Here is a 69,406-nt window from a genome sequence, read left to right as displayed (position 1 = left end):
TGCAGCTCTCGATCTACAGAAATGAAACATTAAAACTAAAGTATTGAAATGTGTGGATCTTTAGTATTTTCTTTCAGAAATTTTTTCTGCTCCTCCAGTATCATTGAGAGGTAGAGAATAAGAGAAAGTTCCCAAGAAGAGGGATAACTAAATAAATTTATTCAAGTTACATACATGCCTCACAACTTCTTCTATCAAATATAGAAAAAGAAAGGAAAAGAGAAAATAAGTCAATCGAAAGGCAAAATGTCAAATTTTTATGCAAATAAGAATTCTTAAGATAATTGAGACTTTCATTTAGAAGTGCAGAAAAAATCGATCTTCAGTATTTAAATATATTGATAAAACTATAGTTCAGGTGTCAAAAGCAATTTAAGTTATCCACCTTCTAGCTTCTTCATCCCGTAGCTTTGTATCCATCTCCTTGCTGGGAGGATATTTTGGAAGGCTAGAGGGTTCACAGGCATAAGGTTTTGATGTAAAGAACTGCAAAAGAGAAGCAATTAACATTAAACTCGGATTCATATATTAAATTGTTGGAACACTAAGGAGTTCAAGCATAATTCATCATACTTAAAACTAAATACAACCACCATCATAATATAGCTATCTCTGCCATTTCCCATGAGTGACAAGCAATCCCATCTCTCTTAAAATATAGAGTAAAAACAATCAAAGGAAAAAACAAATTCAAGTGAAGTTCAGTAGTTCATTTCATCCACCAACAGGCTCAATTTAAGTAATTTTATTTTAACTCATGTTCAGGATTTATTTCTTGATAAGTGACACTGTGACAAAGTCCTGGCAATCCAGAACTTAATTAAAAGAATAGAGGATTGTATTCGATAGCAATAGAGTCAACACTTTGCTGGTATACAGTACAAACAAACTAAAAGTAAAGATGCATGCATGAGTTACATAATTACGACAGAAACACACTTATGAAGGCATAAGCAGCCTTCTACTTGGTTAATCGACATCAATAAAGGGGAAAAGAGGAAGAAAAGTCATCTAACTATCTTAAGATGGTCCTTGCTAATATGTGACGAAAAATTGGGGATAGAAAATTAAGGGAATAAGTAATTGTATTTTTGGTCTTTGTCCAAGGTATCTCCTTGGGCATTGATGTTGAGACTAACAAATCAAACACTTAATGACTAAGGGGGCCTCCCAGCAATTGCCTTCTCCGGGACTTCAAATTTCAACCTAACCTCAAAATGTGGCTTGCTTACCACCACACTCATTTTGTTGGCAGTGAATTACTTATTCTATTTAAGAATTAAAACATGACAAGAAGGGAACAGTCAAGTAGATGTAGCAATTCTATTTGTATATTTAAAAATAGCAGAAATAAGTAATTTTACATGACTAATTTAGTGATTAAATTATTATCTTACTTCACTATGCAAAGCAGCTGCAGCAGTTTGACGTTCAGCTGGGTCGATTGCGAGAAGGGTCTCAATTAGTGGCAGGGATGATGCTGGGAAATTCTTAAATGTCTCTGCTATGCACCGTTTGTATGATTGTTGGGGCTTAAAAATGGTAGCATGTGGCAACTTTGATTTCTTCCAATATTCATCAGAAGGAGAACCACAAAGCTTAAATATCTTATGAAGCTGCTCCACCTATGAAGCACAGTGGATATATATCAACCAAATCAGAAGCAAAAACCTTTTAACACGAGCAACAAAATCTTGCACCACGGACAAGTAAAGTGGATATATTTTATGCTCTTGAAACTTGAAAGATGCCCGTAGAGAAATTATAAAATGAAATTAATCATTTAAAGATTACCTCGGTTCGACCGGGCATAATTGGCTTGCCAGCCAACAATTCAGCAAGAATGCAGCCAGCACTCCAGAGGTCCACTCCTACACCATAGTCAGTGGCTCCAAGGAGAAGTTCTGGAGGTCGATACCATAAAGTAACCACCCTGCTGGTCATAGGGCGTTTGTGATTAGGATCAAAGAAGGAAGCTAATCCAAAATCAGCAATCCTAAGAATTCCTTCACTGTCAATGAGAAGATTTGACCCCTTTATATCACGATGCAGCACATGCCGGTTGTGACAGTGTTCCAATCCAGAAAGTAGCTGATGCATGTAACATTTAACCTAAAATACCCAGCTATAATCAAGAAAAGAAGTTCCAAATCCAGAAACACGAGATGCTTTTTGAATCATAAATTTCAACCAAGTCTAGTGCTAGATTTTACACTAAGCAAGGTATATATGTAAAAACCTGAGACTCTGTGAACTTAATTGTGGGGCTCGTAGCAAGTCCAGCCAAATCATGATCCATGTATTCAAAGACAAGGTACAAACTGCATGACATCCTTGAAGTCACCAAACCTTCAAGTTTGACAACATTGGGATGATCCAGATGGCGCAGAATAAGAATCTCTCTAGCCATGAATTTCACACTCTCAGGCTCTAAGTTGTCAAATCGGACCTTCTTTAGGGCAACAATTTTCCCTGTCAAAGTATCCTTGGCTTTGTAAACATTGCTATATGTACCTTGTCCAACCTGATTGAAAAATAGTCCAGAAGCCAAGCCAGTTAGAGACCAATTTTTTGTTAACTTTACATGAATAGAATGGAAGCAGACATTTCAATGGAGGGGTTTTCAATTAATAACTTCCCAAGATAATAGAAAACCCCAAATCACGATGCCTTAATTTCATATTACTAATTTAAGATGTTGCGTACATTTGAAACAGAACAACATAAGCAATAAGTTATTCAAACTTGAAATCAAGGTAACCATGTTCCTCATACTTAAATTGGCAACTATAGCAAAGAAGTCATTAACTTCCTTACCTTTTTAAGCTTCTCAAAAGTGTCAGCTCTTCTAGGGACCAATCCATTAATAGCTTCCCCAGCAACCTTGGAGAGCCAAGAGGGCCACCCTGCAGCTACTTGCTCACCATGTACATGGTTAGGTGGATTGCTCAACCTCGGATTCGGCTTCAGCTTCGAAGATCGCCTTCTCTCCCCTTTGGGGCGCTTGCTCTTCTCCTCTTCTCCACCCTCCTTCACATTCCCACAGTTCTGAACCACACCCTCTTCTGCTCTTGCAAATTCCACTTCCTCTTTCCTCTTTGATGCTTCTTTCCCAAACACACAACCCATGTCTCAAAATACTCATTTACTCAACCCCTTCTTTTCTTCTTCTTTTTCCACCTCCTCCTCCTCCTCCTCCTCCTCACATTCCCTAACTTGCCAAAACCACATTTTCCCTCATTTTCTTGCAATTCAAACACCACAGCTAATCAGAATCAAGCCCTAGTAACAGTTTGCCCCCCGCCAATCTCAAAAAGCTGAAAGGGGGGTTTTAAGTTTTAGCCAAAGGAATGTGCAAATGTTAATTCAAAAGATCCTAACTTTTCCAGACAAAAGTGAAGTGCAATGATTTGGTGTCACCCCACAAGTTGCAATGCAGTCAAAGAAAATGAGCTTATATCAATCAGACATGCACAACAGAAAAAGAAAAAAAAATAACAGTAAAATATGATTAGCTTTTCCCCTCCACTTGTGAAGTTCCTTTGTTCTTCTTGTTGCTGCTATGTTTTCAGAAGTGGGTTTATTCTTTTATCTCTTTTGGAGTGTAGATATGATGTTGAGTAAGATCAAGGTTGAAAACAGTTACAATTCTAGGAGTTTGGGGTATCCCAGATTCAAAGAATAATGTACACAAAATAATGTCTTGGAAACTAGAAAGATAAAATAATAGTGTGGGGGGTAGTGGGGTGGATCTGCTACTGTATGCCTGTTACTCTAAAAATACAATGTTGTAGCGTCTTGTACATACAAGTCAGTTTCGGATTTTTGCAGCACTGGGTTTGTATCCACTAAGGAAACTTCCATGGAAAAATATAGAGAGAACAATCAAAGACACGTGCCGTGGGCATACTTAATTATTTATTGAGAAATGCTGATCAACTACATCATGGTGATGTTTTTATTTAATTTTAACATGCAAAAATAGGAAAAATATATTTGAACATTTCAAATACTAGTAAGTATCTCACGAGAAAGAAAAAAAATATAAATATCATAAGTAATAAAAAAGATATAAAAAAAATGAAATGTGATAAAAGAGTGTGCAAAATAATGAAATGTCCAACTTTTTTTATAAAAATATGTTTGGTTGAGTTGATTGAATGGTAGGGTGGGTCCTATATGCACTTGAAACTAAACCAACCAACTTTACTTGCTGATGGCTTCCTCGGCTATTTCATATTTACTTTGCCTCGCTTTTCTTTGCATTTTTGTTTAGAAAAGTTGCTCATTCATATTGCAGGTGAACACAACTTAATTCGAAAATTGGAACATAGCAATATAGATAGCTTTCCACAAAATTTATGTGGATAAAGTGTAGCATTAAAGAGATAAAACTCTAATTTTAATTAAAGTATAATAATTAAATACTAAAAACACCAATATATAAAAAAATACTAAAACTGTTACCCCTAATTAAGTTTCGTTGATTTATTTAACAAGCATCTTATTGTCAAAGGAGACAGTTGGCTTCTATCGTACATTATGTGCTAGTTTGGTTCTTAGTCATTAGTGATAAATGCGTACTTTATTACACTCTTCGGTTTTGTTTGTACCTTTTGTTTGTGCTAAAATTGGGACATTGTCGGGTTCTCAAAATTATGTAAAAGAAAAAAACAATATTTGTATGGTAATAATATTGTTCTGGTATATTGTTTTTTAAATAATATGACTAACGTGTGATTAAATAATAACGTAAAATTTTGTATATAACTAACAACATCAAAATTAAACTAAATGATAAAAAGACATAAACAATCAAGTGAAATATTATGAAGATTCGTAAAGAAGCTCTTGATAACAGCAGTTGAGGGATCCACCTATTGAAAAACAATTGTGAGGTGCGCGGCGAGGCCATAGGATATATCGACAGTTTTCTCAGCCACGCTCATTCATTGGATAAAATCATAAAAAATCTGGGCAAGTAAGAGCGTGATTGCTTCACATTATAGTAACCCACTATATATCTTCTGGGCAAAGGAATTGACACGTTGAAGTATAAAGGACAGCTACAACAAAACAAGGTTGTTAAGATAGGTGAGCTTAAATTGACCCTAGACATATTAAATTGTCTCCTTCAATTATGTTATACATATATATATCATGAGATAGATTAGACAACAACATTTTCCAAAAGTAAGAAAATTTCGTTAGCTCTGAGTTGTTGCATGGAATCAAAATTGTACGAAGTACTAATATATATCATGATTGGGAAGCTACAAACACCTATGTTTAAGTTGTTGTTTGGCTGCTATCAAAGAATGAACTTAATATTTTTATATACTCCACGAGATTTGGTGAGTTCTGTTAATCTTTTTCCGGTGCGTGGGAGTTAATTAATTTTGGTACATAATTTTATATTTATATTATAAATTATAATTTGCTAAGGGTTTTGTGTATATTAAGTCTCGAATAGAATGATATTAACAGACAATATCTCTCTCTATAGCATAAATTTATTTCTCTACACAGTTATATTTAATTATTTTAAATTTATTGACGATCCTATCAATATTACTATCAAATCAAAAGCAAAGTGTGATTAGTTTCATATTAGTTAGGAAAGAGTAATGAAAGATATATAAGAGATATGACTCATATACATGATGTTAATTTAAAGGTTTTGAGTAGAGACATATATAGTGTTGTTTGTCTTTGTAATTTTTGTCATTAGCTCGTTAACTTTTCTAGATGGTCCCCCATTGCAGAACATAGCAATGCGGGGAGACTTGCACAAAGGGGAAAATGTTGAAAAATCAAGTGAGTAATTAGCCTCACATTAATTTGAAAAAGGCTCAATGAAAGATATATAAAAAATGTAACTCATATACTTTAGTGTTTCTTAAGATTTTGGGACGAAATGCGATATCAACTCGGCTGGTGATACTTGTCTCCATTAACTTGTTAACTCTCTTCTACGTATTCCCCTAAACTCCCTAATTAACGCATACCGAGTTCTGGGACTCTTCGGCATCTAAATATTTTCTTGTCAAAATAAAGAAAAACACAGAAGTTATAGCAGCTTAAAATTTGATGGGGATCAAATGTTTTGTGATATGTAACCTATTCGTGCACATATAGAGCGTTACATGATCTCATCCAGTGATAAAAACGAGTCCATAGTTGTTTATTAGTTTTTATGTTGATATAGATTGTATTTTATGCCTTTTAGTTGAAACTTGTGGCCAAAATCTTTTCAACATTAAAGACAAGCTGACATATTTAACTTTTTTAAAATAAAAATGATCAGAAGAGTTGTTTGTTCAAAGCATTAAAGTTTAAAATTTTTTAGCAATATTGGAGTTTGGAGAATATTAACTAGTTGCGTGAAGTGATTAATGCTACTAAATTTGACGGTATTTTTCTAGAAACCATATATAGTCCTTTTTGTGCCATCACTGTCTGCATAACAGGCTTCAAAGAAAGTATAGTTTGGGCATTTCTTATTACCACTGGGACTCTAGGGATGCCTTGTTCTAAGCCCCAGAAAATAGAAATTGACAAATTGTTATTCTCACTCTCTGCATGCATGTTGCATCGAATAGGCTAAGGTCATCACCTTTTGTCGATGTCTCTGACACTAATTTACCGGTGTCAAAGGTACACGCAGTGAACAAATGGGTCCTTCCCTTTCTTGCTCATGAATGAATTAGAGAACATTACCTCCTGGGGTTCTTGGTCGTTAGGTACTTTTCATTTCATATGTCACTCTAAATTTGTTGTATATTTGCAGCTCTGAGGCCTGTAACGCATTTATTGAAGAGATTCCTTGTGTTCTATGTTGATTTTGAGGAAAGGAAAATATAGCATGTGAGCATGCATGGAGTTAATTGAAATATTTTGGGAATTTCCTTTTATATATGTATACTTTTTTCTTTTCTTTTTTATAATGAAGACAATAAGGATAGAACATATCTAATACTAGTATATACTTAATGCTACACTGGTTTATGGATAAAAAATGTTACACTAGTTTCTTAGCTTTCCTTACACATACATTTGTTTTTGTATAAAACAATGAGTAATATTATACTAACAACAAAATCTTAAAACACATTTTTATAACTTTTTATTTTCTTTATCTCTTTCCATTACATTTAACATCTTATGCCACACTACTCTTGCTCTCTTCTCTTATTTTTCTCCTAAATTGTAATAATTGTTGTGGAAAAATTGTGTAAGAGTACCTTGGTATTGTTCAATCTTTAGAAATTTAGCTTGATTTTAAGAACAATCTGCTGCAAGCCTGCAACGAAGTTGTTCCTAATAACATGCCAGGCTAAAACACCTTTCTGGTAACTATCATATAAACATGTTTGCATGTAATCGAAAAATTTAACCTTCTTTTGCAATGTTTGGTGCTGAGAATAATGAATGAACCAAAACTCTCCTTTCCTTTTGTCTCCCTTTCAGTATTGGAAGAATTTGAAGATGAGAGAAAAATGAATATTTACTCTGCAGATCTAAAATTTCATTTTATCTTTTTCATATCCATCCTATTAGTATTTATAGGGAATAATAATATACTATTATTATCTATATTTTCCCTTCTTTTTCCTATGAACCAAATAACGTAGCATTTCTCTTCCCTTTCCGTCCATCTCCATCTCTATTGAACCAAACCTTGTTGGCGTGTTCCTCTTGATCATCTTCAAAGCTTTGACAATGACCTCTAATATGATAACTATGAAACTTAACAGACATTAATCCTCAGCCAGAATTCTGGTTTAATTAATTAAGTCAAAATTCCTATAGTGGTACAACTTTCTTTGATTTATGCATAGCTTGATATTTTCAAAATCTGTCTGGAAAATTTCTATAACCCAAAGTCCTGTACTGAGTAGCATACACTTCTTTTTCTTTTTCTTTTTTAATATCTAAGTAGCATACACTTCAAAGTTTCAATAATAAAATATAAAATGAATCCAAAACTTCACAATACTAGGGGGAGGCCTATGCTATTTACACCTCTCTTTTTTTTCTCTCTCTTCACACTTCCACTTTTTTTATTCCTAAAATACTTCTATTCTCTCTCACTTTTTCACAAATCTTACTAAAACTAGTTTTGTAACGTAGTTATGTTTTAACATTACATAAGCTAGTTTTGTAATGTAATTATATATATATATATATATATATATATATATATTACAGAAATTAATTTCTTTAATATTGTGTAATTCTCTTCCAGCACTTCTTGTGCTTTTAATGAATTTTTGTTGCTGATAAAAAAAAGTATAAATAGAATGGTCTTGGGGGGTGTGCTATGCCCCCACAAAAGTACAATACATGACAGTTGTTGTTTCCTGTACTTCCGTTACTTCCTACACTCTTTCTAGAATCTTTTTTATATTCCGGGTTGATAATTCCAAAAGACAAAAAATGGTACCGGAAGCAATAGCCTACCGGACGACACTCAAAGCCCAGTAGCAAGCTAATATAGTAACTTATAACTCTTCCTCCAAATAAAACTTAATTTAATATCATTTAGGTCAATAACTTTTTTTGTTACAATTTAGGTCAATGATTTAGATATCAGATATTGAAGAAAGTGATAAAATATACACTTCAATCTTAGCCAAAGGCCAAGAAAGGCATGCTTTATTTGACATCACCTTCCAGTTCACTTGGGAGTACTAATGTAGTGCTTCACGCAATCACGCCCATCTCTACATATTCTTCTGTTTACCTATTACATGTCCAATGTATGTTTTCTTGAGAGTAGGCATTTATTATCTATTCTTGTAGAAACTATATTTAATTTAGTGCTATAAAAGAAAAACAAAACTTTCAACTAAAAAATTGTTGAGATAAGAGGTAGAGAGTAGAGACCAACACTCCACTCCATCACACGGGATGACCAGAAGAGAAGATAGATGTTCCTCCACGCTTCTTATTTGACATAACAAAAATCATGGGTGTTGTAATATTTTCTTATTTGATTTGATTCACGGCTTAGTTTTCAACAAAACTAATATTCACAATTGATAAACTTTATAAATTAAATCAAATTATGAGATTGTATAGAAGAATAAATCAAATTTCAATCTAAAGCTTGATCAGACACCACATCTTTATCTTTATATTACTTTAAAATTGAAGAATACACTTTACACATTCATTAATTTGCGTTTTATTTACAATAATAACTAAATTGAATAAAAGTAAGTTTAATATTTACTTATTTTAAGTATAACTTTTTTATATTGTCAACTAATTAAAAATCATCATGTCGGGTATCATCCTTAAATATTGTAAAAGTTAATAAACTTGTTTAATTAATAAATGGATGATAGTGTGAGTTTAAATTATACTCTAAATAATTATAAAAACCAATAGATAAATTAATTTTAAACTATAATTATTAATACCTCCTTTTCATGACTGTAGATGTTTTAGGCTTATTTCTTTTATCTTAAATAGTTGATGTTTTTTTTCAATTATATTTTTAATTAATATCTCATAGGTAATGGTGCAACATAAAAAATTAAGGTATTAAATGAAGATATTTTAGTTCAAATATAATAGTAATCTATTAAATATTCTTTAATTTATTTGCATTAACCCTTAAACTTCATGAAAAAAGGTAATACATGCAAGTAACAATAAATAAAATAATAATGATATACTAAATTTAAGAAACATTCAAATGACACTAAAAAATAAACCCCCAACTTAAGGAGGATAGTTAGAGATATTTGCAATTAAAGATTAAACAAATCAATTTCATTACGTAAACACCACAAATTAATACCACTTTTGCGATCACACGGCATTTTCCTGAACGAATTTAAGAAAGATAGTAGCAAAGTCCTTAATTAATTTTCATTTTCTAGAGAAAAACTCAGTCAGCAGAATGATTTAGATTAGAGTAGTCGTGGATTCACTCGCGCCATGTAATAGAAGTTAGTTGAAATTGGATAAAAAGGACCACATTCCTTTTTTTTTTTTTTTTCCTTTCATCGTACCATTAAATTTACACTGAAATCGCCAAATACAACTAAAAGCACAACACTGATCCTTTCATTTGCAAATTGCAAATGCAGAAAGGAAAAGCGGATTCTGTCTCCATCCTCAGTTCCCTTCCTGAAGATGTTGCCCTCAAAATTGCTTCGCTGCTTCAGGTTCGAATTTGGTTGGAAACCCTCTTAAAATTGTATTGTGATCACGAATTTCATTTTACCTTACATAGAAAAGCGTTGATTTTTTATTGACCCTTTTGTGTTGTTCTCAATTTGGTGCAAAAAGGTGCGGGATTTGTGTGCCTTAGGTTGTTGTTCGAGGTTCTGGAGGGAACTCTGCTTCTCAGATTGCATTTGGGAGTCTCTTGTCAGAAACAGATGGCCCTTACTCTCTTCCTTCCATTTCCCTTCTTCTTCCACTCATTCTCCCAATTTCAAGGTATCCTCCACTGATTCTCCTCTATTGGAGGAACACCCTATTTGTTTTTCAACCTTGTTTATACAAAGTTTTGTACTTTTCTTTATTGGTTTCTGAATTGGGACTCTGGGTAATCATCGTCTAAGCCCTAAATTCTTTTTTCTTTAATATTCAATTTTTTTTAACCTTTGTAGGAAAGAACTTGGTCCCCTGTTATTAAATTGAGTAAATACTAAATAGTACATACACAAGCAAGGTAAAAAAAAAAAAGTATACTGTCAACGAATTAGAAATTGCCACGGATGGTAATTTGATTAACATTTGCATTAATTACCTTATAAGTCATCCCTTGCATAATTTCTAATTGGTTAAGAATGTAAAACCCCTTATACTGTCGCTGAATGGAAATTAAACTGTATTAAATTATGGTTATATGGTGCTCATGTATTGCTGGTTGGATGTATAGTACAGTAATTGTTGCTTGTTTGGAAAATTGGGTTACAGAAGTGGAGGAAATTGTACTTGGAGAGGCAAGTGGAATTGGGACTTAGAGCAAGGTCTGTCGTGAAGTTTCTGGAAGCTTGTTCTCGTTCTGAGTCACTTGAGGTTGGTGACTATCTGAAAGCTGTTGACACCTTGATTGGTACCATGTTTGGGTTTGAAGACGTGCAGAGGTTCTTGTTCAACCCTCAAATGAATGTGCTGATTAACTTGGTTGGGCTACACTATTGCCTCACAACCCTTGGGATTCCGGTATTCTCATTCTTTGACACCCTATTTTGATTTGTTCATGAGTCTTACTAATTATTGCCCTTAGAGCATTGATTAAGGAATTGATAAATAGAAAGTTTTTATGAAAATTACATTGCATTGGAAATCATGGGGGAGTGCATCCCAATAAAAAAACTTTCCACTTTTGATTCCTTAACCAATGCCCATAGGGAGCTAGTTAGCATTTTCCTTGTTTTATTTACAGTTTAACTAGATAAACTTTTTTTGTTGAGATCCCACATATTTTTGGTTCCTTTCAAAAGGTAATTGCTTCATCATTGGTTAACTTGGTGTCGCTTGGTGATAATTTGGATAATTACTATGCATGAGTTTATCAAACTGTCTTTGGCATATTGGCATTGGTATATATGCTACTTTCATTTGCTGCAAGGTTGCAATTAGAAAACATGATTAAATATAGTTTGACATTTGCCAACTGTGAAATCCGAACAGCTGTTTGATTGCATGCAATTGAGTTTATTCAAGTTTATCTCATCTAACCATTTGTGCTGAATTTCTTTTGCTTGTTTGTTTCACCACATTAATTAAGAAAGTTCAGTTACTTGTTTCCTTAATGCTTCAACTTTCTCATAATTATTCATAATCTTTGGTCAATCAAATAAAATATATTTTGATCAGTTTTATATAGGGTAATAATATCATGGTAAACTTAAAAACAATGACTAGAAAAAAAATCCATGTGACACATGCTCAAAATCAGTTGTTGTTTGCGTGTGTGCTTTTCATGTGTCTTGAAAATAAGATAGCATGCCATCTAACAGTACCTAGTCTTTGGCATTCATTGCTTTGTTCCCAAGTTTGCATATTTAAAACCTTTAGAAATAAGTGGTGTCTTTTCATCTTTTACCTGTTTTCTTTTCCTTAGAACTTCATTTCTATCCTTTATTCGTTGAGCCTTCCTTAGAGAAATAAAAAGGATAAAGGTGAACCATGGTCTGTAATATATATTTTCAGATTTTCCCGCTTCTTTTTTTTGCTCTTCCCAAGAAGGCTCTTACATAGAAATTGTTCTACAAGATCGTGCAGTGCATCGAATATTTAATTGAATAGATGTCTGCCTCGTAATTATGTGGACTTCGTTTTGGGCACTTAAGTAGGTAAACAAGTGGATCAAATTGTGTAGGTGTCTGTCAACGTGGTTGATCTAAATTGGTTTTCTCATTCTCTGTTAGACACTTAACAATTAAGTCTATTTAATACTGAAGTCTTCAGCCTTGATGATGGAAAGCATATGAAACCTTTTGAAGAACTAAACCAGAGTGTGGCATGTATTTGATATGTAACTGTCTTCATTGGCAGGGTGATAATCTTGTAGAAGCCCTTCGGACTCATGAGATCTCCGATCGGCGTGTCTGCATCAAGTGGTGGAAAGTTGGTAGATGGTACTATGGCTTCCGCATGAGGGATGAGTCACATTCTCGGTGGGTTTCTTTGGCAGATTTGGCAACAGAAGATGATGAGCATGTTTTGGGAGTGCTTCGCCGAGGTACTGTTCATGAGGTTTTACGTGTTCAGATCTCTGTGGTTGGTCGTCCATCAACACCTTGGTCCTGCCAGATTACCCAGAGATTGGAATAGCTATACGGAGATAAACTAAAGTATTGATATCTATCTGAATTAGTATGTGTATAGTTATTGTTTGTAAAATTCTGCGGTAACATGTATAGTTTGTCATCAAAGATAAGACAATAATAAGTTCATAATGTTCGTTATCTTCTTTTCGTGGTATATTTGAACTCCATATCTCGTTGTATATAACTGAGGCTTTATAACTTGATATATGACAGCACCTCATAAAATGAAAATAAGCCTTGAAGGTTTTGGTAATTGGTAATTTTACTTGTTAGGAGGCAGATTTAGGAGTTTTGTTGTTGTATACACATACTGGAAATTAGACCTTTCATGTGAATGATTCTCAAGCTCATAGTGACAACTGACCCCAAAACCTGTCATTTCAAATGCTAAGGCATCGCCTATATCCAATGTTAACATTTTCTCTTCACTCTTGGTTATTAGATTTTAGGAAGTATCCTTTCAAAGTATTAGATGATAAACAGAATTAGTAGTGTTTTATTCGTTGCAGCAAATGCTCATTTTGTGGTTGACAAGGATTAATCCTTAGTAATTGCGGCATTGGCTTCCAATTCCAATGACTTTAATGCATCAATAACATGGTATTCAATATTATTTTTGTGGGAACATATATAATTACAAATTTCAATTTATGGCACAAATGTCTTGTAAAATAGTACAAATTAGGTCCTTGGAGGGGAAAACACTGATTTACAAAAAACAGTCAACACAACTGAAGCAACACATTAAGTCATCTACACACTCTTAACAATTACTGAGCACACTAACTTTATAAACAATAAATGAAGATGTATGCATAAATATGCAGAATGCATGATCCATGTTCCTTCCATCTACTTGGGGACTCGGCTATGAATGCTGTAAGCTGAAAGCCAAATGAGCAAGACTGTCACAACGCTTCCAAACAAAGCCACTGCTATGGAGGCACCAACATGCCTACAGAACTTGTCGTAAACATGGCAAATTTTATTCCAACCCACCACGTGTCTGTTTCCCTTCAAACCCAAATATGCTACACCCCCAGCTGTGCCTGTTGCTGAGGCTATTATCCCCAATATCAGCTGCAAAAGAGTCACGGTAATGTATTCATTTGTTGTGCTTTGATATATATAAATTAAAGCAAGTTAGTTTGAGAAGAGAAGATGAATAGCATGGTGAAAAAGAATGATTTATTGGATTAATTACCGCATCCCATAAGATAAAGTAGAGGAGCAACTTGGTTTTGAGGGCTGGCTTGTTACTGGCAAAGAGTGATGCAAGTGTTGTAATGATACTGTAGAGGCCAGTAACGGACAATGCAGCTACAAAATAACTGCGTGTATATCACATTACATGTCAATTTGCAAGTGGGCAATAACAAGTAATATTGAGAAGACTTGTTTGACAAAAAAAGATATTGGTGAGAATAAGGCATTTTAATAAATAAATTAATACTAGTTGTATTGTATGTAGATGGAAGACTTTAAATCTATAAATTCTATATATATATATATATATATATAAAGAATCAAGGAAAAAAAACCTACAATTCCTCAGGAACCGTTTCATATTAATATATTTAATACTACAAAAGAAAATCAACTAATGTTCTGAAAAATGGCTCTGGCATCCTTTAAGCACGTAGTCTTAGATAAAACCCCAAGATTCATATATATGGGAAAAACTATGAGAGGGTTTTATCTAGCTTCTTACCATACTTCTTGGAAATAAAATAAAAGAAACAGAAACTCAGGAAGCAAAACCCTTCACATGGGAAGCAAGTCATAGATCGATAGCGTTGGCTTCTTCCTTTGAATTTGAAACATTTAATCACTGAAACATTAATATTGGAACCTAGCTATCTATCTTTTTGTCTCGTATACAACTAATTAAGGTACGAGTATCCTTAATTTGTGTCTAGTAATTTCACTTGCTGAAGGCATGAGCACAAAGTTGGATAGTGGATACTCCTATATCCCTAGTTATAAAGTCTCATAAACTAAGGAAAATTTTTCGATCACATTAGTAAAGGTTGGTGTAAGCTTAATACAAGTCGATTTTTATAATTGATTCATGACAAGAAAGTTGTCATTTGATGTCACATGCTGCAAATAACCACAGTAAAGAGGCATATAGCAAAATACTTTCTTCACCTTTTTGCTTAAAGAAAAAGGTATGTTTCTTGATAAACTTCTTAGTAACCACTACTAAGAGAAGAAAAGAAGAAAGCACGGTGAATTAAGCTTTTTTCCCAAGTTAATATTAATTTATACATAACTTAAAATCAGATTTTGGAAAAACTAAATGGGAGAACTTGTATACATTAATTAGTTTATATATAAGCTTTGGTTTTTAACATGGAATCCATATAGCCAACTTTACCTAATAAGATATGACTTTGTTTCCGTTTTTGTTGTATAAGCTATTTTTAACTAAAGACCAAAACTTAATTCATCATAATTTTTTATTGTTTTTCTTAACTTATCTATATGATAGTCTCAGTCATAATAAATATGCTAAAAACTTGATTAACTATATATCCAACTTACACAAAGGCTGGTGAGTATCTGAACTTGGCTGGCCATGGCACAGGCTGTGGAACACGAATAACCTCTGTTTGATTAGCAGTGACGATCACCACAACAGCTACCAGTGATGCTGCAAACAACAGAAACCTTAGGATGACATCAAATTTAAAGTAATCAACACCAGCAGGAGCTGGAGTTGAAGATGTTCTGTATTCAGGGTCGCCGCCAGGCTTGTCTGTAGAAGCCATTTGTGATGCTTTGATAGCAGGTAGCTAGTGATAATAATACTAATAAACTTAGTGGTGAGAGAGAGAGAGAGAGAGATAAGGATAGTTGAACAATTGTGCAAATATATATAGATGGATATGGACTTTGGGGAAAGCCAATGGAGCCAGAAAGGTGTAAAAACAAATGAGTTGGAGTTTCCTGCACGTTATATAGTTGGTGTGGTACGTGAATGCGATGAGCCTCATACATACAGCTAATAGTCTGTTAGAACATTTGATATGCGTAATCTCAACTCTCAAGGTTTACATGGAAAATTAATACATGAGAATATTTTACATGCTTGATTTCAAGATTGACATTTCAAACCAAAGATATTTTTGGTTGCCAGCTAGCTAAATTACTTGGTAATAATTGTAATCTTAGATTCGGATTTTGTGTGTATTATATTTTCTTCATCTCTAATTATAATATCTTTTTAATTTTTTTTAAATTATAAGATTTTAATTTTTAGATATATTAATATATTTTAACTATTAATAAGAAACAATTAAGTATATAGAAAAATAAAAAGTAATTTATAAATAAAAATATAAATAAATAACATATTTAATACAATTAATTAAATTATTATATTTCTTAAAAAACACAAATAAGTTGAAAGATTTTTACGATTAGGAATTAGGCAAGGAGAGAATATATATCATATGCATTATATATTTATTATATGGGGACACAGGGAACAGGGAAGAGACATAAGTGTTACATCCATGGCACCTTAAAAGACGTTTCTTAATTTTAGTGCTTTGCTAGCTCCCTTGGTAATTTCTGGTTGGAAGATAAGAACTAATTGTCTTATGTGGCATTGATGTAGAACATGTACGAAACAATCATATGTCGTTGATTTCCCCCTAATCATGATTGAGTGAATTTCCAGAATCAAAGTTGTAGTTCAGTGGTTGGTAGAATAGAAGACCAGAGGGGAAAAAAAGAGCAGATACCCGAAATATGTATCAAAATACAATATAGCTAGTATTACTCTTTGCACGTCCTATCATTTTTATACTTATTTATCTTTTCATTTTAATGTGCAGTTCTATCAATTAACTACCTCTTAATTAAAAGTGTAGATTTTGTAAATTTTGCTTCTTCAATTCTTTTTTCTACATTACTGTTTGGTTCATTTTTGTAATACTTTTCTTCTACAGAAAAAATAAAAGGTCAAACGTGTTTGAAGAAAAAATCTTTAAAAATTAAGGAGTTTAATTTTTATAAAAGAAATTTGAAAAAAAAATAACCTTAACTGAAATAAATTTTAAATTAAATTATATACATTACCCTCTAGTGTTAAACTTTTATATTAATTAAAAAATTAGTTGAAATTATTTAATTTTCTTTATCTCAAGTAAAAAATTAAAATTATTTTAAAATATTTTGTTACCATGAATAAAAAATAATAATTAAAAATAGAATTAGAATTAAATAAAAGATATTTTAAAAATGATAGCATTAAATATGACAAAATTAATTAGGTTGATTTATATTTAAATCTAATATATGAGACCATTTTTTTATGTATATAAATCTGAATCCCATAATTTTTATCTCTCCTTTATCCTAAACTAATCGATATGAGACAATAAAATGAATCTATTAATTTCAAAAGGAGTTTCTAAGCTAAAAGTATCGAATAATTTCTATTCTATTCTAAAGCTCTTAATAATTTAAACTTTAATTTTAAAGTGAATATTAAACAAACAAAAAATATGTCAAGTATTAGCATAGGAAAATGATGATATGAAAGTATTATATTTACTAATAATTAATTTTCATTAAAGAATCTAATTGAACTAATTATGTTTAGTGAATTTTTTTTTTAATCATGTTTTGCTTATCCATAAAATTCAAATTCAAAATCTTACTTAAAAACATCCAACCTAGAATCACTCACATCAACAACTTGTTGGTAAAGTATTACATACTTACATTATAGAGCAATTTAGAGTTATTAGGCATGGCTAAATTCAATTGGACACAATTTAATCTCAACTTAATTACTATGTAGAAATTATATATGGAGAGTAAATTGCGTGTGGCCAGCTGCTCCACATTCTTGAAGGTTCTCTTTTCTTTTTCCTTTGAGATATTTTTGGTGGGTCATATAGAGGAAGGGTTAGCCGGAGCAATTGCGGGATACTGTACTCTTTTGCTTAATTTTATCAATATCATGTCTTTTGATTATTTTTATATTTTATCCTTAAGTGAATAAAGGATCTAATAATATGTTCAATCAATCACACAAAACTTTCTGTGAAACATCGGAACCTAACTAAAGCTAATGATGCTGCGTACTCCATGATTTAACACGCTATCAATCTTCTACCATTCTATGGTTCTTTAAATATATAATTAAAAAAAAGAGACTAAATATTTGGTCCAAATAAAGTGAAAAAGAATAAAAGAATCTCCTTTTTCTTTCAAATTTTTTTCTCTTTTCTTTTCCTCCATCATATATAAATTCAAATATGCATTTAACTATAGTTTCTGCTAATCTTTGAGTCAGACTTGGCCAACTTTTGTGTGCATCGTTTGCTAGACTTTCAATTTGAAATACGGAGAGTATGACCATTTTCCAACAGATCGAACCTTCACGAATTCAATGATGCGTAGTTCAAATAAAGAACATTGATGAATGTTGTATGCATAACGTCACAGTGGGATAAGTTCTATATATCTTCCATACACGTACGTGTCATGTATATTAATCCTCGTCATAGTTGAACGACAACGCAATTGAATTAACAACTGGTTTTGGTCATATTCAGCCAAATGACCAAGTCTCCTATCTTAAATAATCATTCGATATAAGGACACACAAATTAATCAATTAATTTACCCGATGCGTTCTGATAGGCAAGAAAGTTGACCAGGAATTCGTATTCACATTTCATTTGTTTGAGAATTCGGGTTAAATAACTCCGGAAGAAAAAGAAAACAAAATTATTTAATTTGCATATCCAGATTCACAATCGCTTTCAGTATCAAATGTGTATCTTCTACTTATATGTTCGGCTTCCTTTTTTGTAGATTTTTTGTGTTAATTAATTGGATGCCAGATAGTCAGAGGAGAAGTTAATTATTAGTTAACATGAATTTTGGATTTTGTTTTGCTACATTCCGGTGATCAATTATGAAGAACTTCAGCTTACCCAACTTACAGGTAAACTCGAAGTGGAAAATAATGTTAGCTGTGCGTCTTAGTCTTCACCACTGGTAAGAAACTGAAGTTTCGTGAAGGTTGAAAGTTTGACATACACTAATGATACTACTAATCTACTATTGGACTTAATTAGAAGACAAATACGTGTATACGATCTGAATAATTTGGTGGAAAATCATATTAAAAATTAATTTTAAGACAATAGATCTCACGGTAATTAATATTTGTAAATTATATATATAAAAAAATATAAAATTGGTCCTAGGAAAAAAAAATTTGTCACCCACCAGTGCTGCTGCATCACACACACCATCCATCGTCACAAAAATCACAAATCCAAACAGCACCACCGTCATCACACGACAGCTAAAAAGAAAATCGTTGATCTAAAGCTTCTATTATAAAATAGTTATTCCATAAGTGTTATATATATTATGAAATAACTATTTCATAATAAAAAACTTATTCCAAATTATTTTTTATTACGCAATAGTTAGTTGTTCCAAAGTAAATATATATATATTGGAAAAACTATTTTATAATAGAAAAAATTTCATTTTGAAAGAATTTTTTTAAAAGAATTTTTCTATTGCAAAATAGATGTTTTAAAAGTGTATATATGTATTATAGAATACTTATTTCATAATAAAAAAATCATATTATATAATAACTTTTCTGGAATAATTTTTCTAGAAAAAAAGAATTCTATTATAGAATAATTATTTTGAAAATATATATGTATTATGAAATAATTATTTCATAATAGAAAACATCACATTCCAAAATATATGGAATAGTTATTCTGAAAGGAATTTTTTTTTCTATTATGAAATACTTGCTTTGAAAGTACATGTATATATTATAAAACAACTATTTTGAAATATAATTTTTTTTATTATGAAATAGATATTCCATGATATATATACACTTTTAAAATATTTATTCCATAATAAAAAAATTCTAAATATATACTTCCAAAACAACAACTATTTCATAAGCTTTTACATCAATGATTTTCTTTCTGGTGCAGTGGTGCGGTGGCGCGGTAAAGGACGAAGCAGCCCGGATTGAAGGGTTGGCACGCATTCCCAGAGGAAGAAGACAGAAGAAAAAGAATAGGACATTTTTGTCCATTTAACTTGTTTTGAAAGATGTAAGATTCAAATGAGAATACCACAATATCAATGTAACATGGACATCGGTTTGAGCCTATCCCGACGATTGAACAGCTACCACCGACTGCTATTAGGTGTTTGGGATCTACAGTGCATAATTATTATTTCTATTTTGTAGAAACTAAATTATTTATGGGAAGTAATTCTAGTCAAGTAGGATGAACGGTACAAAAAAAAAATAAAATCAGCAGACGAGCTGTAAAATAATTTTATTTTTAATTATTTAAAAATCGAATTCAAAATCAAAAGTTAAGTTGAGAAATCTTGTATAATTAATCCTCTATATTTCACCGTGATGAACAATGAATTATTTAACATGATAATAATTAATAAATAAGAGCGGGGCTGATCCCGTTGTTGCGTAATGGTCATAAAAATCTATTGACCTGCTCTCAGCCATTTCCGTTGATCATAAATGCGTGGAAAAAAGAAGAAAGAAAGGAATTGTGACCTTGTTTGCGTTGACAAATCAACATACCCAGATTCGTATATCAAACTAAATTTGTGGAGTTCAATTATGCTTACCTTGCATTGCATGCAGCTTTAGCCGTTGCTACCGCTTTTGCCTTCGCTGTTTAATAAAACATTCTTGTTATATTACTTCGCTCCATAAAACAACTTTTAACAAATCTGTTTCTCTCTCTTCTTATAGGATTTTTGTTTCAAATAATTGTTGCCTTTTATTTATTTATTAAAATACCTTTATTTATTTTATTTTTCTTAATAAGACATTTTCTCTCTCTTTATGAGTAGTGAAGAAAATGATTAATTGACACAAATTAATAAAATCAACTACATAATTAATATTCTCTCTTTAAATTGATTGATTAGATAAAAAGTAATTAAATGAAATAAGTGAGATTAGGAATTTCAATAATCTCTTAAGAGTTGTGTTACTGATCATACAATAATTTAAACATTAATATTTTTTTTTTTGCATCCAGCTCTATCTCTAGCTTGATTACATTATTTATTATATGCATCTTATACTTACCTCTCATTCTCTTTTTTAGTTGCAAAATTTGTTATACAACTTATTTTACAAATAATATTTTTCTAATAGTAAGGACAATTTTAAAAAATAATAAAACTTGTTAATAAATTTAATATCTTGAAAATATAAAAATGAATGTAATAACCTTTTAGTTAACAAATAAGAACATTAATAAAATTATTTTATAGTATAGTTTTTTTTTTTTTTGTAGAACTTAAAAATTAAAACTAATATAGCTTTTGAGAGACAGAGGACAAATGCAATAAAATTGTATAGAACAGTTATTGGTACTGATCACAAAAAGAAAAAGGGTTACGAGCAGGACCCTCTCTCGGGATATCCTTAATACAAAGGGATCATGGATACAGACGAAGCAGCCACATATGAAAAGATCTATACAACATTTAAATGAAGTAGTTGACAGGTATGTATTATTTCGGAAAACTTAGGTGATGCAATTAAGTCACCATGTATTATTTGAAAATTTAATAATAACAAAAAATCAATTTGTAAGATTGCCTGCACACACACACTTTTTTTTAATGGATTTGAGCCTCTAAAATAAGAATGTGCACTTTAGTTGATAAAATGCATCCACTTAGAAAATTAATTTTTGATTGAGAATTTTAATAATATCAAATGCTATTTCCATTTCAAATTAATTAACGTTTATATTTTTTCACACATATTAAAAAACTAATAAATAACTTAATTAGTAAAAATTTACTAAAATAGTCTTACTCTTTTCCTCAATATCTATAAATACAATGATAAAAAAAAGTCTATAAATACATTAATAGGTACTCCAAAAGTCTTAATTCAAAAGAAAACTATTTTAAAATATACGATATTTTATTTAACCGAAAACATGGGTACGGAACTTAGTTCTAATTAAGTATAGTCATCGAACTGAAAGTTGTTATTTGTGTAGGTACACAGGGCATTTTTTCACATGAGTCAATATATACGGACCCGAATATTGTCATCACCCCCAAATGTTCAATGATGAGTGAAATTAAAGAAAATAATGCTATTACAAGAAAAAATAGTGTATACATTTACAATGCATGTGTATGTTTAGATTACCATTTATAAAAGTATTTCAATAATTGTTTCTCTCAAACTAAGTTTTTAAATTAAATTTTAGTCTTAAACATTTTTTTTTTAAAAAATGATATTAAATTTATTTTTTTTCTTTGAACGGAGTTTGGAGATTCCCCACATGCAAATCAAGCATAGCCATAGTGACTAAAAAAAAATGGAGTGCGATTATTTGGGGGTGTGTTATAGTTGACAAGTTGGAAATATTTGTGAAGCATTGATATCATATCAGTTGCTTGGCTTGCCTACTCTCTTGCGCTAATTACTGCTTGTCGACAGCTACAGCCTACAACAACGTGTTATAATTATTGCATCATTTATTTTTCGTCTTAAATGCCTTCCCATTAGGCCTAAGTAGCATTCCTCACACAGAACGATTACACACACTATCAGATAAAATATAACCAAAATTTTATACATATTTAATTTTCATATATTTTATTGTAAAATGTCAATTAATTATAAACTATTTTAAATATATTTTGTTAAATAAATTTAATAAAATTCAACAATTTGAGTACATATAATAATATATGATTAGTTAAAAAAAATTGCACCATCATCGGTACATTACAATTGAATTATACTAAATATATATAGACTAGTAATGAAGGAATAAAGTGGCATAGTAATCACTTACACATTCTTATATAATTAAAAAAATATATGTTTAAATATAGCCGGACATTCTAACCAGTTCATCAAATTTCACTCTGTTCTTTTCATTTTTTATTTTTTTAAAGAACACATACATCTTTATAAAAAGTAGTTATGCTCAAATTCAAAAGAACTATTACAAAGTATAAACTGAAAAGCCCTTTTTTTAATATTCAAATTAATTGTATAGCGAATATTTAAATTTGAGATTATGAATTAAACTGAAACAATTTTATACTAAACGAAATTTAGCATCTAAAATAACAACATATATAAAAATACCGAAAGAAAAATTATTTTCTCCAAACTAAAACGTAAACAAAATTAACTAGTTTTAATATTAATTAAAAAAATTGGTTAATATTATTTAGTTATTATAATCATATTTAAAAATAATACTTTTATTTATAAAATATTATTTATTGAAACTTAATATTAAGAATAAAAAATAGTCGTTGAAAATAGAATTTTAATTTATTAAAGGATATTTTTTATGATATCATTAAATAGAATAAAAGTAATTAAAATTTGATTATATTTCAATTCACTAAAACTTTGTTTGTTAGTTTATAATTTTGTTTAATTATGTTATTAGTGCAAAATATTAATTGATCTTGCCAATCTTCACTTGAAATTTTTCTTATCACTTTTAATTTAATAGAATCTTATCTTCAAAGGATATGTTTTTCATTTATAACACTCTAATCCGAAATTTTAATTAAGAAAATCGAATGCCTTTTTTAAACTACTTGTTGGTTGTGGCTTATAATTGAGTATAGAGAAAGCACTTACCTATCCAAAATTAATGACCCTAAAGAAATTCCAAACTGCCAACAGCCTACCTGTGGAAAGAAAAAAAAAATCTGCTGGTATATATTATTTTTAATACCTTATATTGCCAGAGTATTCTTTTCCAGATTTTCCACTTTCTTTGGAGCAAGTTACTTGGAAAATGAAAATCCCCCTTATGTCATGACATGAGTAGTAGTATTTAAGACGCATCCGTGCTTGTGTTGTAATAAAGTTTTGTGTGTTGTTAGGAATAGGATGGAGGGGGTTGAGAGCAAAGAAAGAGAAGTGATGGTGGCAAAACCAGTTGCAGTAGTAGGTGTCTGTGATTTGCTTCTGAGGCTGTTGGCCTTCACAGTTACTCTTGTCGCTGCTATAGTCATTGCGGTCGATAAGCAGACAAAGCTTGTTCCCATCCAGCTTTCAGATTCTTTTCCACCTTTGAACGTTCCTCTTACTGCTAAGTGGCACCAAATGTCTGCCTTTGTGTAAGCTCTTTTTCTTTCTTTCTTTCTTTCCACTAATTAACAATCTTCTTGTATGGATCTTACGTACCTATTAAACACTGGATTTCCAAATATTCTATGGCGCCGTACGTTCAGTTTTCTTTCTTCTTCCTGCATGTTAATCACCAATTGTTGCCACTTTGTCATCTATATCAGTCACTAATTAATGCTTTAATTGGTGAATCTATATCATTAGTCAGGTTTTTTATTCGTTGTATCATTAATCAAATGATTTCTCCATGTTAATTAGGAATACTTCTTCTAACAAACACCTTTTTTATATATACTCTTGACATGAAGTCACTCTGTGTCCCTATTATTATGAGCAAAATTGAGTGGTGAACACTAATAAGTTATTTGATACTTAGCTTGTGACGAAAAGAGAAATAAATCTAAATATGATAGATGATATATAGAGAGAGATAAAGAAAAAAATACTACGTTGAAACTAAGGATTCTTTGAAGAAAATAATCAAATCTTTTCGCTCTTTGAATCACCAAATGATGTGTAACTATAGTGCCAAGCTTCAAACGATGATTATAACATGATGCTAGCTAATATGTCAATTTGCAAATTATTGTCCTGAAAAATAGTATTTTTTTTCCATCATATTCTTAGAAATAGCTTTGTTTTTTGTACCTTCAATTTTCTCTTTCTTTATGGATCCGCCTCAACTAGGATCCCGTTTTTTTCTATCTTCGCTGTAGTTGATTCTGCAAGCAATTCATTTTACACGTCATATTACATTTTTAGAAAACCAAGCAATACAACCCTTTAAGATGTAGCCTGATGTTCTTAAATGTAATGATGTATGTATATAGTTATATACTTTGGGAGGAAAGGGACAAATGAGAAATTGGAAGAAAGAAAAATAATAGATTTAATTCATAATATAATTTGTGTTGGAGGTAGGGTGTAAAGTATAAAATTTGAGGTGAAAAATATCATTATTATTATTATTATTATTATAATCAAACAAAAGAAAAATATACAATATATATGGAGTGGGGGAGGATTTTAATTTGATATTCATTGGGTTATTGTTTAGTAATAAAAACTAATTGCATTTTTTTATAGTTTACTTTCAAACAAAAATAATAGCAAGGTTATACTTAATTAAGAAAACAAATAAATAAGTCGTGTTTCATTTTCGATTTATTTATATTTTATATCATATGAATATAATTAAATTAATTACAGGTTTTCCATCTTCATTATTATTGGCAATATGGTAGCTCCAAAAGTTAATGTTCTGTGTGGTACAAAGGATCATTTCATTCAAAAAAAAAAAAAGAGGAAAGAAATTAGTTGGATACAACATATTATTATGCTAAAAATCTTGGCAATAATACGAGTTAGAAAGTACAGTATAACAGAATCTATTGAGCACATTATATGTTATACTTTTAAAGTCTTGGTTAGTTTTTGCTTTAATTTAATAGTATATGATAGTACTTGAAAGCTTCTCATCTGCCATTTTAATGCTGGCATTTATGGTTGCAGTTTGGCCGATATGGTTGACTTTGACTTCAAACAATGGATCGAAGTTATCATTATTAAGGAGTTTATATATTAAAAAACAAATTATAATAAGATTATTCTTCTTCAAATTAAATCACCAATTGTAAGTGCATTGATCATGCATTCAAATTATGAAAATCCTGAGTGCTTTAGTTTATAGCAGTGATTAACACTATATCTACAACAATATTTTGACGTACTAGGTACTTTCTGGTGACCAATGCAATAGCATGCACGTATGCAGCCATGTCTCTACTCCTTGCCCTCGTAAACAGAGGTAAAAGCAAAGGCTTGTGGACATTGATCGCTGTTCTCGACACATTCATGGTGGCTTTGCTCTTTTCCGGCAACGGCGCCGCTGCGGCAGTCGGTATCCTTGGCTACAAAGGAAACTCTCATGTGAATTGGAACAAGGTGTGCAATGTCTTTGGGAAATTTTGTGATCAAATGGCTGCTTCGATTGGTGTGTCACTGATTGGATCATTAGCATTCCTCTTGCTCGTGGTTATTCCTGTGGTGAGGCTTCATCGGAGAACTTAGTCGATAAATTAATAAACCAAGTGTTATTTATTATCCAACATTTTATCTTGAGATCTTTAATTGTTGCTGTAATATGTGTGAGAATATTAATCGTTGTCATGAGTCCTCAACTCAGGTTCCAGTCTACATTATATATAAGACACTTGTGTAGAAAGTTGTTCTGCTCCAAATTAACTATTCAGTGTGTTCGGCAAAATTTGGACTTGAATAGCTATACAAAATTTATTTAACTATCAAATTGAATGAGTCTACCAAAATTATTTATAGATGTAATTGCAAGTAATTGTAAAATAATATTATTATGGCTGTGGATCAAGATCTGTTCTTCAGCTCGCCCAAATTAGATGGATGGCGCATACATATAATGGGCTTCACAGACCAAAGCTGGATCCCTAGGAAGCTACACACTAAGCCCAATCTGAAATGTATCCCATTTCAGACTTCATCTAGAATATACGTAACCCTAGCTTGGATAGCCAATGCTCATATATCTAAAAAGGGAGAAGGGTAAAATAATAGACATGCATGTATGCAACTTTCTAATATTTTAAAAACTAAAATAGAGATTGAACCAATGAAACTTTCGCGTCATATTTTAATTAGTTCAATTCGTTAAATATGCAGTTGATTGAGCTAGATAATGTTCAAATTAACCAAGAACATAGTTAAATTGTTGGTTCAACTCTTAAAGTTGCGTTTTGTTTTTCCCTTGCAACACTCATTTCCCACTTTCTATGAAACTTAACGTGACTCAAAATAATTCTTACATTCCCGTTTAATGGCATTTGAACGTGCTGATAAACACAAACTAAAAGATTACAATTTTCTGTTGTGTTTATTATTGGCTCTCTAACTCCCATTGTTGAGAACTAAATTGGTTCAAAGCTTGACAACAGCACTTAGACTCCAAATAAAACCTCTTATTAGAGCTACAAAATTATGGAGAATATTTAACATATATGTACTTTCTCTTTCATTTTACTTTAACTCCATTTTTTTTATATTTCTCTCCTCATTTCTCATTACATCATTTGTCGTATTTATTATTTTCTTTTCATTCATTTATTTTTTATTTAATTAATCATTTAATTTTTATTCTGATACAATCTTTACCTTTTAGTCTTTATACCTAAAAAAATTTCATTTTGATCCCTGCACATTTTTTCTCTGTGAACCAAAGTATAAAGATTAAATGGATTAACATATATATATATATATATATATATATATATATATATACTAAATTAAGTTAAAAATGTATTTATAAGGACTAAAATAAATAATTTCTGTATAAAAACTAAAATGTAAAAATTATTTAGATATAAAGACGAAATAATTAATTAGATCTTTCTTTATTTTTCTTTCAACCTCTCTCTTATTTACCAAAAAAAATGGAGTAAATATTTATCATTCCTCCAAATTATTGAGAAGCTTACAAAAGCAATAGCTATGAAAATAAAGGGAAAATTAAATAGACCGTCCTTGTCCTTCAAACTCTAACAAATAAAGGGGAAACATAAGTAGCATGTGCTTGTCCTTCAAATCAGCCTTACATATTCCGAATGCTTGATGGGACAGACTGGTAGGTAGAGGTCTTCAATCATAAACTTTTCATTCTCGTCTGATATAATACGACACACAAAGTATAAGGAATTAAAGCTTGAGCACGAAAATGGATTTGTTGACGTTCATAAACATGATTGAAATCCATTAATTATAAAAACAAAAATTCAAGACTACTAAATCAAGTGTAGTACTAACACTCAACAAGTAACCAAGGCTAATATAATATAATAAATGACCATTGCTTTTGTACCCAACTTCGTCCTTAGACGATATTGTGATCACAGCAGCCCCAGTGATTTCCCTATGCTATACTTTGTTTCCTTGACTTCTATTCCAAAACAAACTTCTCTTTTCGCTTTTATTGTTCATCACTTTGTGGGGTCCAACTTCTGCACGGCAACAAGTCGGTTATTTTAGTCTCTGCTCCTTTTTCCCACTGATACGGTTACTCTGCTATGCATGGATCATAATATATCACCATATGGGAAGGTGTCACTATCACATGGCCATGGCCATGGCCACGGGGAATCTAATCAATTACCCACTACCTATTACTTATTTTCCAACAAAATGTAACCATTTTGTGCTAGCTAGTGTAGCCCTTGCATTGGGTTACATATTATAATTAATACAGTTTTAGAATCATAGAAATGGCATCATCAATCCTCTTTTCCATAATTAGTTTGACTTGAATTAAGAAAAATTCCTTTAAAGTAAGTTTAGACAATGACAACAAACAAGATAATAGAAAAATTAGAAAAGGGTGAAAATATATAAAATCAAAGTGCATATAATTGGTTCAGAAATAAAGGCATAATATCTCCCAAGAGGAAGCATGTATCTTTTTTCTGCTGTCTTGTACTAACAGTTTGATTGAAACCCAAATCAAACCACGCCACTTTTTATTTTATTTTCTCTTTCTCTCAAATTCACTTGAGGAATACAAAGACATAAGACGATTGAGTGAGGAAGCATATTGACCAAGATGCAAGGCCACACTGAAACTAACTCTATCATGGCACCACTCTCTCAAATCCCACCTTCTTCTTCTTCTCTTCACCTTTCAACCGATGCTGAAACGGGTAACACAACCACCCCCAGAAAGCGTGTTAAGAAAATGGACTACACCAATTGCGAGAGCCTCAACGTGGAACGTGAAAGAAGGTCGAAGATGACTCAAATGTTCACTCAGCTTCAAACCACTGTCCCTGGTGTCTTACCTCAGGTTCATCAATGATCAATGCCCTTTCCAATATTCTATGTCTTTTGAATAATCCATGTTTCATGTTTTGTGAGTTTTGGTCATATGGGTTTTGAATGTTAATGTCAATATTTGATATTTTTCACCCCTTTTTATTAATGTTACTAAGTTTTGTGAATGACCCCTTTTTTGTGTTTTGGGGACACATAGGCTACAAGGGAAGTGATTATAAACGAGACAATTAAGTACATTAAGGAGCTTGAGAAGAAGAAGCAAAAGCTGGAGGAGTTGAAGGAGTCAATGAAAGGAGTAGAAGGGTCGATATTGCTTGCATGTGGTAACAACATGAATTGCTCCGTCACGGTTACTGTCTCTGCTAATGTTGCATTCTTTGGTATTCAATCCCTGCCTCGACCCGGTTTGGTTACGGTAATCATGAAGGTGTTCTGCAAGCACCGAGCTGAGGTTTTGGCCGCAAATGTCTCACTTAATAATGGGAAATTCATATTGGCAATCACTGCGACGGTGCAAAATGTTGTCGTTGAAAATATCAAAAGAGAAATAATGAGTTTGTAGGTTCAAACTCTTGCTTTTAATTTTACTATTTTAAACGGAGGACATTAACTGCACGGTGTTTGATTTTGGTACCATGTGTGTGTTTTGTTTACACACACACGGGGAGCTAAACCAATATATTATAGAGAGCAGAGATTATGTGGGAGAAGAATTAGCAGGAGACATTGATTATTCTGTTAACTCAAAATGTGTGCTAGTGATGAACATCACGAGCAAAATAATCAGATTATATGGTTGACAGTATTCAAGTGTGTTTTTTTTTGGGGGTGGGGGGTGGGGGAGGGTGTTCTTCTTCTTCTTGGTCAAGAAATTGGAGATCCATTAACTTGCTTTTTTCCTGAGAAGGAAGGTATCAGGGTAGGTTAGTTAAAGAAAGGCGTGTCATTTTCCCAAATCATTGCAAATCGTGGGATGGACCCCACAGGCATATAAATCCCTTGCTCTTTTTTTTTTTTTCCCCTTCTAATATCCAGCATTACAAATTTGCAATTACTGTTGAAGTTTTGTGTTGGAACACGTGAAACAGAAGCATAATTCAATAGCATAGCCAATTTCGCTATTTCAGGACCACGAGTAGGTTTCTGAGGTTTAGGGGTAAAATGACAAAATTGCTGTTAAATTAATCCATTTTATAAAAAAAATCACAATACGAAAGTTTTTTTAAAAAAAATAGTGTACAGTAAAAATTGATAACAAAAATTGCATCTGTTGATTTTGAAAAACATTTTTCTGTTCCTTTCATTTTACCACAGTCCCTCCGCCCGCGTCATTACTCAATGCCTATCATTGCCGGTGAGGAAGTAAGCTCCGACAACATAAGGAAAACGGCAGTTAACATAGTGGTTCTCTAGAGTCCATAATGAAGCATAGAGTATGCCATAAATACAATTGTTTTCAGGGTGAAAACTTTGTTTGGGCAATGGATAAATTAATGGTTTGATTGAGAAAAATATGGGTGTTATTTTGAATTGTTTAGAGGAAGCGGACCTTGAATAGTGTTTCATCAGATGGTGTATAATTATATTTCTGAAATCTATGATCTTTGAATGTAAGTATTGTTGGGTTGCCCTTTGATATTTTCAATCCAAGTTCTTTGACAAAAAAAAAAAAAACTTGGGTTGACAGAGGAGTGCATATGTAGAGGTCACTACGCACACATTCATTTTGCATTTAAATAAACAAGTTAACCCATATTGCCGACAATCCGTGAATATAAAACACTTTCTTTCAAGACTTCAAGTAGAACAATTCAATGTTACACCAGATGACACAAATTGCAACTCTTAGGCCTTAGCATTCCTTTGTGGTAGGGTCCACTTGAACTTGAACTAGAGGTTAAAAAGCCATGATTGTATCTCTCACTTGTGAAAGCAATTTCTTGCAGTTCAGAGTAGAGGACATATGCCAGATTATTTTTGTTCGAACATAATCTACTGATATACCACTACTATGCAACCAAAACCGTAACCACTTGTTGTACGGAAAATAAGAAATGGTAAAAAGTGAAGCAAAATAATAATTTTAATTTAGTAATCAACGTTTGCTATGTTCGCAGACTCAGTATCTAACCAGGGCTAGGAAGCATCCTGGTAAGTAGATACTCCACAAACAAGCACATTCTGAAACACAATGTCATCAAATTCTGAGTTCCATGCTATTGTGGAATATCTTCCTTTCTGTCCAGGTCTTCCAAACTTACATTTGCCTCAAGACCCATGCTCAGTAGCTCACTAACCATGACAAGGATATCAGATTTCAAAGAGGCTGCTAATGCCTGTCAGAAAAGCCAACAAAAAGTATAAAACAACTGTAAGAGTTATAGCACCACAATTGAACCAAAATGTCAGAAGAAATCTTCACGACCAAGATAGTATACCTTTCTGTCCTCTTCTTTTTGGTGCTTAATAACTTCCAAAGGCCACTCAGATACAAGCTTCTGAAGTTCACCCTTGATGCCTGACTTCTTTGTATCAGACAAGGTCTAGTACCGGTTGAGTCAAAAGAAGGAAGAGTTATTTATACAAAACAATGCAAAGACAAATATGAACTTATCATGCTAACCAATACAGCTGTCACCAAAACGAACACAACATAGGTGAGCTGTGAAGGCTTAACATCATAAAATCAATACAATGCCTCACATCCAGGCCATACCTACTCAATTAAATCACAAGTTCATCAACAGAAATGATAATATTCATATCAGATAAAACAAAGCAACAAGAAAATGTTTTCTCAAATATAATTGATTATCAATTAATTTAACGTATCTTCATATCTAAACTGATTTTTATTTTAATCAATGTTTTCAGGGTAATATCTTTACAATTTTATCTCCCATTGTTTTATTTCCTATTGCAGAGGCATTTCTTAGTTTCACTCTTTGGAAAAGAAATTTACAAAAAAGAAACATGTACAAGAACAAACAGTCCATACCTGATTTAGAACTTGAATGACAGCAACTGCATCACTGGGTTTACGTTCCAACAGAAGACCCTGTAAAAGTATAAAAATCAAGCTTATACTTACTTTCTAGGAAATCTGGTATGACCCAACCCATCAACTAATTCTACTGGAAAGTGGAAACAAGCATCAACATTGAAATGGAGTTCAGGCAACTTACATCAGACGAATGTGTGATTAGATAAAGTTCGTCAAATTGAAAAAATTAAGCATTTTTTCAAGAGCAACTAAACTATTTTTAAGGACAACATATTAATGAATCAAAACATGCCAAAAACACAAGAAACTTTGTGCAATATGGATGTTTTCACAGAGCAGGATATCTACTAATCAAACTCATTGAGATTTTGTGTTATATAGGACACTCATAGCATATAAACTTGGTAACTGCAATATAATCAAAATTAATTGTCAAATCAGACAATGGTGTAGAACTGTAGATAGATTTGCTACCTTGACGCAAGAAAACCCAGTTATCAAAGTGTGCTGCTTCATTGAATTGGATCTCAACTTTTCTATTTTCCACAATGAGTGAATGTCTCCTACAAAAAAGAAAACAAAATACATAAATGATTAAATCAGCATAGGAAGAAATGATTTTAGAAAGCTATAGCATGACCTTGAAATATCATATTTACATACTTGAAGAGTTCATTAATATAGTTGATCATAGAAGTTTGGAAACAAGATATATAAAGAGCAACTAAAGTCACAATAATTTTTTCCTTAGCATGATTTTGGTTGGGACTATTTTTCCTAAGCATGATTGCTAAATCAGTGACGGTGCTATTTTATTTAAGACTATGCAATAAGTCCCAGTGTTCTTCACTACTAGAAGACACAAGCAGATGAACACAATCAGTTGATCATCGTCCCTCAAAGCTCAAATATTTCCAGAAGAGTTTATCATGTAAACCAAATCTACCACGGATATTTTATATGCTTCTTTTATATTGGTTTTGTATACAATCATAGTAGCAGACATCTTTATATTAAAATACTACCTTGGTTATTACTAAATTACAAATTAGCTCATTTACTAAATTATTAGATTCCAACACAATATTATTAGGCCAAAATGTAAGCCATCAAATAAAAAAAAAAGTAAGTGGAAGAATTCAAATCATTTGTCTAAAACTATGGCGTATCCCAGATTCCTTAGACCAATTAAACAAAGTTAGCACCTACCTTCTATTGCCACCGAGTAACAGCAAAAATCAGTTATATAAATTATTCTAACACCAAAATCCGACTTGGCCACTTGTGCTAACTGGAGGGCATGCATTTGAAGAAAAAGTATGCAGGTCCAATTCAAGTGCAACAACCTCCGGTGAAAAAAATACCAATGGTAGAGCCAGTTCATAACTTTGATTTTCTCATTTTATGAAATTACATTTACTACCTGATCTATGTAGTCTGTTGGGCTTCTTTCAATTTTTTGCAGGACTAAGAAACAACAGCTTTGCCACCACGGGCGAAGATGAAAGTTAAGAAAGAAAGAAAAATTAAAAACCAGCAGAAACTAGACAATTTATAAATCTCCATAATGTCGTAATTAATGTTCAATAGAGGAATTGACTTTGGCAAACTGCTATTGAATTAGAGCTGAAAAAAACTCACAAAATTAGGCAGACAAGAAAAATATGAAATCAAAAAGGAAAGTCAAACATGCATACCTCTTTTGGCAGCAAATTCCATCCATGTTTCCAATGAGGTTTGTCGTAGTTTTACGCCAGCCATGACAAATCTTTTTGCATACTTATTAATCAACTCCCAATCATCTGTATTATAACAAATGCTGCAAATGATCAACCCAGGTAACAGGTTAGAGGCATATATGGAAGAGAACGAAAACATCATAGCAAAAAGGCTTAACCCAAATAAGGATAATATAAGTTTCTCTACTTATGTGCTTTAATGTCATAATAGTGACAATACTAAAGACAACCTTTATAGGTGTAAAGAAAAAGCTAAGTTCTCTCTTTTTGTCCTGATTTGCTTCACTTTAAGCTTCAAAGAAAGGTTTGGGATACATAAATAATGCATCCCTGCATTTGTAATCTAGGAAATTTATACAAACCAGTAATATTTTAGATTTATAGCCTTACACATAAACAGGAACCAGTTGCCTTCATAGCCATACAATCAATATACTGTTTTGTGGAACTAACAACAAAATAGGATTTGAAATGAGTCTGCCAGGCAAACAACTAAGAATAGTTATATCTACTAAATGTCTAGTTAAAAGACTAGTCTTCACTGCAAAACAAAAATGAGAAAATGTTAGAATTTAATATACCTGAAAACTATATCTGCTGTGCCTGGTTGCAATGGTAAATCATTCTTCTTCAGAAGCTTCATTACTTCCACCAACAGTTTAGTATCATTGTGGTTCTTAGCATTCGTCTGCAGCAAATTGACAGAAACTTACCAATTAAAAATTGGAACAGAATCAAAGAATTCAGAACATTAATATGCCAACAATACCAGTAAATGGTGAGCAGATGCAATATTTGGAGTCAGTCCATAGACATTATGCTTCCACAAAGCCTTCATTCCTGTATACACATTTTATCCACATAGCCGGAATATCTCATATCTTTTAAGTTTCACAAATGAAAAAACAGAAGTGGAAGCATCAGTAAAGTGCACAAACCAAAATCAAGAGCTCCTGCATGAACACATGCCTTAGCAACTTCTCGACAGAGATTGCAATTAAAATTGTCATGAATTCGAAGATTCGACAATCTCTGCTTACAAAATAGGTTAAAAATCATCACCATAAACAGCAACAACAACAATAGTTTGCAACAGAAAGAGAATGAATAGAAACTAACAAATCTGCGGAGGTTCTGCAAAATGTCGAAGAGAAGTCTAATATCGGGCTGGTGTTTGCAATTTGCAATCATTGACCACAACCAAGCATTTGGAGGCATTGATCGTTTAACTTTTACAGAGTCAAGCATTTTGTCGTATAATTCCTTCACATCCTCTGCATTCAGGATTCAATAATATAAACCAAGCATCGGAAAACGAAATCTGAAGAGCAATTAATACGAAACAAACGAACGAAGAAGAACCTGATGGAGTTGCTTCAACGGTACCCACTCCGGAAGAGTAAAAAGCCTTCGACAAGAAGCATTGTATTGGATCAGTGTTCACTGGCCGGGAATCACGTTGCGTGAGCCCTGTCTAATTCAACAACTACGAATCGTTAAATAGTTCAATCGAAACACTGATTTCAGGAAACGTTTTGATTTCTGAAACTGACCTGAGAAGAGAGAGAGCGCGGTGGAGTGAGGAGCTTCCGAGCTTCGGAGATGAGGCGAGAGGAGAAGCCGAGAGGCTTGCCGAGCGTTAGAGAAAACTTGCATGGCTCAGTGTGAAAGAACCGAGTCACGACTCAGTTGTGGGTTCCGGGTGGCGAACTCGGTAGGCTTACGGAGGAAGAAGCTACAAACGACCCTTTGGGTTCAGGGTTTACGAGACAACAGCGGAGAACGAGAGAGAGCAGTTCGGTGGAACAGTCTACACCTTTGTTAACATGGACTCGCATACAAATTAAACTTTTTTTTTCCCTTTAATTTGCTATTTCAGCAATATTTTTAACTAAAATGTGACTTTTAATATTTTATAAATAAAAATAATAATATGATGTTTTTAAAAAAAATCTTAATTTTTTTTATTACATTCATTAAAAATTGGATTCAATTCATGGATAATACATTTTTAGATAAGAGCAACAATTTTAAATATAAATAAATCTCAAACTAAAATTAGTATCATAACTAATTTAATGGAATGAAAATTATTTAGGATCTTATTGAAAGTCAAAAATCTTAATTATAATAATTAAAAAAAACTTATTTCTTTTGTTTTCCTTGTTTTAGAATTATTATTAATATTTGTTACTCTAAAAGTTGAGAATGAAGAGATGGAAATAGAAGATTTAATCAATTTCTATACATGTTTTTCAGGTCATCTACCCCAGATTGTTTTATAACTCATAGTTTGTTAGGGTATTCACAACACGTTTAAATTATTTTAAACTGCTAAAGTAGCTAAAAAAAGTTAATCAAACCATTGACTGAAATAATTGATTTTTATGTGGTTGAATTTTCAATTCTTATGTATAAAATGAAAGCAAATTGCATACTTATCATTATACTTTATGTAGCATGTTATAAGTGTTAAAAGATTTATAATTATGTGATAAAAGGTTAAATAAAGTTGAAAAAAAAATCTTAGTAAGAATCAAACTCAAGACTTTTAATTTAAAGACATACTAATAAATCACTAAAATACTTGTTTGATTTAGTTAATTTTATAAATATTATTTTATATGCATGATTAATCACCAGTTATTATTTTTTCAATTATGAAAATCTATAAATTAAAATAAAATATTTAATATTTAAATATATTTAATATTTAATTTTATATGTATTTATTTTTATTATAAATTTTTATTTTAATATAAATCAACAAAAAATTATTCTTATTTTATTATAATTTTTAAAAATGCATCAACTAATATGTAGATTATTTAAAAAATTATTTTATGTAATTTATACATACGTGAACTTAAAATAATATTTAAGTAATCTAAAAGATTGAAAATAAAAAATTTATTACTTTTTATAATTAAATAAAAATTTGCATTATTTATATATAAAAATAAATGTACATAATTTTTAATAATTATATAAAATAATATACATATTAATTTATGTAATTTTGTTGATTTTTATAATTGGTATTAACAAATAATTTATAGTTAAAATGGAAATATTAACATGCAAGTTTCTTAAAAATTTAAACATTAAATCTTATTAATTTATATACTTAGAATAAAAATAATTTACATATTAAAATAAATTTATGTAATTTATATAGTTTACATATTAATTGATGCAATAATATTATTGATTTATATAATTATAGTAAATCTATATATTAAAATTAATTTACAAAATAATTTATGTAACTTAATTATAAATTGGTAACATAAAAATAAAAATATGTAAACCATTGATAATAAAAATATATATAAAATAAAATTAAAAAGATTTATATATTAATTTTTTAATTTATAATTTTTTTATAATTTAAAAAAAATTAATAACTCTTGACTAATGATATATAAAATAGTGTTTATAAAAATAATTAAAAAAAATTATTGTCATAATGATTTATTATTTTATCTTTTGAATAAAAAGTTATAAGTTCAACTCTTATCAAAACTACTAACAAAATAGAAAAATCAAATATTTTTATTTAGGATTAAGAGGACTAAAATTACAGGTTTAAAACTATAAGAGTATCAAAATTGTAATTCAAAATTACATTCAAATTATACTATATTGTAATATACAAAAATTAGTTGATGCGTTAACTCTAAAATAAAATACCTCTAAAAGAAACTCCAAAGTAAAATACAAAATCAAATAACCGATTTAATCTAAATTGCAAAAAATAAAAAAATAGGATCAAACTATATTTGATTTGAAATTACATTCAAATTAATCCCCTATTTAACTACAGTTTATTTTTATGATTGAATCAAACTATTTTTAATCAACTAATCTAGAGGGAATCTATGAACAGGTTCCCCTGTTAAAGCCATGGCTCTACCCATATTGCAATAACTTTTGTGTCGTAAATTGCCTGCATGTAAACTTCATATAATCTTAAAAATAGATTGTTATCCGTGAAAGTAGATTGTTAAAAACAACAATTTATTTTATGAAATTGAAATAGAAATGAGTAAAAATAAGAGGAATTCATTAAAAAATAATAAGTTTCAATTCATTCAACTCTGTAGGGAATGGTCAATTTAACCACAAAAAGATGACTATTTCCACTTTTGTAAAATAATGGCTGGGAATAGAATGATCAAAACTAACGATCACAGTTTATTCCAATGTGCGAGAAAAACTACAAGGATCAAATAATCCCGACCAAATTATAGAGAACCACAATGGCTGACAATGCAATCAATCACCCAGTATCAAATACATCACTATTACCAGCAATTCATGACCGGGAAAAATGTTTTCCCTCTGTTACAGTATAAAGATGTTCATACCAGCCCAATAACCAAGAGACAACAATCCCACTCCATATGTTGGAGGAAGAATAACCTAAGAAAACTATCTAGGACACAATACACCAATCACTTTTGATGCTCAATTAATTCAATAGCCCTCTATAATAATAACAGGGTGCTAACTTTAATTTTCTGCTGACAGTTTTCCCTTCTTGAACCCAAGAATCTGGTCATTGGGGAAGAACTGGAGGCGCAACTGCACGAGTATTATATGATCTGCAGTGACCACATTTTTGGCCAAGAATGTGGAAGTAAACTTCTGTTGTGTCATTGCAGTCATTACATAGTATCCAAACCTGCAATGGAGTCTTTTGGTAAGAAGATGCTTCGTTATATTGATATATACATGTGTAATTGATATGCACAAGAGGATTCTGTTTCATTTCAACACATCCTATAATTACATAATAAAATGGCATCATCCATATATTACTCGGGTAGACTTTCTCGTAAATATCAACTTCATTTCTTTATATAAGCATAAAGAACAAAAAGGTGTATTCATGCTCAAAAGCACCTTTCATGGCCAAGCTATAGGGTAGGTCTGGACAAATATAATAGGTTTTCGTTTTCCATTCACAGCTGGAGATAAACAGGTAGTTATTAGAAGCATTTCAAAGAGTGAACCATACCTTCCTGTTTCGATAATCTTCAGGCATGACAGTTGCTTCAATCTAATATCACAAGAAAATAAAAAGATCAGAAAAAAATCCTAACTCAACTGAAGCAGAATATTTATGTAAGCAATATTCTTGACTAGCTAATTGCATGATATAAAATCTATAAATCAATTAAAGGAAAGCATCCATGCGCTTTAATTTAATCAGCTACCTCTTCATCAATTCTCTTCCACGTCTTAGACATGTCAATCACTGACTTGGAGCATATGGGACAACAATATCTGAGCCATGTACCAAATCAAGTTACTTGTTAAGCAGATGTCATGTTTATAGACCAAAGAATTCTCAAAGATTTAAGATACTCACTTGTCATTTTTTATCATCTCTACGTAACATTCATGGTGCATTGTGTGACCACATTTCATAACAATGGTGTCTTTCAATGAATCAAAAAGGTACTACACAAACATAATAAAGTCCCATCAATAGCATGTTAATCTAAAGTTCCCAATGACACAAAAAAGAGATTCTATGTTTGGCTGAGAACTTAAGCCAGGGAAAAGGAGGAAATGAAGCAGGCACCTCGTAACAAATGGGACAGTGATGCCGCATGGAGTTCTCCACACACAAATGATTATCACGCAGACCAATTGCATAACAAGATCCTGCAGATCATAAAATGTTCATCACTATAAAGTATTGAGCAATTTATTTCATTTATCACCAAAAGAAATAAAAAGAAAAAATAGTTCCATTCAGTAACTAATGTGACATGTTATCAAATCAGCCTCCAGATTCATACACCTTGAATAATCCACCATAGAAGAATGCAGAAGAAACTATTATTAGAGAGGGTGCACTGTTCAAACTCTAATCTCATGAAACGAATGAGCAGTAAGAACAAGAGGTTCACAATCACAGAACCAAAAGGAAATTTAACTTTACAGAGCAACTAAAACTGAATAATCACAAAAAATTTAAATGATATATATCAAGGGCTGGATTAGAAATGTGTTCCTTGATATTGACTAGCCAAAGGTGTCAACTTTAGCCTATATCAATTATTATTACTTAAATGAGTTAGATCTATCTAGTATCATCAACTTATGTACTTCTGAAAATAAATAAAGCATTGACAAGCCCAGAAAAGACTTTAGTCTTCTATTAATCTGCAAATAGTCATTTTGAAACATCACCAAAATTGGGTGGGGGGAGGGAGGGGAAATGCCAAAGCAACAATAAATAAACTACAATGGTGGCTGCCTTGGTGAAAATGCATACCACACTTCTTGCAGTGGAAAAAATTATCTCGACCACCAACCCTGTTTCCAAATATCATCACTAAGTTAGTTTGAATGCCAAAAGTTTATGCAACTTAACTGTGAACATGACATGACAGAAGGATATACTGAAAACAGCAAGGCATGAGCTAACGCACCTGCAGATCCCACAATCATCACAGTGAAATTGTTCTTTCTCAACCTGCAAATTGATTAAACGCCTGTCAGCATCGTCAGAAAAGAGTAAAATAAGGGCCATACAACAAGTTCAGTCTACTCCATCTCTAAAAAGTAAAAATAAGGGTCAAAGTACTAGAAATAGATCAATGACATTCAAGAGGTATAAAATAATCAGACACTGCAAATTTATTCAGTTCAGTGAAGCATTACATCATCATCGAAGAATTTGCAGATGTTGCAGAAGTATTCTCCCATTTTGACGCCACAGTTTGTGCAAACTTGAGCAACCTTCAGAAGGAACAACAGGGAATGTGAAAAGCCGAGAAATAAAATCAGGAGCTTATCCAAACCACCCCTCTACCAAAAAATAAGTAAAGGAATGATCCAAGTTTTAAATCGAAAATTGACAAAAATACATACAGGTTGCTCAGTGTCACAAACTGAACAAACAACCTGAAACGGCAAAAAGATGTAAAAAGTGGATTAGTCTCACACTCATTGTCCCCAATTCATAGCAAAAAAATAAGAAATGAAAAGCAGTATTATGGTACTTGTTTAACATCTTGGCGAACGAGCTCGTGGCGATCAAAGGGATTCTTCAACAAGCTCTAATTGGGAAAACAAGACAAACCCAGATGAGATAAAAGCAAAAGGGCAAAAAATTTGAAGGAGAAAGAAAGAAATACCGCAGCGTCGTTATGACAGTGACGGCATGAGTAGATCTCGTTGCAGCAGGGAGCACGAATCCTGCATCTTCTCCGGTAATGATTGCACCTGACATCAAAACACACAAAAGAGTGAAGATAATGAAATGAATGAGAAAGATAAATAATTTATTAAAAAAAAAAAGAATACCCATATCCCATCTTCCCAAAATCAAGACGTTCGTTGACAGAGCCTTCCATGAGGTTTGGGTGTGAGACTAGGAAACGGAAGAAGAGAAAGAGTTTCCTGATTTGGGAAGATATGTGGCGTGATCCCAAAAAGAGAAAGACTTAAAAGGACCACACTCTCTCTTACCCTCTTTTTTTAATGCAATATAAAAATATCTTAAGCAGACAGCAGTAATAGAGAATGACCACTTGGGATGAGATAAGGCGCAGTGACTTGAGCAGGAGAGAAAAGAATATTGCCGTAGGATCGCCCAATTGGATTCAACCCAATCATCACAAACAAATCCTTCCAAGTCTCTCTATTTCACACACATTCTAATTTCTTACTCATTTAACTTCAAGTGTGTCTTTAATTTTTCTCTTCTACTAAGTCACCCTTCATGAAACATTTATTAAGTCTATTCAATGATACACTTTCTATAAGTTCACATAATTAATTAACTTAACACGTTCATACAATCTACTGATACAGACACTACTATTTTAAAAGTTTTGAAACCAAATCTAAAAGTTGAAAACACATTGTTTGAAGATTTATAATAATTTAATCTCATTTTCAACTAACTCGTTTAGATGTTTTAATTTGTCGCTCATTTTTTGTTTTGTACAACCAAATTTAATATTTTAAAATTTCTGTATCAATTATATGCTACGATTTAGCGTTAACCAGTCTGCAAAAGAGTCAAAAATATTTCACCTTTCATGACTCAAAACTCAACTCAAAAGCCTTGCAAAAAAATAAAAATATCAAAGATCAATTAAATTAACGGTATATTTTGTTAACACCCTCAGTCTCCTGGATCTAACTTACATTTTTAATAACGTATTTTATCAATTGACGACAATGATCCCTTACTTCAAAATGCCAGTATTACCGATCATATGGACCAAGGCATTGCTTGGAAGATTATAAAAGGAAAAAAATGAAATATTTTCTTTTATAATGAAATAATTTTGGATCGAACAAAATAAGAAGGTTAAAATGATAATACCATTTTCATAAATAATTAAATGAAATGTGATTTACATAGTTAACTTCCAACATCTCATTTTTAAGTCCTTATAAACTATCTCTAAACATAACATAAAAATAAATGAAAAATATTTTTATAATTACAATTATTCAGACAAACAAATTAATACTCATTCAGACACACAAACATGTTTGTAATTGTAATTCTTATGTAATATAAAAAGTGTTCTAAAAGTTCCACATTTATAAAAAAAAGAAAAAAGAGAGAGTAAAACATTATCTGTGGCTCTAAAAGAATAAAAGTGTAATGCATTGTCACATTAGTAACAGAAACTATAATAATTAAACTAAATATTTAAGATGTTAAATAAATCTTTAAATGTACAGATTTATTATTACTTTAATCTTTAAATATATATGTTAATATTATCACTTTAAGTCACAAATTATATTTTATAAGATTTTTTTTAATTGTATTATTTTAAGATATTAATTTGACAATGCGAGACTAGCTTGATAATGTTATACTTTCATTTCATGAGCTGGACAATGTTTTCCCCAAAAATGTTTCTACTTCTCAAAAACATATTACAAAGCAGATGCAGAATTTTCAACCTATCAATTCCACAAACAAGTATACACGGGAAGAATTTGTAGTTCCTGATCACGCAGATGAAGAAAAGTAAAAGCACGTAAATTAGGAGCAAGACTGGAAATGAATGGATAAAAGAAAAAGTAAAGAGGTGAAATTTATAAATAAATAAATATATGGTAAATATACAACTATAACAATAGAAATAAGAATCCATATAATATTGGATTCTATTCTATAACTCGGACTGAGTACGTATATTCCTTAACCACCCTTTTCTCTTACTTGCCAAACAATATTCAGTTGTCATTCATATGACTTTGGTTCATTATTAACTAACCACCGGACTCTCCATCGATCCATGCATTCGGCTAGGGGAGTGGAATGGGAACCGAAAAACAAAAAACATTGAAATTGTTGCCAAGGTTTCTTGTTTCCTAGTTATTATCATCATACAATAATTATTATAAGCAACAATTGTATTGGTCCAAAATAATTGTCATTCGATGATAACAACTAAAGTTGCCTATACAAGACAGCGAGAAAAACGGTTTGGCTCTCATTGACATCAAATTACCCCTATGCAGGCCATAGCTCCACCACTAAACCATAACAACATAAAAACCATCCCTCTCCCAAACCCTTCAATATAACGCCAATTAATAGGGATTAATTCCAACACCTTCACATCAACCTTCCCTTGCTTTCTCTCTCTATTCGTGTTTTTGTTTCCCACAATCAAATTCGCTCACACACAAGAAAAATGGGTTGTGGGAAATCTAAACACGATGTAGCTTCTGGAAACACCGTTCTCCAACGCAAGAAATCCACTGTCAATTCCAAGGACAATGAGACTCAAAACGTGGAGAAAAACAATGATGCTAATGTTGACAATGTACGTTTCGAAGTGGAAGAGAAGAACAAGGAAAATGTCAAGGAGATTGAAGTTGAAGGCAAGGGTGATTACGAGTCCAATGATGTTGCTGGGAATATAACAAAGGTGCAGCAAGAAGATAAGGCATTGGAGACTAGTGCACAAGCTGAAGCTGAAGAGAACAAGGCACCGGAAATTGTTGTTGCTGAAGGACCAAATGAAGAGTCTGAACGTGGAAAAGACGAATCATTATTGGGAAAAAATGAACAGGAAAAAGTGAAGGATGTTGCTGTTGCAGAAGAGAAACAACCAACGGAAGAAAAGAAAGATCTGGAAAATGAAAAAGGTGTGTAAAGATGAACCAACTTTTAGATTTTTCATTCTTGTCAAAAGCTTTTTACTTGTTAGCTAGGTATTTGGCTAAACAACTCAATAACCATTAGCTTATGAAGAAGTTGAAGGAGAGGATTTCTTTAAGTTGATTTATGCATGAATTAGTTATTAGTGAGTGTTTATCGACAAGTTTATCTAATCAAATTTAATTTCAATCACAGATAACACTTTCATTGGATTTCTTTTTTCTCTTGAATTATATTATTAAATTAATTTGTTTTAAATTTTCATTGTGCGTGTTCAGTGGATCTGAGCGTAAAGGAAGAGACCTTGCCTTTGATGAAGGAAGAAGAAAGCAAAGACACAAATGAAGAGGCTTTGGTGAAGGAAGAAGAAAACAAAAACACAAATGAAGAGGCTTTGGTGAAGGAAGAAAGCAAAGACACAAATGAAGAGGCTTTGGTGAAGGAGGAAGAAAGCAAAGACACAAAAGAAGAGACATTGGAAAAGGAAGAAGAAACCAAAGAAACAACAGAGCAGGGAAAGACTTTGGTCAAGGAAGGAGAAACCAAAGACGCAAATGTTTCAACTTCAACCTCCTAAAGTGAACAGAAAGGATTTGAAAGTTGCATTGAAAAGGTATGTGGGGTTAACAAAAGTTCGCATGTTAATTAATTAGTCAAGTCATAATTGATCGTGATGAATAAATTTAACCAAAATATATGTTTGTGATGCAGGAGCAACAGAGAATTAGACAACCAGAAAAAAAGATAAATTGTGATTATAGAGGTGACACACAAAGTATTCTGGTTGCATTGCAAGTCCAGGGTGTTTCTAATGCTAATTAAGTTGGAAATAGCTTGGATATAGTGTCGAGTATGTATGTTTATGGTGATATAATAACAAGCTTTTTATTCATTTTGTGCTGGTCTTCCATTGAATTTTCCTTTCCTTAGTCCTATACTCTCACAAGGTTGTACATGATATACTCCAGAAGATCGTTGTTACACTAATGAGTATATTAATCAAATTCTAATATTCTAAAGCGTTGAAAACTCCAGCGGCTAGCATCCTTAATTATCCTTAAATTAATCCTGTACCTGTACATATTATTTGAGGGCTTTTATTTATTTTATCTTTTGCTTAAACTCTTGCTATCTCAAGTTACTTTGAATCTAGACTACACTCTACACTGATTTGAGTTATAAGTTGATAAAGTTAATTTATACGTTCAAAAATATTTATTATTTATTATTTTTTATTATAATATAATTTATATATTAACAATAGTTATTTCTTATACAGTTTAGTTATATAAAAATAAATATTTATCTTTTCATTCTTTTGTATTGTACATATTAAAATAATAGTTTAATATATATTAAGCATACATTTATTAATTAATAAGATGGATTAATTATATTACATTATCACTAGTATAAATTCACAACATCACAAGCAAGTTATCGGTCGTATATCACAAAAAAAAAAAATACTTGATAAAGGAATCTAGACAAACTTGCGGATTTTAAAACTCATGAAAAAAAAACCAGCATAATAAAAAAATTGAAATATTTATAATTTTTTAGATTCAACTTGAAGTGTGTGAGACTTGGGGGTGAATATACGGGTTCAAATCCATAGATCAGTTCGTTAAATCTCATGGATAATGGGCCTATTTTTTAAAAGTCCATATAATTATAGGTGGTTTTTGAGTCTGGTCCTGGAAATCTGCAAATTTTGTGAGCTTAATTTACGGGTTCACGGTCTAATCCGTTAAACTATGTAGTGCTTGTGCAGTTGTGTTGTGTGTTGGGTCACCCACTCACCAATGTTCACTCAAATACCAAAATTTCATACTCAAACCAAAGTACCAAATGCTTATTCCTCTTTTTCTCTTATGCCACACCATTGCACCAAACTAGTGCTCACTGCTCACTCAAAACTTCGTCACACAGGCACACAATGTAGTGGCCGTCGTTGTCCTCTCGCCACCGTGCATTCTCTAGTTGTTGCGTCGTCGAGCACCTATGTGGCTACGCGACACCTCCAGGCTCCATATCAACCTTGAACTCGTGCGTCATGCTTTGAGGTATGTGTGACTGTGTGAGAGAGATAATTTCTCTGAGGTGTCTTGTTTGATTGATCTCTCTGTTTGTTGTGTTTTTGAAGGTGCATGTGCCTCCTCATCCGTTGATCAAGCACTGGGTTTTGGTTTTGAGGAATGAACAGACTCCTTGTCCCATCTTAGTGAGTGGCAAAGTTTATATATTTTTTAGTAATATTTTATAATTTGAGGTCAACTTTGAACTGGTTTTGTTCACCACAATTGATGTAATGACGCATAAACAACTTCATCACTTTAGTTAGATAACTACTTTTCATTTCATGCTTAAAAATATTTAGTTTTTTTTTATTTATATGATGATGTTTGGACTTTTATATTTATTGAATAAGTTATAATTTTCACGATACTTTTCATTATCATTTTTCATATATTCTTTTAGCTAATAAAGAAAATCTTATATTCTAACTTTTGAAAAATAAAAGAAAAAGTTGCCGTAATTTTACCTTTTAAAAAAATAATTTAGGCCCGTTAACGGGTCTGTTTACCCATGGATTTTGCAAGTCAGGTACAGACTTAAAAAAAAGTTCATTTATTTCACTCCTGCCATATAAAACACAGACTTCGCGGGCTGGGCCTTGAACATGCCAGATCGACCCGCATACCCACCTCACTTAGACTAAACTAAAGATTGAAAACATGCCGTGCACGAGGCATGACACTTAAATTTAAACTCCTGAATACCTTTGTTCACCAACTTTAACGTGAAAAGCTATTTTGATAGTATTTGGATATGAGCTTTCTCCAACATGTAAACACACTGAGTTTGAGTTTGAGTTTGAGCTACATTATTTTCTTTTAATTTGTAGGAATCTGGGTACACAATAGCATGACAAACTTAAAATACCTATAAAGATTTAAATTCTAGTTAATAGATGTAATTCAATTGATAAGACGTTATGAATTTATAAAAAAAATAATTTCGATTATCATAAAATACATCCTTAAGAATATATGAAAAACTTTAAATGCCACTAAGTTCTAGCTTGTGAAAAAACATAAAGTTTCATTGAAAAATCACATATCCTAATTACAGTGGCTATAAATAATGTTTAAATTATTAAACACATTTCTAACTCATTAAAAAGCGCAAACATAAAAGATCATCGATAAAAAATATTTGGAAAAAACACATGATTTGTCTAGTTAACAAACATAAACTAATGAAAGTAAGCAAAATTTTAAGGAAAAATAAAAAAGTAAACTAAATATTGTAACCCAGTTTTGTCTCTCGAGTTTTTCTTTTTAACTCAAAATAATATAGCAATATTCGATAATTAGTTTTCCTTAGTTAAAAGTTAAAACTGATTTCATGCCATAGGTTGTTTCATGCCTAAGGTGTAGCCCAGCGACTCTGGCCCAAAGCTAACCGATCCAATTCCATGAAATGCAAGCGGGAAAATTACGTTTCCCCAATCCCATTATTGGCGCGAAATATTCGGTTCGGTTCCACTTTCTTGGAGCCGCGGATCCCACTTTTGAAATCACACGGTCATAAACGTCTTGATCACCCTACCTACAATTTTCATCACGCTTTAAAATAAAACTCGCTCGCGCTCTCTCTCCTCACACCTAAACCAAAGGACACTCTTTGTCTTTGCGAAACCCTTGATCTGAAAAAAAAGGACCAATGGGGAGGCCCTCCAAGACGCAGGTTTCGAACGACTTTTCCTCCGAAGAGGAAGAGGAGGACGCCTCCGCCGCCGCCAGCCACCAGATCGTAGACGACGAGGAGGAGCTCGAAGCGGTGGCTCGCTCCGCTAGCTCCGACGACGACGATAATTCGCCGGATGAAGCCGCTGAAGACGACGACGAGGATAAACAGGTCAAACCTTACCTTACAATTTCGTATTTTCATTTGTGTTTCTCGGATTTCGCTTCATGTACCGCATTTTTTACGTTTTCGTTTGCGATAGTTTTTGTGCACTGCGTTTTGATGTTTTCATTTGCTACTCGTTTGGATTTCTCTTAGTGTGCTGCATTTTGATGTTTTCGTTTGCCCTAGGGATTTCGCTTCTTGCACTGTGTGTTGGTCCGTTGAAGTGTGGTTTTCATGTTGTATTGTGGATTTTAACTGTTTCGGTGTAGGACGAGAGTAATGTTGATCCTGAAGTTAGCAAGCGTGAGAAGGCCAGATTGAGAGAAATGCAACAATTGAAAAAACAGAAAGTTCAGGAGATATTGGATGCACAAAATGCGACCATTGATGCTGATATGGTATGTGTGTGTTAATTATTTACTGTAAATGTGATGACGGGGTGATTTTTCTTCTTTATATTGGGTTCGTTTGATTTTTTTTAATAAATAATTGTTATGTTTGATGCAGAATAATAGGGGAAAGGGCAGATTGAACTATCTCCTACAGCAAACTGAGCTGTTTGCTCATTTTGCCAAGGGTGACCAATCTTCTCAAAAAAAGGCAAAGGGAAGGTACTTTCAGAAAATTCATGAATTTTGGTGGTTGAAATATTCATAATTATTTTATGCATTCAAATGTTATCCAAGTGTTTGAAAAATGTTACCAAGTGACTTATAAATAATAATCACAAGAAAAGGTGATCAATGAATTTTGTACCTCAATTTCTACTGGTGGTTGGCAAGGTTCAAACAAGCATTAAAGAGTTGTGATCAATCTGATACTGACCTTGTGCATTTTAAAAAAACACATTGCATTAAATCACTGTCTATTTTAGGGGTCGCCATGCATCAAAAGTAACTGAAGAAGAGGAAGATGAAGAATACCTTAAAGGGGAAGAAGATGGCTTAGCAAATACACGGCTGGTGACTCAACCATCATGTAAGTATTATTTCCATGTTTATGTGCATACTTGCATTTGTGGCCATGCTCATTTTCTCAATGTCTCCTTTAATTGTGCGGAAGAATATTATGATGTCAGCTTTTTTGTTAATAAGTAATAAACAATATTATAATACTGGTTAAGGATGCATTGGTTGGCCAAATATTTAAGCTGGTTCTTTTTGCTAGTAGTAGAAGGCTTGCATTCTGGTTACTGGAGTTTTCATAGGGGTCATGTGTCCAAAATTGAATACATTCTAGAAACTTTTTTTTTAAGGAAAAAAACCTTATATGCACTGTTTTGTTCCTTTTAGTTGGTTTCTTGTTTGTTGCCTATGGCTATCCAGTATCTGATGGATTGCCCTTGTTTTTTTGTTTGTTTTTTTTTACTTTGGGGTTTATTTGTCTAACTTGTGGATTCTTTGTATTCGTATCTAATGTTTTTGTCACTTGAATGTGACATGGCTTGTTTGTTCAACAGGTATCCAAGGGAAGATGAGGGATTACCAACTTGCTGGGCTAAACTGGCTCATACGATTGTATGAGAATGGCATAAATGGTATTCTGGCAGATGAAATGGTAGGTAGTAGATGCTGGCTTCAGATAAATCACATTCAAATAGCTGCATATGAATACAAGTACCTTGTGACATGTAATTTTATGGAATATGAGTTGATTGTTAAAAGCCATGTTGATATATAAATAAATATATTGTTTTTCAGGGGCTTGGCAAAACCTTACAAACAATATCTTTGTTAGGCTACTTACATGAGTTCAGAGGAATCACGGGCCCTCATATGGTGGTTGCTCCAAAATCTACTCTTGGAAATTGGATGAATGAAATTCGGCGCTTTTGCCCTGTTTTACGTGCTATAAAGTTCCTTGGCAATCCTGACGAAAGGGTAAGACTAGCCTTGCTGAACCAAATTACTTGTTTTAAGATTGCAATTAATGCTTGCTTCTGATGCTTTTGTCTAATGGTTTTAAATAACTGCAGAAGCACATAAGAGAGGAGTTACTCGTTGCTGGTAAGTTTGATGTGTGTGTTACTAGTTTTGAAATGGTAATCAAGGAGAAGTCTGCTTTACGGCGATTTAGTTGGCGTTACATAATTATTGATGAGGCCCATCGAATCAAGAATGAGAACTCACTCTTGTCCAAAACAATGAGGCTATACAATACAAACTATCGACTCCTCATAACTGGCACACCGTTACAGGTATAACTTTTTTATGATGCACAATGGTGTTGTTATCTTGAGGAATATTTTTTAATATTTGATGTGTTAATTCAAACCAGTGTTGTCAATAGCGGATCGTGGAAAATTGCAAAAAGCTGAAAATCCACTGTAGAATATAGTGGATAGCGTCATGGCCAAATAGCGGAAGCCGCATAGTGTTTGAAATAGAATATTTATAACAATTTAATATGTATAAAAAAACATGCTATATGCAAATAAAATTAAGCTGGACAGACATTAACATAATATTATCTCACAATATAATAAAAAAAGCTAAAAACAGCCAAAAGCTAATCAGAATAATAAGAAGGTCGGGTATAAGACATATGATATGGATGGAGAAGGCGGAGTATTAAACAAAAGAAGGAACAAAAAGTTGTTTCATGTAAAAAAACAAAGGCATTGGACGAAGAAGGCTGGAAAGTTTTGGTGGGAAGGGTTTGCGTGGTGGCTAACAGTTAGAGGAGGGAAGGATTGAAGGGTTTACATTGTGACTAAGAATCAAAGGAGGGAAGGGTTTACATGGTGACTATAGAATGATTCTGAAAACTGAAAAACTGTATGAAGTAGAGGTGGAAATGCTAAGAGGCTCTAGAATGGCCTGGAAAACTGAAAAGTTGCATGAAGTAGAAGTCAAAATGCTACTGTTAGGCCTATTAAAAGAAAACTGAAGTCTGTAAGTAAAAGGTAAAAAGAATGGAGTAAAAACAAAATTTGACTCTGATGTTTTAAATACCAATAGAGTAAAATTTTAAAAACCCACATGACTACTGCATGTGAGTTTTAACAATGTCAAAAACTTGTCCACAAGTCCAAAACAACTTTGAAGTACTGTGCAGATGTGACCCAAATGACCCAGTTTCCTTTCTTTCAGAATGAACCAATGAACCTTAAATGCCGTCGATGCAATTTCTCTCCAGATTCAACCTTGTTAGAAACTGATGATGCAACAGCCACAATACAATGAGATTCCGTGATGTGTAAGGTGCCTGCGATTGCAATTTTTGCAGAGTCCACAATGCGATGCCATTGCAATTGTTTTCCCTAAAACCCATTATGCTATAGCGTGATAGTGCTGTGATAGCCGCTATTTGACAACATTGATTCAAACTCAATGTAGGGTTGTTAGATGAGGAGATGTAGTAGATTACATAAGATTAGGAATGAGTGCATTAAAGGTAAGGGTGGGCATGGATTGAATTTTTAAGAATCCGATCCATATCTACTTAAATAGATTGGATCTTGAATCTATATTCAATTTTTTTTAAAAACAATTTAGATTCAAGATCCAATCCATTTAAGTGGATATGGATTTGGTCATATCCAATCTATATCCACTTAAATGTTATAAGGTTTTTTTAAAAAAAATATGGATATAGATTTAAAAATTCACAATGAATATTCATAAACCCCAACTCTTACCCCCACACCAGTGCATATATTGAACCAAGACCCGTTCCAATTCCACTGAGATAAAAAACTGAAACAGCAAATCAAAAGAAACACACTTTATGCAATTTCTACCACTTATCCCTACAACAAAGCACCCAAAACACAACCAGTAAAAAAAATTGAAGTTCCACAAACCAAGGCTAGATGTTGTTCTTGGTTGGTTTGGATTCAGATGTCCACTTAAGATCCATGTATTAGATAATGGATTTTGGATCTTTAAACTGAAATAAGATGTGGATGGGTTTCAAAAGTCTAATCCATTTAAGTGATTTAAAACAGATTGAACTAGGCTGGAAATTGGATCAGATTAGGATATTGGACTTTTTTGCCCAGGCCTAATTAGAGGGAGAAACTGGAGCAGCACCAATTGTAGAAAAGATGGTTTTAACTTGCCTTGGGTGGTTTAATCATGTGTGGTGAAGACCTGTAGAAGCTCCCATAAGAAGAGTGAATCAGATGAAGGATAGCCTATTCATTATGGCAGTGGAAGACTGGGAAAAAACTAGGGACAAAACCATTACAAATGATTTTGAGGTCAATAAGTTGTTTATAGACATGACTTATGATGACATTATGGCATCATTTGTTTCATGTTGCCAACCCCACATAATGGGAATTGGGTAAAGGCATTGTTGTTAACTTGTTATTATTGTTATAGTATTTTGTAATTGGACGCTTAACATAGAAACATCATCATGCCATTTCTTTCATGTAATTGAATTATGATCTCATTAGGTATAAGGTTGATAAATTCTCAAATGAAAGGGACTGTTCTATCTGTTTTCTAATAGAGGGTGGATTGAGTTGTAAGTTTGTAATCTGTCAGTCTTATATGCTTTTCATTGGTTTTGGTTGGATGGACAGATATGGTTTTTTTCCTAAACATATTTGTTATTTTGTCTTCCTATTTTTTGATCTCAAGATCCTTTTTAATTTCTAAAATGTATTTGGTATATATTATTTTGAAATCTGAATTTTTTTCCTTTTCATTTGTTGCATAGGTAAGTGATAATGTTAATACACTTAAGTAATTAATGTGATTTGTTTCTTTTGACGTTGCAGAACAATCTTCACGAACTCTGGGCTCTTCTCAACTTTCTTTTGCCTGAAATATTTAGTTCTGCTGAAACTTTTGATGAATGGTTTCAAATCTCTGGTGAAAATGACGAACATGAGGTTGTTCAACAACTACACAAGGTAAGCCTTGAAGCTTCTTTGATTGTTTAGGTTCTACTGTGATAAAATGTTATATAATAATGTTTTCAATTTCTGTGCATGATTAAGGTCCTCCGTCCATTCCTCCTTCGAAGGTTGAAGTCAGATGTTGAGAAAGGTTTGCCACCGAAAAAGGAAACCATTCTCAAAGTAGGCATGTCGCAAATGCAGAAACAGTATTATAAGGCATTACTGCAGAAGGATCTGGAGGTTGTGAATGCAGGTGGAGAGCGGAAACGTCTCCTAAATATAGCAATGCAACTACGTAAATGTTGTAATCACCCATATCTCTTCCAGGGCGCTGAACCCGGCCCTCCCTTTACAACAGGAGACCATCTCATTACAAATGCCGGTAAACTTTATTTACATTTAAGAGTACTTCAAAAGTCCTTTTTAGGCTGATCAATTAGATCTGTGATTATGTCATTTTTCTACTTAAAAATATCTCATTTGCAGGTAAAATGGTTCTACTGGATAAGTTACTTCCTAAACTAAAAGAACGTGATTCTAGGGTCCTTATATTTTCACAGGTCAGTTCTGTGTAGGAATAAGATTCTTGGCACTAATAGCTATGACTGTGTTATTTCAATCAGCCTAGTGTATTTGTTCCATTCTCGCTTAATCTGTGGTTCTTCTCCAGATGACTAGGCTGCTAGACATACTTGAAGATTATCTCATGTTTCGTGGATACCAATATTGTCGCATTGATGGAAATACTGGTGGAGACGATCGAGATGCTTCCATTGAGGCTTTCAACAAACCAGGAAGTGAAAAATTTGTCTTCTTGTTATCTACTCGTGCTGGAGGCCTTGGCATTAATCTTGCTACTGCTGATGTTGTCATTCTTTATGACAGTGACTGGTTAGTATTCTTGTTGATTGTCAGCAGCCTTCTAACTTGCAGTGATGCCATAAGTTCATGACTAATTGTTTTTGTTGATAATTGGTGGTTATAACAGGAACCCTCAAGTTGACCTGCAAGCTCAGGATCGTGCTCATAGGATTGGTCAAAAGAAAGAAGTTCAAGTTTTCCGATTTTGCACTGAGGTTTACAATTTTGTACTTTATTATTTTGTTATTCTGTTCATCATTAGTTATGCTTCTATCTAGAAATCACTGATACTAGCACTGGACAGTTATAAGATGTCACTTGGCTGCGGGTACAGAATTCTAAAAAATGTATTACTTGGCCTAAGTTATACAACAGATAAAATTAATATATTTTCGGCATAAATGGCCAATACCAAATTAGAATAAGGACACCATATTTCATAAGTCAGCATATATCACTGTAGATACAATAAAACACTTCTAAGCATTGTTGCATCTTGTATTGGCACAAGATCTCAAAATAATTAAAATATGTAAGCTAGGAATATTCAAAGGTTTTCAAGATGTGTTTGACTCTGGTTTGGCAGTCATTTTGAAGTGTTGGTGCTTTCTAGTTATTTACTATTTGTGTCAATATCTCATCATGGTAATTACACAGTATACAATTGAGGAAAAAGTCATTGAAAGGGCTTACAAGAAGCTTGCACTTGATGCTCTGGTGATTCAGCAAGGGCGATTAGCTGAACAGAAGAGTAAGGGTTTTCTGGGTTTTATCTTTGTTTTTATTATTTTGTTGCAAGATTGATGGATTATATAACATGGTACAATCTATTTGTGTATGCAGCTGTAAATAAAGATGAGTTGCTTCAAATGGTTAGATTTGGTGCTGAAATGGTTTTTAGTTCCAAGGACAGTACAATTACAGATGAGGATATTGACAGAATTATTGCTAAAGGAGAAGAAGCAACAGCTGAGCTTGATGCTAAGATGAAAAAATTTACTGAAGATGCTATCAAATTTAAGATGGATGACAGTATGTAACCTTTAAATATAAATTCTGGCTTTGCTAAATTTGGTTTGATTGATGTCGTTAGAAATCTATTTTGTTGTTTAAATTCCTGTATACCCATAAGTTTTATCTGTTGCTCTGCACCTTTGGGTCTTAGTGGAGGAGCCTTGTTGGTCATCCTTGTGTTCATCCTTTCAAAACCTTATCCTATGATGGAAGAATGAACTAGTTAATGTCATTATCCTTGTTTGTATATTTTGGTTGTAGATACATAAGAGCTACAATTCATTTGTTTCTACTCTTTTGGAAGAATGAACTAGTTAATATGTTTAGTGAAACTTATTTGTTATTAAACATGCATACAAGCAAAAAATTGACTCCTGGTTGTTTAGCTAATATTGCCTTTTAACTTGTAAGGAAGCTTGAAGTTACTAACATTAATATTTTTCATTTTGTAGCTGCTGAGTTGTATGATTTTGATGATGAGAAGGTAAGTTGACGTATTATCTTTGCTAACTATGGACTATGTTTTTATTGCTCAATTTTGCATCAACCCCCCTGCCCTGCCTCTTGTGTTTTTAACCAACCTCTGTATGTGTTTTTTTTCTTTAAATGAAGGATGAGAACAAATTTGATTTCAAAAAAATTGTGAGTGAAAATTGGGTCGAGCCACCAAGAAGAGAACGGAAGCGCAAGTAAACATTGGCCTTCATTCTGTATCTTGAGTTATTGAATTTTTTTCACTCCGATGTATATTTTTGCTTATTATTTTTTTGGGGGGGATTCTGACTCTAGTTACTCGGAGTCTGAATACTTCAAGCAAACAATGCGCCAAGGTGGCCCTACTAAACCAAAAGAGCCTCGTATTCCTAGGATGCCTCAATTGTAAGCTTCTCATACAAACCTCTTTTTTTTTTTTTTTGAATGGAGTTCTATTTTGACTGAGTTTTTAATTCTGTTTCCTTCAGGCATGACTTCCAGTTTTTCAACACACACAGGCTGAGTGAGCTGTATGAAAAGGAAGTTCGCTACCTCATGGTGGGTAACCTAAACTTACTGATTAAACAATTCCAGGTTTAGCTTATTCAATGTGTATAGATGCTGCTGCTAATATACTGTTTAAAAAAATCAGCAAGCACATCAGAAGAATCAGGTGAAAGACTCCATAGATGTTGATGAACCAGAAGGTATGGAAGTACTCTACAAACTGTAGTCTTTTTCCTTATTTGTATATAATTAATTAGGTGAATTACACTCCTAAAAGATGCTTTAATTACACTACTCCCTCCCCCCATGTTTCATTTTAGTGTATATTAGGTTGAATAAGCCTCCCAGGAATGTTCTCTCTCTTAAGATAGAAGGGTTAAAAAGGGTATTTGCTTGGAAGAATACTGGGGAGTGAAAGTAGCTAAGAACGCTTATAGTAATTGGTTAGTTGGTAAGATGGTTAAGTTAGATACATAAACATGATTAGAGGGAAAGGCAGCATTCAAGTTAGTATTTGTGAACTGAAAATTATCTCTGTTGTGAGGAGAATTCTATTTTTTCTGTAGAAATATTTGCTTTATTGATCCAAAAAGTAACAACAGAGTAATACATTTTAAATAGGAAAATATAGGGAGACAAATTCCTTAATCACAGGGAATTATAATCCCGTAAAAAGAGAGAGAAAAAGGAAGGTAAATCCCGTGACTCAAGATTTGAAAAATCCTTTCCTTAATCCTAGGATTTTATATTCCTAATTCATTCAGAATAATAAAACATAAACTTTTCTAATTTATCAACACCTTTGTTGTCATTCAATATTAACAGAAGCATTCTGTTGTCATGTTCCTAGGGGGTTCCCAACACTGACTCTTAGCATCAACTTTGACTAATTTCGAACTTTTATATTCAACTTTGGAATTTCAATAGATGAAATAAAGGTTTAGGGGTAAAGCTGCAAAGCTGATTGTTTGGATGTTTGGAACATCTTTTTGTAGCCTTAAAATTGAATATAGATAGTATGGTGTGCAAATTTAGTTGTCAATGGCATTGGAAGTTGAAAGTTGAAAAATGTTTCTAGGAGGGTCATTCATAATTGTTCATCACTCCTAAAAGGGTTGTTTATTGTTTACATTAAACGAAAGTCCAGCATATTTCGTCCTTTAGAAGAGGTTGAGTGCAATTTATAAAATTAGAGTGGAGTAGAATGTAATTGAAGCATCCCTAGGATGGAAACGTAGCTTACCCTAATTACTTCATTAAATGAAATACATGTTGAATGTTTAGAGGTGGGTGATCCATTGACTGCCGAAGAGTTAGAAGAAAAGGAGCAGTTGCTAGAGGAGGTGAGCAATTTTTTTTATAATTTATAAACAAGGGTTATACACTTCTATTTATTTATTATTTTTTAAAAATTCTGGTATTTGGTAAACATAGGGATTTTCATCATGGAGCCGGAAGGATTTTAATGCTTTCATTAGGGCCTGTGAAAAGTATGGCCGAAATGATATAAAAGGTATTGCTTCTGAGATGGAAGGAAAAACACAAGAGGAAGTTGAAAGATATGCAAAAGTCTTCAAAGAAAGATACAAGGAATTAAATGGTAAGTTACATCTAATATGAAAATGTAATCTCTTGTAGAATGTTGTAAAAGCTATAAGTACCTTTGCAGAATCCAAAATGAGAATCATAACTGTAATTTACATTCAAATTTCTCACTAAAATTAATTTACTTGCTTGATATTGGGTGATAACTAAGGGTTTGATATATGGGCAGTGTAGAGTGTTAAGAGTTAACTACTGTGCATTTTTGTCTTAATTCTTTTTTATGTGTTGTGTTGATATGCAAAATGAAGCCTGAATTTAGTTTCTCATTTAAATATCAAGGGTTTGATGTGTGTTGATTTGCCAAATAAAGCTTGAATTTAGTTTTCCATTAAGATATCAAGGGTCTGTCTGATTTGTGTACTTTGATTTATGGTTTGCAGATTATGATAGAATTATTAAAAACATTGAAAGAGGGGAGGCAAGAATATCCCGGAAAGATGAGATCATGAAAGCTATTGGGAAGAAGTTGGACCGCTACAAGAATCCTTGGCTTGAATTGAAGATACAATATGGACAAAACAAAGGGAAGTTATACAATGAAGAATGTGACCGATTCATGGTGTGAAATTTATTTCCTTTTGTTTTTATTTTTGCCCAAATTTATTTCTTTTCGTTCATGTTCAGTTCCTTGTTTAGTCTGGTGTTTTCCGAACAGAATTCTTGTGTTTTCTGACTTCACTTAAAACTTGCAGATTTGTATGATTCACAAACTTGGCTATGGTAATTGGGATGAGTTGAAGGCAGCTTTTCGAATGTCGCCCTTGTTTCGATTTGATTGGTTTGTCAAGTCTCGCACAACACAGGAAATTACAAGGAGGTGTGACACCCTCATTCGGCTGGTAGAGAAGGAAAATCAAGAATATGATGAGAGGGAGAGGCAAGCTCGTAAAGAGAAGAAACTTGCTGCTAAGGTTTGTATTTTAACCTAAAATGCCGGACTTAAATTATGTTTATTTCAACTGTTGTTTTAACCAAGTTTGGCGAACAACAGAGCATGACCCCGTCGAAGCGTTCCATGCCTAGACAGACTGAGAGTCCATCTCTGAAGAAGCGGAAGCAGTTAACCATGGATGACTATTTGAGCTCGGTATATATCTTGCAATAACATTTTGATATATTTCGTTATCTTGATTTCGCAGAAGTCACATTGCGATTTTCCTGAACCTGACTTTATGGTATTGTGGCAGGGGAAGAAGAAAAAATAAATGGGCGTATGCGTATATTTTACTTTGGGTAAAGCGGGGCGGATGATGCGGCGATTTTGATATGGGCCTAGCTGACATTTCAAGTGATGGCCTGGTGTGACTTCCCAAGTCCGTGATTTTTTGTGGGCCTGAATATAATGTTTGAATATTGAAATTTTGTAAATTTACTAACAAACCGATAGATTAGATGTTTATTTATTGTTAACTGCAGCCAATTCAACATATTTAATGTTGCTATTCTTCATCCTAGTGTTTTTTAATTCATACTTAAGGCTTAATTACTGTTTTAGATTTTCAATTTGAGGTCTTATTTTTATTTTTTTAATTGTTATAATTGATATTTAAAGCCGTCCGTGTTAAAAATTACTATAAAGTGTTAATTAACAAATTTAAATTTTAGAGAATAAAAAAAAATTAGACTCCCAAGTCGAAAGATTTTAAAGATTAAAATAATAATGAAGTCTTTTTTTAAGACACTCATTAATGAGGTTTTGGAGAATGCAAGATGTATTTAACAGTTGTGAAATATATCTAGTGTTGAATATAATATCTAACTATTATGAACAAATTGATCGTTGGTGGTCCGCAATTTTTAATATCTATTTGAAAATTTCACTTTAGACCGTCCAAAGGACCAAAACCTTTCATTGTTATATATCTCTCTTTTCCTTCCATGCTTCTTTCTCTGTCATCTTTGTTTTATTTTCTTAGGTTTAGTTTTTATTGTCAGTTAAGGTTTTTCACTAAAAACTGACAACCACTTGTGATGCTTCCCAATCACAGCGAGGAGACAATCATCTATTGAGACTTGTGTTCATTGCACGGCAACATAGGTGGTGGAGTTGAGGATCGGTTTCAGCATTGAAAGATTGGTTTGGTGATTGAAGGAAGGAGGGGGAGAGGTTGTGGATTTGAATTACTTCCACTAACTTTCTAACAAAAGTGAGGCTAGGGTTTTAGTTTTGCGATGAACACGCAGATTGTGTATGCAAGCGTTAGGTAGGTGGCGTTACACGACATATGGCATATCATTATGCTGAGGCAGGTTTAGCATTGAAGGCGGACAGTGGCTTTGATAGCGGAGTGCGTACATAATCGTTTATGTAACCACCTGTGAGTTTGGATCATTATGCTATCCTGAATTCATTTAAGTCTTGTTCATATTGGTTGTTGAATTTGGATATTGTAGTCCATCAATTCATTTATGACACACGGTGAATAATGTCAATTAGATAGGTGCGTTGTTTGATAATATGTTTAATTTAAGAACCAGGAAGCCTAACCAAGTCCCAATACTTAGTTTATTATTTTAATTTTTTATCCCTCTCGATTTTGAAATGTGGAGCTGATTTTGAGCCCAGCAATTTTATTAAGAAACATGCCCCAATTTGGTTTGTGTAAGATCATGTTCTAGGCTTAGGATTGGTTTATGTGACAAGCTTGATCTGGATCGAAGCTTGGAAAGGAGAAAACTCAAGGTCTGCGCTGCACATGCATCTTATTCATTCAAGATCAATTAGCATAGGATTTGCTCAAAATTTACATTTTTTTCAGCAACTAATGTTTCAATAAGTTAACTAATGAAATTCTATAGAATTTTTTTATTACCATGTTAACAACTACAGAATTTTTCTTTTCTAGGCGGTTGATATGTTCGCTACTCATAAATGATGAAAAATTGCCAATGAAATTGTTTACTCATCAAAAACTATTATTTCTATTTCGTTGTCATTGATCAACGTTCAATAGTAAAAAAATAAAGGAATACACTCCGTCACTCCAATATACTCATTGCAGTCATATTTTAAGTTGGATAATTATGTTTTAGAACTTTTTGATACATTAGTTTTAATTTTTTTATTTTGATTTTTAAAAATTTATTTAATTTTTTTATGTTTTTTAAACTTTTATTTTAGGTATTTATTTATTTTTGTTAAAAATATAATGCTCTATCAATATTTTAAATTTTAAAATAATTAATTGTTTTAGTCATCACTATTTTAAATTAATTATTTTATATTTAGTGTTCTGTTAAAATTTAAAACATTGACATAGTATTAACGTTTTTAATGAAAAACAAAAAAAAATCAAAATAAAACTTTTGAAAATATAAAATACCAAAATAAAAAAACATTAAAACATAATATTCTAAAAAGTGATATTTAAACTTCTAAGTTTTAATTGTCGGGAGTAGGTTATTAAATTTGCAATTTGATTCATTGCCCAAATAAATAATGGTTAATTTTCTTTTGAACGGGCCGGATCCTAGCACGTAAACATGAGATTAAGTATATTTAGAGAATAAATATTGTTTAAATATATAATAATGTGTAAATGTATGTAATATTAATTATTTGATGGATCCATGTTTAAATATACTCAGGATGTAAATTAATTCATTAAAAAATTGATAAATATTAGTTATGTCTTGAGATATAATGATGCGAATAAATTATTGAATTTGAATTATATGCAGTGAAATATAATTTTTTTATGAGTCAGTGAAATATAATTAGAAGCGTTGTTATTGTCATAATAGTTATTTTATATTTTTTTACCAATTATTGTTAGTGCAGTAGCTATTGACAATAACTGAAGTTTTGTGCCTTTATAAGAAAATATGTTTAGGACTGATTTACAAATTAAATAAACTTAAAAATTTATTTTAAATTATTTTAAAATAATTAAATTAATTATTATCAACACACGTATATGTTTTAATTGAGGAAATTATAATTATTTTAAAATATAAAAAATATTTATTATAATAAAAGTAAACAAATCTGAGAAGAAATTACATGTAGTTGAATGAGAAAATTTTCTATTTTTTAATTCATAAATTATATAAAAGTAATTAAGATAATCAGAACAAGATATATTTTGATTTCAAATAATTAACTTAATTATCATCAACACATGTATATATTTTTAATTAAGTTAATTAAGATTATTTTAAAATCTTTGTCTTTCCTTCAGTAAAAGTAAACAAGTTTGAGAGAAAAATATTATGTAATTGAGCAAGAGAAATTTTTTCTTATTTTAATTCATAAAATTATATAAATAAATATGGTAATTAAAGTAATTAGAATAATTATATCTTCTAAAGTAAAATAATTAAATTAATTATTATCAACACATGTATATGTTTTAATTAAGGTAATCATGATTATTTTAAAATAGATTTTTTTATTATAATTAAATTTTAAATACAAGATTGAGAGAGAAATCTTATGCAATTGAGCTAAAAAATTTAAGATTATTTTTTTATTTTTTCTTTTTTAATTCATAAAGTTATATAAATATAATATTAAGGTAATTAGAATAAATATATCATCTAAATTTAAATTAATATATTAATTATCATCTGCACATGTATATGTTTTAATTATAGTAATTAAGATTATTTAAAAATCTTTATCTTGATATCTTTACAAGAGGAAGAGAGACAAAAAAATAAAAGTATGCCAAATAAGAGTAAGAAATCAAAAAATAAGAGTAGCACAAAAAAGTAACTAACAATAAAAGAATAGTGAGTTCTTATTATAAAAAAGTGGATACTGAATGTTTAAAAACTTCTGAAAGATAAAATTATTTAGATATTGATGTAGAAGAAAATATGTCATAAAGTTTTGATGATGCCAAAGAAACAGACGTGTTTTTCATGATTGATCCAAGACAAGACTCCATAAAATCTAAGATAAATGATGAATCTAGTCTCTAGAGTCTTAGAAAGAGTTTTTAAATTAATGATGCACAAGTTATGGTCAAAGGATTTTTTCAATTTTTTTTTAAGAATTCATAAAAGTGGTATTTACTCTCTGATAATTGAATACTAGTAGCCAAAATGCTTTCTGAAATGTTTTGTTATGCCTTTAAATATTTTTGAAAGCATGTAATCAATTACACAAAACTTGTAATCGATTACCAGCAGTTGAAACTGTTTATAACAGCTATTAGAATTTTGAATTCAAATTTTAAAGCCTGTAATCGATTAGACAAGGATTGTAATCGATTACTAGAAGGAATTTTCTAAAATAACTCCCAAGAATCACATCTGTTCAAGAGTTTTTTGAATGACTCTCGAAGGCTTATAAATAGGTGACTTGGGATACGAAATTCTTTAGAGAACTGAAATGTCTTATCCTCTCAAAAAGATTCATTGGCCAAACACTTACAAATTCAACAAGGAATCTTGAGTGATATTCAATTGTTACATTTTTTTCTTAAAAGAGAGACTTCTTCTTCTTATCCAAAGAGATTGATTAAGGGATCGAAGATCTCTTAAGTTGTAAGGATTCCTAAACACAAGGGAAGAGTTGTCCCTGTTCAGACTTTGTAAAAGGATTTTTATAAAGAGAGGGAAAAATCTTAAGTGGGTTGCTTGAGGACTGGATATAGGCACAAGGCGTGATTGAACCAGTATAAATCGTGTTTGCATTTCTCTTTCATTTATTTTATTGTAATTAATTTTGTCTTACATGTTTAAAGAATATGATTAAATTGATTGTGATTTCTTTTTCTGCATTCCAAGCCTATAATTTAGAAGGGGTTAAGAACTTGTTAGTGGAAAAATAATTTACCCCTTCTTAACATAATTGAGACTATTTGTCTAACAATTGAGTATGCCAAATGAGAGTATTCTATTTATTATTAGTATAGATATTAATAAAAGTAAACATATATTTATCTATATCTTTATATTAATAAAAGTAAACAAATATTTGAGGGAAAATTGAGCGAATTTTTTTTTGCTGAATTTTCATTTAAGTTTACTTCTGTTATATTCTACAGTTTATAATCTGTCACATATTTTGCTATATATATCTTTCCATTTATTCTTTTTAATTATTGTGTATTTGAATTTGAATTTTTACATTAAATGAAAAAAATTCTTATTTTAATTTTAGAATAATATTCAGTTACTCATCATACAAACATTGTGGTACAAAGAAAAAAAAAACCCTAAACGGAGCAAAAAACAAATAGTGATGCATACATGCCAAATGTTTTAGCATAGTAATAAAATGGAAGCATGATAAATCTTTTAACTAATTAAAATCATTATCAGTTAATTTGAAATATCTAGAAATAATCAACACGAATTTTGAAAATGAAGAAATAATTATAACATGGCAAGAAAATGATTATTATATTAAAAATAAAACAATATTTGAAACTTTTATATTTTCAATTTTAAACCAATCATGACAAAATATTATCAAACAAATTAATTAAAATAAAATTAAATAATTAAAAGAAATAAAATGCAACCGAAATAATTTGTCATTATCATTATCAATAAAGTGAATCAAACAGGAAATCTGCACGTCTTACCAAATCAGAGAAACTTAGTTAAAGATGATGATGATGATAAGCAAAAAGACAGCTTTCGTATTGCTCTTAAGATCAATGCTCATCAGATAATTTTACACTAAGTAGTGTTCATTATGCTCTTCTTTTTCAACTAACAACCTCAGACCAAAAATGTATCGACATGCATAGCTATAAACCAGTAATACCAAATAAGACAGTCACTATAAACACATGCACGCTTTGCCCTAGCTAACGACAAGAGTAACAGTTCTTTTTTTTTTTTTACCTCTTAACAAACTAGCATATTCTTCTCATTCCAGTTAAATGCATGTGCACAAACCAGTGTAAACATATTTTTATGGATGAATAAACACACCATAATACATAATAGTCCAAGTAAAAACAAAAAAAATGGAGTAAAAAGGAAAATCACTTTTACCAGCACTCTCTGCATGGGGTCTCAGATACGTGGTTTGGTTAGCTATTATGTGGAGCATTTGGTTGCTTAGAAATAATGTTAACTTCAGAAATGAAGTAGTTGACAAGAACAAACTGTGGGATATAATTGTAACAAGAGCATGGTTATGGTCTTATGGATTTCTGCAAAGTGTCCTAAATTTGGATTCTCATGGAATGCTTGGGCAATGGAACCCTTGTTGTGCTTGAAATGGAAGCATATTTGAACGATTAAAGTGGTGGGTTGAATCTGAAATGTTACACAGCAGTTTGCGGGAGCTTGCAGTGCGTGTTTAATGAATGCATGGTTGAGAAACAGGGTTGGGTTATCATTATACTTTAGTATAGGTGATAGGGTCTGTACTTAAGCTATTTATGTAGATCAGTTTTGTTGGGTTTCTTTTGACTGGGACTGAGTTATGGTGGGAATGGAATTGTTATGACCCTTTCCCATTGGTGACTCGGAAGCCATTGTTTCTTTTGTAAGCTTGTTGGTACCGTGTATGTTCTCTTACTTTTCTTTTTTTTTTTTTTGCGCTGCAAATAAATGATTTTATTAAGATCAAACGTTGATAATGTCACAAGAGGATCCATAACCAACCAAGAACATGCAGTACAAAAAGTGCCCGTGCATTAGAAAGGTGCCCGAGAGCAAAACAACATCAACAATATTACCTACTAATGCGTTTCCCTCATTCCTTATTCATATATATTTTACCCCAAAAAAAATGGAGTAAAAAGAGTACCTTGCAAGACAATGGTGAGCCCAACCAAAAGAGATTGAGGAGGAGAGGCAACCAAGAGAGGAGGGTTATTCAGCTTGTATATGGTGATTTTTTGGTCTATGCATTCCTGGGTTGTGGACTAGAACGAGAGAGAGAGAGGTCGAGGGGAATGAATTAGTAGGTTGAGGCAAGTTAATTCTGGAAATTAAAGCCACTGCAAAGTGACGCACAAAAACAAGGCTGTGTGAATATTGGCCAATCTTAGCTTTTCTAAGACAATTATAGAAGCACTAGCTTGTGTTTATTCTCCTTCTTTTTAGTTAGTGCAAAAACAAAAAACAGCCCAACATCGGTTATACCGACAGATCTACCAATAATGATAATTGATAAACTTTTAATTAGATGATAAACTCGAGTGATCATTATTAAATGAGAGTCCTTTAAGAGTAATTCTCATTTTCATATTAAGTCATGTGACTTTTTCTTTAATTTTTAAATCTGGATTTACTTTATCAAATTAAATTGAAAATATGAGATGTACCGAAAAAATTGAAGATACATTCTTTTTTAAATAAATTAAAATTTAAGATTATTGTAATCTTATAATTAATATCCTAATTAGAACTTTGACACATCAATAAAAATTATATATATGGTTTGATTTTAATATTTTATTTCGATAATTTTATAATCAATTTAAAAAGTCTTGTCTCCTTTAATTCATCCCTATTTAAATATATACTATTTTCTTTGATTTTTTTATTTAAAAAATTTATTTAAATATAAAAAATAAACATATAATGAAAAAAAAAGCTAGTTTGTAAGCAACATATGTGGTGTATATTTTGGTAAGTTCGTAACAGTATGACTATTTGGAATTTTGGACTACTACATATTAATTCAGCTTTGACCTGTCTGCAGAATATATTTTTCTTTTATCGGGCAATTGAATGATATAGTATATAGGGCGGTACCAGAAGTACCAAAGTGTACAAAGAGACCAAATCCTTCGTTTTGAATATAGTATTATATTTGGTAATGTACCATTGACTATATCTAGTTAATTAGGTCCATTCCGTTTTGAATTTAATTTGTTAATCAACAATTGTATTAAGGGTAATTTTTTATTAATTAACAATGTAAATTTTTTTACTTTGATAATATGTGACATTTAAACTTATATTTTATCAGATTGTTAACTATTAATATTTTATAATGGTTATAAATGTTTTTATTCTTAAAAATATATTCTCTAACATTAAAGGAGTTAAATCCATTTCAAAATATTATGAATTTTCAATGTTTATGACGTATACATTAACTACTAAGCAATTCATGTTTGGAATATTGTTTGATAAACTTGTTATCAAACAATTAATCTTTTTTATCCCAAAAATTCGTCCATCAAGAAGTAATAGTATTAATTCTCTGTAATAAATTGTACCAAATCCATAACTACTATGGAATGCCGATCAAAGTAGAATTTAAATTTGACTAATGTATACGTATGCATTCGCGACCACAAGTGAGAAGCTAGGAAAAATAAATGACAGGGAAATTCGCACTTAGGTGTTGGAAACTCGATTAGGACGATGTATTCCTCAAAACTTTAATCTGCAATGCAGTAGTAATATAGTTTTTTTTCTTTCAAAAAATAAACTTTCTTCTAGCTACAACCAAGGTAAAAAATGAACTTTCTACATCTATTCTTGACACAACGATGTAATTTACTACCTTTTACATTAGTTTCAGAATCAATCTAAAAAGTATTCACTTTGTATATGTTGATTCTATAATATATAATTTGCTCCTGAAACCCATCTAGAATATGAAAAACAATTGATATATATATATATATATATATATATATATATATATATATATATATATATATATATATATATATTAAAACTTAAAAGTCTTTTATGTACCAGCGACGATTTGAATTTTTAGGATAAAATTCTTGGTATGACAGTGGAATTTTTATTATTTAGTGATTTAGAGTTTGATACTTTCATTCTTTCTATTTTGATATAGTAAAATTTTGGAATAAGAAGATTGTATCTCACCTCGAGAAGAAAAAAATTATTAGCTAATAAAGTATTTAAAGAAGAATTTAATTAAGATACATTGATGATGTAAATTTTTTTATATTGACATTCAACTATAGATTGTTATGTATTATAATAATTATTTTTATTTTTATAATTAATTATTTTAAAATTATATTTAAATTATTTTTTAATTAATTAGTAATATAAAAATGTATACTAATAATATATCGAAATTAAACTCTTCACATAAGTATTTTTGCATATACTTATTCTCAAATGAGTTAGAATTTGCAAGTGCGTCGATGGGAGACTCTATTTTATATTTTTCTTTTACTTGATCACTCTCTTAAAATTTCACCCTAGCTAGTTGTTTCAATAAAGTAAAATCATGTTTGTTTCTGTTGGAAGAAACAAAGAAAGTGGAGGTTAAGATGAAAGTGAAGAAAGTGTTGATTTTTACTGATCGTTTGAATATAAAGTAACAGTTGGTTAATTTGGTACAAAACATATGGGGCCATCCAAATAAGTTTCCATCCAAAATTGAGTTGATTTGTGAAGAAAGATGACAAAAAATTGAGACATTTACAAAATTACCCTTGTGTGAGAAACACAAAACACCCCCGAAGAACTCAAATTCAAATACTAAATCCAATCATATTCGAATTTGACAAACTGAGAAAACACCCAACATATTCGAATATGCACCAATTAAATTCAAATATGATAAACCCAGAGAACATCCAACTAGAAAAAATAACAAAGCAGAAAAATACAACAACACACATAAGAATGTAATTCGACAAATGTTTTATTTTATTATCCACTATATCATTTTTTTCCCTCTTATTTCATCTCAAACGAATAATTTCACTTTTTACTTTCTTTTATCTTTTTTTTTTCTTTTCATTCCTGGTACTTTCTTTTTCTTTCTTCACAACCGAACAGGTGTTAATGATCGACATGATCAACTATAGGCTATTAAAATAATTAATTTATTGCACGACTAAGTAAGAATTATCCCGGTAAAGTATATGTATATTCTGAAAGCAACAGTGTATACTGTATAATAAAGAGAAAATGATACTTTTATATTATATAATTTTTACAATCTCTAGTTAATACTTAATTTTATCTTTTTCTAAAAGAAGGTTGTGTAAAGAAAATATAATAAAAGAAGGACGTACAACTCAATTAGCATGCATGTTCCAATTAAAGCCACAGTGCTCCAGCATCTCTGAGCATTTTCTTTAGTGAGCCATTGAGGTGAAGGGTCATCACTGTGTTGGGTGCACCCACAAACTTGCCACCAATAAACACTGCTGGCACAGAAGGGTTGCACCCTAGTCTCATCAGACACCACTCTATTTCCTTCCCTCTCGACTCCTCGTCCACCTCATATATTGTGGGACCCACCCCAAGCTCGTAGAATAGTCGCTTTATCGCGTGGCACATCCCACATGAACTCTTGCTGAAGATCACCACTGCCTTTTGTGATGCCAATTTCGCCACACGATCCATCTATATATCTATATATAGTAAGTGTAAGGTTACTTGAATTAGGTAGAGAAGTTATTTGTGTATGAGATATGTGATCAGAGAAAAGAGATGAAGAGCATGTAGCAGAGGAAGTTGGATTGGAATGGTTTATGGTATCATTTTAGGGTTGAAGGGCTTGAGTATTTATATATATATATATATAAGCGGAAGAGTGAGGATAAAGACATGTATTGAAAGGGTTTAATTTATGCACGCACAAGCACAAGGGTCTAGTTAGTGCATTGTTTGGTATCGGAATTAATTAAAGAGGGGAGGGGTGGAAAGGTGAAGGTTCTTTAGGAGAGTTGATTTGATAGGGACTTTTGTGGTCGTGTGTTAGTTGCATGCATATATATGGCTAGCTAGCTAGTTGTGTGACAATCGACAGCTAGAGAATCTATTAGGCCATAGAGATAAAGCCAAACACTGCCGAAAGATGAGAGTTAGTTGCGGACGGACGAAAATGTCCCTGGAGATACGTAACTAAGGAATGTCAACTATATATGGATAGGGGAATACAGAACGTGGGAAGAGCATGGAGCTAGGTAGAGGTGACTCATGGCGGATACGAATAGTCGCATCCCCATCCCATTAGGATGAGGTGATCAAGATTTGATCTTCAATGACTTGCAAAAATGTTCTTTGCGCCAAACCAAACGTACGTGAGAAGCTCCTTAATTTTGTTTCTACTATTTTTTTTATATATTTTTACAGATTTTTATTAATATTTTGTAAATAAAAAAATCTAAGTACTATCACATTATAATTGGTTGGAATCATGCATATGTGATAGTTCTGAATTACTTAATAATGCCTCATTTAAGGGAGTTTAGTTTGCACTTTAATTTCTTTGTCTAAACACTAGATAGAATCATTTCTCATAAGAAACAATTATGTTTGAACTCAGAACATTTACTAGTTATCTAGTTCCATTGTGGTTTGGTGGTAGTAACATGAGTTATAAAGAGGTTACGATCGAAGAACTTAATTGCAGAAATTCGTAATACTTTTATCTTGATTGAGTATGAGTTTATCTGATACGATAAATGTAATTTTTTATTTCATTTTTTTGGCTTATTAGAAAGCATAGAAAGACTTCAAATACGAGCTGTATTGTCATTGATATGACTCTTGCATGA

At 31.7% G+C, this 69,406-nt stretch overlaps 10 protein-coding genes and 1 long non-coding RNA gene across 11 annotated transcripts in view; 6 read left to right on the top strand and 5 right to left on the bottom strand.

Annotated features, from left to right (window-relative positions):
• Positions 1-3,845, bottom strand: part of LOC114420082 (probable serine/threonine-protein kinase At1g54610) — a 4,852-nt gene extending 1,007 nt beyond the window's left edge. Inside the window, exons 1-6 of the mRNA XM_028385934.1 lie at positions 2,818-3,845; positions 2,240-2,524; positions 1,795-2,112; positions 1,398-1,625; positions 386-486; positions 1-13 (exon numbers count right to left, since the gene is read on the bottom strand). The exon at positions 1-13 is cut by the window's left edge and continues 105 nt beyond it. Of these exons, the coding sequence (XP_028241735.1) occupies positions 1-13; positions 386-486; positions 1,398-1,625; positions 1,795-2,112; positions 2,240-2,524; positions 2,818-3,129 (1,257 nt within the window). The 5' untranslated portion in view covers positions 3,130-3,845. The remainder of the gene's footprint in view (positions 14-385; positions 487-1,397; positions 1,626-1,794; positions 2,113-2,239; positions 2,525-2,817) is intronic.
• A 6,006-nt stretch (positions 3,846-9,851) lies between these two features.
• Positions 9,852-13,056, top strand: LOC114420080. Its single transcript, XM_028385932.1, has 4 exons — positions 9,852-10,181; positions 10,306-10,458; positions 10,942-11,190; positions 12,529-13,056. Exons 1-4 carry the CDS (start codon positions 10,098-10,100, stop codon positions 12,805-12,807), a joined length of 765 nt encoding a protein of 254 aa, XP_028241733.1. The 5' UTR covers positions 9,852-10,097; the 3' UTR covers positions 12,808-13,056.
• A 327-nt stretch (positions 13,057-13,383) lies between these two features.
• Positions 13,384-15,736, bottom strand: LOC114420081 (CASP-like protein 1D2). Its single transcript, XM_028385933.1, has 3 exons — positions 15,351-15,736; positions 14,008-14,134; positions 13,384-13,883 (listed from the first exon to the last, which is right to left on the bottom strand). The coding sequence occupies exons 1-3, from the start codon at positions 15,575-15,577 to the stop codon at positions 13,656-13,658; spliced, it is 582 nt and encodes a 193-aa protein (XP_028241734.1). The 5' UTR covers positions 15,578-15,736; the 3' UTR covers positions 13,384-13,655.
• Positions 15,737-23,602: 7,866 nt separating this feature from the next.
• Positions 23,603-26,310, top strand: LOC114420079 (CASP-like protein 1E1). Its single transcript, XM_028385931.1, has 2 exons — positions 23,603-23,978; positions 25,722-26,310. Exons 1-2 carry the CDS (start codon positions 23,749-23,751, stop codon positions 26,056-26,058), a joined length of 567 nt encoding a protein of 188 aa, XP_028241732.1. The 5' UTR covers positions 23,603-23,748; the 3' UTR covers positions 26,059-26,310.
• A 2,168-nt stretch (positions 26,311-28,478) lies between these two features.
• On the top strand, positions 28,479-29,644 carry LOC114417752. Its single transcript, XM_028382823.1, has 2 exons — positions 28,479-28,849; positions 29,036-29,644. Exons 1-2 carry the CDS (start codon positions 28,610-28,612, stop codon positions 29,399-29,401), a joined length of 606 nt encoding a protein of 201 aa, XP_028238624.1. The 5' UTR covers positions 28,479-28,609; the 3' UTR covers positions 29,402-29,644.
• A 959-nt stretch (positions 29,645-30,603) lies between these two features.
• LOC114420077 lies at positions 30,604-35,408 on the bottom strand. The gene is made up of 11 exons (XM_028385928.1): positions 35,136-35,408; positions 34,945-35,052; positions 34,702-34,856; positions 34,521-34,614; positions 34,352-34,422; positions 34,164-34,270; positions 33,541-33,662; positions 32,318-32,406; positions 31,838-31,897; positions 31,278-31,382; positions 30,604-31,175 (listed from the first exon to the last, which is right to left on the bottom strand). Exons 1-11 carry the CDS (start codon positions 35,236-35,238, stop codon positions 31,056-31,058), a joined length of 1,134 nt encoding a protein of 377 aa, XP_028241729.1. The 5' UTR covers positions 35,239-35,408; the 3' UTR covers positions 30,604-31,055.
• Positions 35,409-37,728: 2,320 nt separating this feature from the next.
• Positions 37,729-41,105, bottom strand: LOC114420074 (E3 ubiquitin-protein ligase MIEL1). Its single transcript, XM_028385926.1, has 12 exons — positions 40,909-41,105; positions 40,740-40,827; positions 40,605-40,661; positions 40,474-40,506; positions 40,264-40,341; positions 40,032-40,075; positions 39,875-39,915; positions 39,176-39,258; positions 38,960-39,051; positions 38,805-38,874; positions 38,606-38,647; positions 37,729-38,269 (listed from the first exon to the last, which is right to left on the bottom strand). The coding sequence occupies exons 1-12, from the start codon at positions 40,956-40,958 to the stop codon at positions 38,144-38,146; spliced, it is 804 nt and encodes a 267-aa protein (XP_028241727.1). The 5' UTR covers positions 40,959-41,105; the 3' UTR covers positions 37,729-38,143.
• Positions 41,106-43,129: 2,024 nt separating this feature from the next.
• Positions 43,130-44,748, top strand: LOC114420075 (golgin subfamily A member 6-like protein 1). The gene is made up of 3 exons (XM_028385927.1): positions 43,130-43,731; positions 44,023-44,357; positions 44,456-44,748. The coding sequence occupies exons 1-2, from the start codon at positions 43,275-43,277 to the stop codon at positions 44,319-44,321; spliced, it is 756 nt and encodes a 251-aa protein (XP_028241728.1). The 5' UTR covers positions 43,130-43,274; the 3' UTR covers positions 44,322-44,357; positions 44,456-44,748.
• Positions 44,749-45,416: 668 nt separating this feature from the next.
• Positions 45,417-46,020, top strand: LOC114420076. The gene is made up of 2 exons (XR_003668342.1): positions 45,417-45,810; positions 45,891-46,020. It is a non-coding gene; the product is annotated as an uncharacterized LOC114420076 (long non-coding RNA).
• Positions 46,021-47,396: 1,376 nt separating this feature from the next.
• LOC114420072 (ISWI chromatin-remodeling complex ATPase CHR11-like) lies at positions 47,397-58,481 on the top strand. Its single transcript, XM_028385925.1, has 25 exons — positions 47,397-47,668; positions 47,932-48,060; positions 48,170-48,273; positions 48,537-48,640; positions 49,122-49,219; positions 49,363-49,542; positions 49,638-49,859; positions 52,395-52,529; positions 52,617-52,899; positions 53,004-53,077; positions 53,188-53,408; positions 53,506-53,593; positions 54,036-54,129; positions 54,222-54,410; positions 54,845-54,876; positions 55,005-55,081; positions 55,182-55,271; positions 55,355-55,424; positions 55,519-55,573; positions 56,658-56,716; positions 56,808-56,973; positions 57,359-57,537; positions 57,671-57,889; positions 57,970-58,065; positions 58,166-58,481. The coding sequence occupies exons 1-25, from the start codon at positions 47,474-47,476 to the stop codon at positions 58,181-58,183; spliced, it is 3,177 nt and encodes a 1,058-aa protein (XP_028241726.1). The 5' UTR covers positions 47,397-47,473; the 3' UTR covers positions 58,184-58,481.
• A 9,286-nt stretch (positions 58,482-67,767) lies between these two features.
• On the bottom strand, positions 67,768-68,432 carry LOC114420071 (monothiol glutaredoxin-S10-like). The gene has a single exon (XM_028385924.1). The coding sequence runs from the start codon at positions 68,247-68,249 to the stop codon at positions 67,941-67,943; it is 309 nt and encodes a 102-aa protein (XP_028241725.1). The 5' UTR covers positions 68,250-68,432; the 3' UTR covers positions 67,768-67,940.
• Positions 68,433-69,406: the final 974 nt, after the last annotated feature.

This window comes from Glycine soja, chromosome 7 (assembly GCF_004193775.1).
Source record: "Glycine soja cultivar W05 chromosome 7, ASM419377v2, whole genome shotgun sequence".
In the NCBI taxonomy this organism is placed as follows: Eukaryota; Viridiplantae; Streptophyta; class Magnoliopsida; order Fabales; family Fabaceae; genus Glycine; species Glycine soja.
This window is presented reverse-complemented; position numbering and strand designations above follow the sequence as displayed.

What these genes read in the sequence shown, in the direction of transcription:
- LOC114420080 (XM_028385932.1), top strand. Translation starts at nt 10,098, where the DNA reads ATGCAGAAAGGAAAAGCGGATTCTGTCTCCATCCTCAGTTCCCTTCCT. An exon ending in AAATTGCTTCGCTGCTTCAG is followed by an intron (nt 10,182 to 10,305) that starts GTTCGAATTTGG and finishes TGGTGCAAAAAG; the next exon opens with GTGCGGGATTTGTGTGCCTT. An exon ending in CTCATTCTCCCAATTTCAAG is followed by an intron (nt 10,459 to 10,941) that starts GTATCCTCCACT and finishes ATTGGGTTACAG; the next exon opens with AAGTGGAGGAAATTGTACTT.
- LOC114420077 (XM_028385928.1), bottom strand. Translation starts at nt 35,238, where the DNA reads ATGCAAGTTTTCTCTAACGCTCGGCAAGCCTCTCGGCTTCTCCTCTCG. An exon ending in CTGGGTTTTCTTGCGTCAAG is followed by an intron (nt 31,898 to 32,317) that starts GTAGCAAATCTA and finishes ATACTTTTACAG; the next exon opens with GGTCTTCTGTTGGAACGTAA. An exon ending in TCATTCAAGTTCTAAATCAG is followed by an intron (nt 31,383 to 31,837) that starts GTATGGACTGTT and finishes AACCGGTACTAG; the next exon opens with ACCTTGTCTGATACAAAGAA.
- LOC114420074 (XM_028385926.1), bottom strand. Translation starts at nt 40,958, where the DNA reads ATGGAAGGCTCTGTCAACGAACGTCTTGATTTTGGGAAGATGGGATAT. An exon ending in TTCGCCAAGATGTTAAACAA is followed by an intron (nt 40,507 to 40,604) that starts GTACCATAATAC and finishes TTGCCGTTTCAG; the next exon opens with GTTGTTTGTTCAGTTTGTGA. An exon ending in GAGATGATAAAAAATGACAA is followed by an intron (nt 38,875 to 38,959) that starts GTGAGTATCTTA and finishes TACATGGCTCAG; the next exon opens with ATATTGTTGTCCCATATGCT.
- LOC114420071 (XM_028385924.1), bottom strand. Translation starts at nt 68,249, where the DNA reads ATGGATCGTGTGGCGAAATTGGCATCACAAAAGGCAGTGGTGATCTTC.
- LOC114420072 (XM_028385925.1), top strand. Translation starts at nt 47,474, where the DNA reads ATGGGGAGGCCCTCCAAGACGCAGGTTTCGAACGACTTTTCCTCCGAA. An exon ending in CGACCATTGATGCTGATATG is followed by an intron (nt 48,061 to 48,169) that starts GTATGTGTGTGT and finishes TGTTTGATGCAG; the next exon opens with AATAATAGGGGAAAGGGCAG. An exon ending in CCATCTCATTACAAATGCCG is followed by an intron (nt 52,900 to 53,003) that starts GTAAACTTTATT and finishes TCTCATTTGCAG; the next exon opens with GTAAAATGGTTCTACTGGAT.
- LOC114420079 (XM_028385931.1), top strand. Translation starts at nt 23,749, where the DNA reads ATGGAGGGGGTTGAGAGCAAAGAAAGAGAAGTGATGGTGGCAAAACCA. An exon ending in CACCAAATGTCTGCCTTTGT is followed by an intron (nt 23,979 to 25,721) that starts GTAAGCTCTTTT and finishes TTGACGTACTAG; the next exon opens with GTACTTTCTGGTGACCAATG.
- LOC114420081 (XM_028385933.1), bottom strand. Translation starts at nt 15,577, where the DNA reads ATGGCTTCTACAGACAAGCCTGGCGGCGACCCTGAATACAGAACATCT. An exon ending in AGATACTCACCAGCCTTTGT is followed by an intron (nt 14,135 to 15,350) that starts GTAAGTTGGATA and finishes ATATACACGCAG; the next exon opens with TTATTTTGTAGCTGCATTGT. An exon ending in ACTTTATCTTATGGGATGCG is followed by an intron (nt 13,884 to 14,007) that starts GTAATTAATCCA and finishes ACTCTTTTGCAG; the next exon opens with CTGATATTGGGGATAATAGC.
- LOC114420075 (XM_028385927.1), top strand. Translation starts at nt 43,275, where the DNA reads ATGGGTTGTGGGAAATCTAAACACGATGTAGCTTCTGGAAACACCGTT. An exon ending in AGATCTGGAAAATGAAAAAG is followed by an intron (nt 43,732 to 44,022) that starts GTGTGTAAAGAT and finishes GTGCGTGTTCAG; the next exon opens with TGGATCTGAGCGTAAAGGAA.
- LOC114417752 (XM_028382823.1), top strand. Translation starts at nt 28,610, where the DNA reads ATGCAAGGCCACACTGAAACTAACTCTATCATGGCACCACTCTCTCAA. An exon ending in TCCCTGGTGTCTTACCTCAG is followed by an intron (nt 28,850 to 29,035) that starts GTTCATCAATGA and finishes GGGGACACATAG; the next exon opens with GCTACAAGGGAAGTGATTAT.